At 36.0% G+C, this 66,263-nt stretch overlaps 4 protein-coding genes across 6 annotated transcripts; 2 read left to right on the top strand and 2 right to left on the bottom strand.

Annotated features, from left to right (window-relative positions):
- Positions 1–5,582: 5,582 nt before the first annotated feature.
- On the bottom strand, positions 5,583–14,100 carry LOC123527573 (uncharacterized). Of its 2 annotated transcripts, none has more exons than XM_045307134.2 (6): positions 13,798–14,100; positions 12,833–12,931; positions 12,070–12,170; positions 10,601–10,717; positions 8,320–8,451; positions 5,583–7,232 (listed from the first exon to the last, which is right to left on the bottom strand). In XM_045307134.2, the coding sequence occupies exons 1-6, from the start codon at positions 13,955–13,957 to the stop codon at positions 6,921–6,923; spliced, it is 921 nt and encodes a 306-aa protein (XP_045163069.2). In that variant the 5' UTR covers positions 13,958–14,100; the 3' UTR covers positions 5,583–6,920. The 2 variants fall into 2 exon arrangements, with proteins under 2 accessions (XP_045163069.2, XP_045163070.2); XM_045307135.2 differs by having other exon boundaries at positions 13,867–14,100.
- Positions 14,090–31,823, top strand: LOC123527574 (PCNA-associated factor-like). Of its 2 annotated transcripts, XM_045307138.2 has the most exons (5): positions 14,090–14,232; positions 17,382–17,453; positions 25,562–25,712; positions 28,310–28,332; positions 28,381–31,823. In XM_045307138.2, exons 1-5 carry the CDS (start codon positions 14,184–14,186, stop codon positions 28,446–28,448), a joined length of 363 nt encoding a protein of 120 aa, XP_045163073.1. In that variant the 5' UTR covers positions 14,090–14,183; the 3' UTR covers positions 28,449–31,823. The 2 variants fall into 2 exon arrangements, with proteins under 2 accessions (XP_045163073.1, XP_045163071.1); XM_045307136.2 differs by having other exon boundaries at positions 14,095–14,232; positions 28,310–31,823.
- An 8,838-nt stretch (positions 31,824–40,661) lies between these two features.
- LOC123527575 (uncharacterized) lies at positions 40,662–47,575 on the bottom strand. The gene is made up of 5 exons (XM_045307139.2): positions 46,228–47,575; positions 45,766–45,915; positions 45,232–45,399; positions 43,672–43,815; positions 40,662–42,674 (listed from the first exon to the last, which is right to left on the bottom strand). The coding sequence occupies exons 1-5, from the start codon at positions 47,135–47,137 to the stop codon at positions 41,299–41,301; spliced, it is 2,748 nt and encodes a 915-aa protein (XP_045163074.2). The 5' UTR covers positions 47,138–47,575; the 3' UTR covers positions 40,662–41,298.
- Positions 47,576–57,481: 9,906 nt separating this feature from the next.
- Positions 57,482–64,537, top strand: LOC123527576 (uncharacterized). Its single transcript, XM_045307140.2, has 2 exons — positions 57,482–57,934; positions 63,201–64,537. Exons 1-2 carry the CDS (start codon positions 57,722–57,724, stop codon positions 64,218–64,220), a joined length of 1,233 nt encoding a protein of 410 aa, XP_045163075.1. The 5' UTR covers positions 57,482–57,721; the 3' UTR covers positions 64,221–64,537.
- The last annotated feature ends 1,726 nt before the right edge of the window (positions 64,538–66,263 follow it).

Genomic DNA, 66,263 nt, shown 5'->3' with positions numbered 1-66,263 from the left:
AGTACTTGCAATCTAATTAACCTTTAGCATGCTAGATAAATTGTCGTCTGCTGGAAATGTCGTCTGCTAAAATTGTAAAGTTCATTCAGTTTGCTCCAAAATTGGAAGAAATATTGTCAGAGTAGCAAACAGCTTGGAACCTGATCAGACGCCGATTTAATCGGCGTCTGATCTGGTTCCAAGCTGTTTGCAAAGGCTGTTAAATTCGCCTGCAGCAATCTAATTAAAAGTGTAAACTTGCAATAAAGTAATTTAAACTTGTATTGTCAGCAAAAGAAGTTGCATGACAACAAAAATTAGCAACATCTATGAGTTTTATTTACTTACTTATTTGGATTTTACGGCACACCAACACGGTATAGGTTATATGGTGCCAAACAGGACTACAAATTTTGGCTTCACATCTCATTTACATCAAAATAAAAACATGAGGTATGGAATGAAAATTTGCGTACCTGCTGGAATCACAGAGTTACAGCAAAACCAAGTGTTAAGACCCTATTAGTCGCCACTTGCGATCATGCAAGGGCAAGGCAGTGGTTCCAATGCTTTACCCTTGCATGATCATAAGAGGCGACTATTAGGGTCTTAACACTTGGTTTTGCTGTAACTCCGTGATTCCAGCAGGTATGCAAATTTTGATTACATACCTCATGTTTTATTACATGTATGTATGGATTAAATGGAGTTAAAACTCCAAAATGAAATATAACACTTTTAGAACAGAAACTATTTTATTAAAGATAACTTACGTACAAATTGTGTTATGTATACACAGGAAAGAGATGTAATCATGCTCAATAAAGTATCAATAGAATATCACAACTACAATAAAGTACTGTTATCAAAAATGCTGATTAAGTATAATTTCAAAATGCATAAGTATCATCAAAATTACAAGGGTCTGCTAATTTACTGTGTACTTCTAATTTAAAACCTTTATTTACTTATGTTCTGGTTTCATGGTCTTTCTCATGGTGTAAGATAAATGCAATAAGGATGTCATATGACATCTTTGACACTGTTAATGTCATACTACATCAACAACACTTTTGACGTCATATCTCCTCAATGATGCTGATGATGTCATATGACATCAATGATGCTGTTAACGTTATGCAACATCAAATGACACTGTTAATATCACATGACATCACTGATGTCAACATCAGAACTGAACATAGAAATTAGCAGAAAAATAGTTACTGCATCAAAGTACTGGTATAAGTACAATTTTTTTGTAAATAGCACAAGATAAAACTGATAATGAAATATAACAATTATGTAAAACATAAAAGTAAAATATTGTTAGGACAGTTCAGATATACCCCAAATTGTGCAGGACATTGTTAAATAATCTTTATTCAGTGCTTACATTAGTCACTTTAAATAAAGGGAAAACAATAAAGATGAGATAAAAAATGAGATAAAAGATGAGAAAACTGGTTAAAACTTAATAGAAACATCCCTCCAAGTGTGAATTCTTTCTTGCAAGGAGATCTGAACCAATGTTGTGTTGTTCAATATGGAATATACTGTATCAGAAACATCCCTCCAAGTGTGAATTCTTTCTCGCAAGGAGATCTGAACCAAAGTTGTGTGGTTCAATATGGAATATACTGTATCCAATACTAAAATCTAATGAACAGTTTACTGGTACAAATGCAAATCACTTGACTGGAAGTGAAAAATATATTTGAGCCGTGCCATGGGAAAACCAACATAGTGGCTTTGCGACCAGCATGGATCCAGACCAGCCTGCACATCCGCGCAGTCTGGTCAGGATCCATGCTGTTCGCTAACGGTTTCTCTAATTGCAATAGGCTTTAAAAGCGAACAGCATGGATCCTGACCAGACTGCGCGGATGCGCAGGCTGGTCTGGATCCATGCTGGTCGCAAACCCACTATGTTGGTTTTCTCATGGCACGGCTCATTTATAGAACAACAATAAACAACACATCTGAAAGACTTTTAATAACGAATTCTAGAATTCATTCTGAGCAGAGTCAACAGTAAATACATACATAAAGTCTTTTTCTTATAACAATTTGCTATTTGATCAGTAGGCATAAAAGAGAAATTCTTGATAAAAAATCCTTGGAAACATGGCTGCTTCTGGGAAATGAATTGTGTCAGATAATGATAAAGTTTTCACATCCATAAAACAGAACACATAAATGACCCAAAACAGAACATATTCTACCAAATCAAGCTAACACAGTACACTTGATTGTTATTCAAAATTTGATTAGGAGATAATTTTATTGCACAAAATATTGAATCAAACACAATAGATCAACAACATCAATTAAAATAAGCAGACTAACATGCACTTTCATGTAATAAAATTTCAAATCACAAAATAAGTGAACAGTTCAAATATTTCAAAACTAAAATAAATTAAAATTGTTGAGATTAAAAGGGTTTTTTGTCAAAAATTATGTATATAATATAAATTATATCAATGTTGAAAAGTTGAATGGCAAGAATTTAGAACTTTGCATTCATACTGAAGTAGAAAATTGACACACATATGGTCATAAATTATTAAATAAATATACATTAATACTAGCTGCCTATGATGAACAAAAAAAAGTATACAAAAGAAACTGACAGTTATCACGCAATAAGGCTCTGTCTTGCAAAACGACATAATTTTTAGAAACAAACATCAGTTGAAAATTTCATCCTTATAAAGTTTCATATCTTGTGGTTTATATAACTAAGTTATCTATTTCATGAACCAAACCTAGAAATAACCATAATATGTAAACAAGAGGGCCATGATGGCACTATATCGCTCACCTGTTATCATTGCACTTGAGGACAAGAAGGTCCTCAGAAAAAATATCTAAGTCCACAAAGGGCAGGAACAACAAAGAGAAGAAATTTAACCAAAAAGAAAAAAAATTCTTACAAGGTACAGATATGTCAAAATACACCTAAAAATTGGAGGTACCATCCATGTTGTACCACAGAAAAGTGGTCTCGGTTTTTCTCTACGGCCAATAATAAAAAAGTTACTAAAATAAGCTATTTATAGTAACGTAAAAGGGAAGTAATTAAAAAAAAAAATTATTGTAAGTGAACAAAAGAAGGATCTGCCAAATAAATCTGTTGACATAAATGAAATTTCAGATCAGTATCTTCATTAGTTATGGAGATATACCCATTTTAATTTGAAATAAAGGGAGGTAATTTGACATAAAATCAGTCCATAGTTATCTACCCTGATTGGCTCAGTCCAACTAATGACAATAATGAAATTTCAAATAAGTCCTATAAGTACTTACTGATATAAATCCATTTTGATTACCATAGGGGAGGTAATCAGACATAAAATAACTCTGGAACCTACGATTGGATCTGATTTGTCATGGAATCCAAGATTTATTGTTGTTGAAGATATTTTGAAAGTTTGTATCAAATAAAACCATAAATGAAGTATCTATATGGCTGCAAATGCCAAAATAGCCAATTTTTGACCTTTAAGGGGCCATAACTCTGGAACCCATGATGGAATCTGGCCAGTTCAAGAAAGGAACCAAGATCTTGTGGTAATACAAGTTGTGTGCAAGTTTGGTTAAAATCAAATCATAAATGAAGCTGCTATTGTGCAGACAAGGTCAAAATAGCTAATTCTTGCCCTTTCAGGGGCCATAACTCTGGAAACCATTAAGGGATCTGGCCAGTTTAAAAAAGCAACCGAGATCTTATGGTGACACAAGTTTTGTGGAAGTTTGATTAAATTCAAATCGTAAATGAAGCTGCTATTGTGCAGACAAGGTCAAAATAGCTAATTCTGGCCCTTTCAGGGGCCATAACTCTCGAACCCATAATGGAATTTCGCCAGTTCAAGAAAGGAACCAAGATCTTATAGTGATACAAGTTGTGTGCAAGTTTGGTTAAAATAAAATCATAAATGAAGCTGCTATTGTGCAGACAAGGTCAAAATAGCTAATTCTGACCCTTTCAGGGGCCATAACTCTGGAACCCATATTGGAATCTGGCCAGTTCAAGAAAGGAACCAAGATCTTATGGTGACACAAGTTTTGTGCAAGTTTGGTTAAAATCAAATCATAAATGAAGCTGCTATTATGCAGACAAGGTCAAAATAGCTATTTTTGGCCCTTTCAGGGGCCATAACTCTGGAACCCATAGTGGGATCTGGCCAGTTCAAGAAAGGAACCGTGATCTTATGGTGATACATGTTGTGTGCAAGTTTGGTTAAAATAAAATCAATAATGAAACCACTATCGTGCAGACAAGAAATTGTTGACGCACGCACGGACACACGGACTGACGACGGACGAAGGGTGATCACAAAAGTTCACCTTGTCACTATGTGATAGGTGAGCTAAAAATCTACAGTCCTTTAACAGCATGACTACATACATATCAATAAGTATGAAAGAAATGAAAAAAGTATTCATAATCTTTTCTACGAGAAAACCTGTATTAGTGTCATGATATAATTATTGCATAATAATAGTTTAAATACTGGAAAACCACTGCTATTCTTATGTTCATGCAGAAACTAGAAACTAGTTTTTTGCAATTATTCAGTTATCTATGGCAAATCAAATTCTACAATTATATTTTACAAATACATGTTATTTGTGCTGTTATGGCAACTGAATTTCCAAAGCACCCATACACAGTGTAAAAAGCCTTTGCTGAAACCAACAAGAGCTGTAAAAAAGCACACTCGACTTTTCTCAGTGCTTGACTGAATTACAGCTTTGCAAGTAAAAGGGGCATAAATCTGTCAAAATTCTAATCAGAGTTATGGGAATTGTTTCTTATAGTGTAGCCTTTGATAGTCAATAACTATTTAAAGTTTCAAGTCAAAAGCTCTGATTGTAACAGAGATATTGGATGTTATATAAAACTTTAACTAAACAAGAGCTGTCTCCATAGGATGACACATGCCCCCGTTGGCACTTTGAATGAATACTTATGGCGGATGTTAGAGTTTAGGACCTTTGAGCTACGGACCTGGGTATTGTGCGCGACACGTCGTCTTACTGTGGTACACATTCATGCCAAGTTATTTGAAAATCCATCCATGGATGACAAAGATATGGACCAGACACGCCCATCAATGCACTATCCTTTAACGTCTAAGTGTGACCTTGACCTTTGAGCTATGACCTGGGTCTTGCGCGCGACACGTCGTCTTACTGTGGTACACATTCATGCCAAGTTATTTCAAAATCCATCCATGGATGACAAAGATATGGACCGGACACACCCATCAATGCACTATCCTTTAACGTCTAAGTGTGACCTTGACCTTTGAGCTACGGACCTGGGTCTTGGGCCAACACGTCGTCTTACTGTGGTACACATTCATGCCAAGTTATTTGAAAATCCATCCATCGATGACAAAGATATGGACCGGACACTCCCATCAATGCACTATCCTTTAATGTGTAAGTGTGACCTTGACCTTTGAGCTACGGACCTGGGTCTTGCGCGCGACACGTCGTCTTACTGTGGTACACATTCATGCCAAGTTATTTGAAAATCCATCCATCGATGACAAAGATATGGACCGGACAGGAAAATTGCGGACAGACTGACACACGTTCAAAAACTATATGCCTCCCTTCGGGGGCATAAAAATTCCAAATTAAAAAGGGGCATAACTCTGTCAAATTTCAAATCAAAGTTTAGGGGATTGTTTCTCCTGGTATAGACTCTGATAGTAAATAACTATTTCAAGTTTCTAGTCAAAAGCTTTGATAGTAACAGAGATATTTGACTTTATCCAAACAATTCTAAGTTAAAAAGGGGCATAAATTTGACAAAATTCAAATCAGAGTTATGGGAATTGTTTCTCCTAGTATTGACTGTGATAGTAAATAACTATTTTAAGTTTCACATCAATAGCTTTGATAGTAACAGAGATATTTAACATTATCAAAAGCTTAAAAGCAGCATGCCTCCAGATCATTTGACAACAAAATTTTTTTTGATATCTTGAAATAAATGCTATATTTCTTAAGAAGGCTTTAAAACAAAGTAATTAAATGTTACGGAAACACATGAGAATTTGCTGTTTTTACTACTTTTTACGATACAAATTGAAAAGTGTTTGTCACGCTTTTACTCCAGGGAAACTGTCCCGATGATAAGTATTTACATTTTGAAGTCATTATTCACTACTTCAGCTATAGCACTATTGGTTACGACGACGAGAAAATGTTTTTATTGCCGCGTCGGTCGGGGTTTGATTCCCTTTTTCTTCTTCTTGATTTGGAACTTTTGAAATATTTTAGAAACAAAAATTCATATTCTAATGTTCATAATATGACCAAACTTCAATTTGAAAGAAAGATTATTTTTTAGCCAAATCTGGAGGCATGCTGCTTTAACACACGGTGATGCTGACACCGGAATGAGTGCAATAGCTCTACATTCTTTTCGAAAAGTTGAGCTAAAAATGTACAGTAAAGTTATTTTTCCATGGAATCATTCTAAAATGTTTCCAAATATTCAAATGCATGATGTTTATTTAGCGTTCTGCATAATTTGTCACATAAATGACATTAAATATACATGCCATGTAAGACAACAACATACTGCTTTAACAATGTTCTTGATGTCATGTCTCTAAATGTCTTTGGTGACTTACTTAAAACCAGTAAGTCTTGAAGAGTCAAAATAATTTCTTCAAATTGTCAGAGTTGAAAGGTCAAAGAATGGTTTTCAGGAATATGTTGTTATCGCAATTTTGATGTTTTGTCAGTAATACAGGTTTTATCAGGGAGTGGCCCATACGTATGTATATTTACTTTAAAATGGAATGTGTTTTAATTAAAGTTATAACACATATAAAATAATGGAATAAGGTCTAGCAGGATATTGATAATATTTTAATATAAAAATAAATTGTGATAATAAAAATACCCAATCAGTCAAAATTGAGCAACCCTAATTGTTTTATCTTTTTATATTGGTCTGGTATTTCCATCAAAGCACACAGAGCAAATGCTGCCTCAGGATTTCTTGCCTCCGATATTATCTTATTGAAATCAACAAACTGGAAATTGTCAAATTTTCTTGATGGTAGGCCGTCGTCAAACTCTTCCATCATGTCCCAAGGTCCGTCACCGACGCCAACCAAAATGATAGATAAAGGATGGTAAGAAGCCTGGACAATGGCTTGTTTTGTGGCCTTTTCTGACGTCACCTGACCATCTGCAACAATGACCAGGATATGATACTGCAAAGAAGAAAAGTAAGTTATTGTAAACAAAGGTAATAATGTGTATTCAAAACGTCTTAAAATTGACTGATATGATGTTGGGCTTACAATAATTTTTCAGCCGTATTTCAGTTAATAATTACTAGTTTTTTTGGATTTTCTACCAGTTTTTACCTGTGCTTTGCAAGTAAAAGAAACTTTCTAACATAAATATTATTTATTTTATACACTATGTCTTGTGTCAGACTGGCATAAAAAACATCTGCTTTTCCTTGGGATGAAAGTGGTGGCCAGACAATATTGTCTCGTGCTCCAATTGTAAAGCCAAATGGGCTACATACACTGAAAACTTCTGGAGCCAAAATTCACAAATATCAAAATATTTTGAACATTTCTTGTAAAGCAGTTAGTGCTTGTTCTACTGACAGAGGAAGAACTGTTTTATAAACAAGTTATGTACAGATTATTTTTTAATTTCTGCTGCTGTCAATCTCATTGGAAAAACTGGGATACAATTGATAAGAAGTATGCATTGTCTACAACAAGCAACATTAGATTTACTATGCCTGACAACTTAAACTTGTATGAAGTATTAGGGAATCAATTCTAACGATTTTTCGTCGATCCCTCTACAGTAACAAGCGATTTACCGAATGAGAAAAATGTGTACTTCTGGCATGTGCACTGAGCGTATGACTTCGGATTTTTCGGAAGAATACACTTTTTCCTTGTGCCTAAGAAGCGTTCACATAACTTGTCCGAACCGCAACGTCTTGCACATCAGTACATATATGGACAGTGTTACTTTTTATTCCAACTGATACAAACGCATATTTGTGGGCAAGTTGAAAATAGCATTATCTTCGACAATACTCAATATGAGGGATGAAGTTACAAGGAAGAACAAGAGAGGGCGCTACTGTGTGTTGTGTTGTTGCCTCATGGGATGAGTTGAAGTCGGATGGATTCCTGATTGAGGCACTGCCTTATTTTATATTAGTATCCTGGTACAAAGAATAAGGTTAATTAAATAGCTATGAATGATCAATTACTCTATTCAAGCATAAAACCTCCATTTTTTTCCAAATGTATAAAAATATCTTACTGCTCTGGTATTCTTTACTATATCAACAGCTTTATTAATAAGTGGTGCAAAATTAGTTGGACCGCTGAGTCTGACACGTTCAGCAACACCGTTATAGGCACTTAGTACACTCTGGAACCCCGCACAATAGCCCTGCAATAGTAACATTATACATAGATAATTGTGAAATCGTCATAGATTAGAATGAATAAATAAAGATACAGACCTATATCGTACAGACTTAAAAATATGAGCTGCTACTTCCATTAAAATACAAAACACACTGAAATTTCATACATGTGTAAAGGCTTAAATTCTTCATCTAAGGTGTCAAAATTATGAAGTGTGCAATTTTCTCATAATTTAGCCTTCAACATTTTATGTGTACCTTCAAAGTCTGAATCTGAATTTTATATGTGCACACATTAATGTTCGCACCGAAGCAACCTGAATTAATTATTTTGACAACTCTTGGCAGACGCTTTAAATGGAGCTTTTCTACAATTAGGCGTATAATGTATATATCTTTAAGGTATTAGGTCACTAATAGTAATGTTTACAAAATGGCCTTTGCTTGGAATATTCTGAAAGGTAACTGTGTTTTGCACTATTTTGCAAATTTTAAACAACTTTTACCGTGCCGTTTTTAAAAAAAAATTGAATAACTTATGGTATCTCCTCAAGCTCAAGTCGAGACAAATTTCAAAGTGATAGCCACTATCCAAAACGTTTGCAGAGAACTCATTTTACCATTAATTTCAATAGGAGAAACATCAAACTATTGGTAAACAATTATAAAACACAATATAAAAATGTCAATATCATTTTCTCTAAGGTGCCTCAAGTAAACGGATTTAATGAGACAGAATTCATACTTCAACATTGAAAAAATAAGGTCGAATGATGTGTTTCTGTTTTGAATTTTGCTTTACTCCATCTAAAAATAACCTTAGGGAAGATGTAAAACCTACCTAAATTTCTTCCACAATATATAATCTAAGAGTGAAAGCAAAATAAAAACTTTCACCATGCATAACTCAATATTTTTAAAGATTTATAACTCTACCCCTTCTGTTTTAGTAGAAAATTCTCTTTGAACACCAAGAAATTGCTTATAAGATTCATATTTTTCCATTTTTGTACAAAACATCAATAACAAGTCTTGAAAGAAGTAAAATCTTAGTAGTAAAAAAGGAAAATAAGGAAAAAAAATTGGTCCCAGTAGGGCTCGAACCTAAAGAATTGCAGTAAAAGTAGGTTTATGGTAGGAATTGAATACTCTTCAAAAAGGAGGTTCTCTATTAGTGATCTAATACCTTAAATCTTAACCTATCTACTAATTAGTGAAATTCTGAACTTGTAAAAAAATGCAGCTACATTGTATAACAAATGTTTTTTTTTCCCTCTTGGTTGTCCTCCAACACGTTTGTTCAGAGAAGTTTCATTCAAGGCATCCAAAATAAGTATCTACATCTAATAAACAAGAGCTGTCAGTTGACAGCGCGCTTGACTATTCTCAGTGCTTGATAGTATAATATAAGCTATGAGTAAAACTTTAACATTACAATAAGCATATTCTAAGCTGAAAAGGGGCAATAAATTCAGTCAAAATCCTTGATAGAGTTGCCTCCTCCTTTTTACAGACTGGGGTCATGATGGTAAACAAGTATGCAAAATATGAAAGCAATACATGTATTTCAATGGACTTTGAAAATATTTGGGGTGGTATTCAAACTTTAACATTTGTGTGACGCTAACACCGACGCTGGGGTGAGTAGGATAGCTCCCCTATTCTTCGAATAGTTGAGCTAAAAGTATGTCTGAAACAAAATGAGGAAAAGCTATGCTGGTTTTACACATTCAAGATGTTGTTCTGTCTAAAAAATGTTGGAGATTCTGTGAGTGTTTAGCTGCACTGAAAAATAAGATGGTTTGCAACAGAAAAATAAAGGTCAGTCTTCTGCAGCAGATAAATAAAGGTCAGACTGACCTTTATTTTTCTGCTGCAAACCATTTTATTTTTCAGTGTTTGCATGAAGAAAACCATGTCCATAAATTGCTCAAGTATGATTTTTTATTTTCAATTTTTCTGTGTCATTTTGAAAAGGAATACCGAGATCCTGCTCATTCACCGTCTAATGACATGACTCGCTCTTTACAAGAAGAATTTCATCAGAAATTTCCATAAGATTCATAAGCAGGTATTAAGTAATTTCACTCACTTAATGTTTTTTCTTCATTAAATGTCTGACCTGATTTGAATCTGTAGAAACATAAACACTGTAGAGAAATTAATGAATACCTCACTAAGGAATGGAAAAGTGCCAAAATCTTTGGTTGTCACATCACCAAATCCAAAAGCTGGAATTAAGTTGTCCTCGTCAAATGATTCTAGTGTCTCCCCAAGTATTGAGATCACCTACAATATGAGCATGTTTTAATCAATTCAATCACATAATGACAGCATAAAAAGTGCATATATTTGAGCTGCGCCATGAGAAAACCAACATAGTGCATTTGCAACCAGCGTAGATCCAGACCAGCCTGTACATCTGCGCAGTCTGGTCAGGATCCATGCTGTTCGCTAACCGTTTCTCTAATTGCAATAACATTGAAAGCGAACAGCATGGATCCTGACTGTGATGCAGATGCACAGGCTGGTCTGGATCCATGCTGGTCGCAAATGCATTATGTTGGTTTTCTCATGATGTGGCTCATTTATCAAAGTAAACGCTAGTAGCAAGTAAAATGTTGATTCAACATTATATTTTCTTTGTAATGTTGAGTTTTATGTCAAACTGACATATTTCAGCCCAAATGATGAGATTTTGGCTTAATTGGCGAAGGAAGACCCCAGGTGCTTCCAGACATTACTTCAGACATGGACAGGCATCTGGGCAGAACCACCCACTTGCCAGATGAACGGCTTTCTCATGTGAAGACCTGAGCAGAGCTAATACCAAAAGAGGTGAGGGGCAAATAATATGAAAAGGCAGCAAAAAAGTGCGCAGAATTTACCAAATTAATAACTATAAAGTTAAGCTGACATATCTTCTACGGCCCTATTAAAACGTAGTCAAATTCAGCTGCTTGGGTACATGTTCCATGTACAGTAAAAACTCTGAAAACTGTACCCTGTCCAGACAGAGTTAGAAGTCCGGTTTTCAGAGGATTTTTGCATTGATTTGTGTCAGGTTGAACATTGTATTCTGCATGTCCATTCTGCTATATTTCATCTGCATGTATTATATATTTCAATGAAATGTCTTATAGTTTTTGTCTTTTTTCTAAATCCGCTTGGTACCTCACTGTTATATATTAAAATCTGAAAATCTAAATAGTTCATTTATCACAAAAGCTCTTTTTTAAAACATCACCTAAAATGAGACTTTCAGATGAAAAGATCGAATGTCTCTCTTACCATGGAAAATGCTACCTCACTGAATAAATCGAGATTTATGGGTCAAAATGATACATATGCTATAAACTTAAATCCAAAATTATTCAAAATAGGCAAAACTTGCATACAAAGGAAATTAAGCATATCATTTTAACAATGTAAAGTTTGGAATGATTTTTGTGTTTTCTTAGCGGTATTAAAATTTAATAACAGAATTTATCACAAACCATCTGTCCAGAATTGGTGCCACTGCAACTTGACAATTTGCATTTCAGAAATAACACAAAATTTGTGATGTGACACAATAAGGCTTGAAGAACTTTCCCAAATTTTAGAAAATAAAATATTGTAGGACGGCAACTGTGACATACCCTCTGATACGGGTTCGGATTGAGTATATCTAGATGATGTAAAGATCGACCTCCATATGTCTTTAGTCCCTGATGTACATTGCTGGCTGTAAAATCTATACCTGTTAAATGCAAAATATATGCAATTAGTGCAAGTTAAAATAGCTGATAAACAAGACTTAGTGTATAATTGTGTGGATTTCATATTTCTACAAAAGAAAGTATAATGGGGATTACCATTATGTTTCTACGAAAGAAGTTACTGAGGTCATAATAATAAAAGAAGCAAATAAGTAACAGACATTCTATTTCTAAGAAAGAAGTTGAGGACATCATGATGAAAGTCTAAGAAAGATTCAAGAAGTTAATATGGAGGTTATGTTTTTAAGTAATAAGTTGTTGAGATCATATGACTAGGAAAGAAGTTGTGGATGTAATACTTGTCTAAAAAAAGATGTTGAGTTATATGACTCTAAAAGAAGTTATGGAAGTCCTGTGCAGAAGAAATAAATTGTGGAGAAAAAGTTCTATCAAACTGTTTAATTAAAACTCATTTATAATTCTATTCATGTCCATTGTGCCACAATGCTTTGTGCTTCCACTGCCAACTGACTTAAAGCATTAAAATGAACAGGGAAAACAGAGAAAAAAATCTCAAAACTTTCAAGTTAGGTATAAACATGTAGAATGCAAGTTAGTGGGGTGGGGGGAGAATGTTTCGAATACGTGTCACTTGTCAACTTAAATGGTGTGAAAGACATTAGGCTGAGCATTGTATAATTACCAAAGATAAGATTGCTTGATTCCAGTCCAGCTTTTCTAACAGCTTCAGTAACTTCATCCAGGCTAGTGAATTTGTCAATGATCTTCCCTGAATGGGTTCTTGCGAAGTATATTATTACATAACAACACTTTATCCAAACGCACTGTATCAATTATTAGGTGTGTAGAACAACTCACTAGACATAATATGCACTCCCAAGTTATTTCTTGGCTTCTTGTTATATGTCTTATTTCAACACTGATGAAGCATGGTTACGCATTTACTTCACCTCAAGCATCCATATTTCGGGCCATACATATGCCGTGAAATAGTCCTTCCCCATTTCATAAACTTGTTTACATAAAAGACATTATAAGAATAATATATATCAGAACCATGTTTTAATTATTTTTAATTTTTAAATATATGAATCAGTTACTGTAAAATCATTTGAATTCGCTGGCATGAAATTTCGCGCAAACGTGAAAAAGGACTGTTTCGTGCGGGCTTTAATTCGCGCATTTTCAATTTTAGAAATGAAGAATAAAATAAAAAAATAATAGCGCGGTCTTAAATTTGCGCATCGGTCCTAGCGCAAAATACGCGAAAATTCGTCCTACACGAATAAAAATGATTTCACAGTATACCATGCATGTTTAAATCACATTGTGGCTCTCTTGTAATCATTCCACAGGTGAATAACCTCTTCGAATTGTACACTGCTACATGTTATGCTTTAAATAATTATACTATCATGATATAAACTTTTTGAAAATACCTATCCTTATTAACCAGGGTGATATGTAAAAAACAAAACAAAAAAAAAATGGTTATATATATTTATTTTGTTTAAAAATCAGATTGTATCCTCCTGCTTAGCCAAATCTGAGCTTTACAGTACACATGCATGCCCAGTATCAACGGTACACAACATCCAGTTTCCCATGTTTATTTGCATCTTTAAACTACACATATGCAAGTCTCACCTCCCATATACATCCGATATATTGAGTTATTTTTCAGCTTGGTTTGGTCAAATAAGTTTCCCTGGTTACCTGGCTTTGTAGATTGTCCATTTGGTCGTCCCCATAAAAAGTAAATCACCAATAAAATCACACCAAATATTATAACACTAAGTGGCTCCATAATTTTTCAGACGTTTCTTCGCAGTTACAACTTGTGAATGATTACAAATGTCATCAGATCATGTCGAACGGTCTGAAGAGGAAGTGTACGTCACATAAACAACATTTTACCTTTACATTTATCTACCAGGAAGTGTACGTCACATAAACAATTGCTAATTCTTACGATGTAAAACTTCGAACGGTGACACCGTAAAAGCGCGGGAAAAGAAAGAAAAAAGAAAAACATGGTGCGAACAAAAGCTGACGCTGGGTGCTCCTCAGGTTCTAGGAAAGGTATATTCCGTTTTTCGTCTAAAAACACGTTGTTAATGAAGTCAGATGATAAATTTTTCCGCATGATTATCATTTATAGAAAATCTTGCCAAAAGGGATTGGCAAATTTGTTAATCATGAATCTCCACGTTACCCCCCCACCCCCACCCCCATGTCACAAGGTTTGTGAAAGAATTTTTTATGCCCCCGAAGGGAGGCATATAGTTTCTGAACCGTCTGTCGGTCTGTCCGCAATTTTCGTGTCCGGTCCATATCTTTGTCATCCATGGCAAAGAACTAAAAATACACAGAATGTCAACTGGGGATAATCTTGTGTTACAACGTTATCTTATTTCAAAGCGTTTGCCGACTTGATCAATCGTGATCAAATCAACAGGCCCTTACTGAAGTATAAAATTGGCGGTATGCCCGCCGCGTAATAAACCGAATCGAGTCCTTTTTTCAAACAAAACTGTTTATTTCTTAGACTTCCAATCATAAATTCATTCCTTCCCCGTGTAGAAAATACTAATTACGTTAAAAAAGCACCATTATCATTATAAACAATCGATCCGAAGTAACTTAATTTAAAAGCATTTGCCGACTTGATCAATCGTGATCAACAGACGCTTAATTACGAGATCTCATTCAATTGTCATGGGATGTTGGCGAGATTTGCTCTGTATGCCTTTCAAGTTGCTGATCTATTTATTTTTATACTATAGCTCTTTGTCCATGGATGGATTTTCAAATAACTTTGCATGAATGTGTACCACACAGGGTTCGCACAGGCCTTGAAAAGTCCTCGAATTCGATGGTAGTCCTTGAAAACTCCTTGAAAATGACAAAAACCCTAAAAAACCTGGAAAAGTACTTGAATTTTGAAAAAAACTCCTTGAATTTGACCTTTCACTCCTTGAAAATATTCTTTCCGTAACTTTGCTTTGTAGAAAGAATTTAAGGCTTAAAATAAATCGGAGAAAATGAAAATAAATTCATGAAATTGCAGGATCGGGTCACTCGTATGCTATTATAGTGGTCTATGGCCACACTTTATCGATATTTACAGAGTGCTATTTCTACTGTATCACAGTTTGCTTGTTTCCGCTTCCGTTTAAAAAATACGGGGAATAATAACTCGCAATTTTTAGCTATTTGCGCGTGTTTCCAGTGAATTAAAATGTGTAAGAAAAATAAACATGTTTACTCAAGTAAGCGGGAGACAAAAGACGAATATAAACAGTGGCTGAAGCCCTATAGAGCAGACAGAACGAAGTGTATTTGTACGTCGTGTGACAAAATTTTGAGGTATCATTAGTAGGAGTGCGCTAAAAAATCACAAGAAAAGCGTTAAACCTCAGCAAAATAGTGAACACATCAATCTAATAATCGAATTATGTCATTTTCAAAGGTGTGACAAGTGATGATTGTTTTATTTTTGCATTACGTAATAAAAGTTGTTCAGATTAGGTCGTGGTTTTGAAAAAAAATAGTGCTTGAAAAATTGTAAAAAGTCCTTGAAAAGTACTTGAATTTTGTCTCTGATATTCTGTATGAACCATGACCACAGTAAGACGATGTGTCGCGCGCAAGACCCAGGTCTGTAGCTCAAAGGTCAAGGTCACACTTAGACGTGAAAGGTCATTTTTCATGATAGTGCATTGATGGGCGTGTCCGGTCCATATCTTTGTCATCCATGGATGGATTTTCAAATAACTTTGCATGAATGTGTACCACAGTAAGACGATGTGTCGTGCACAAGACCCAGGTCCGTAGCTCAAAGGTCAAAGTCACACTTAGATGTTAAAGGTCATTTTTCATGATAGTGCATTGATGGGCGTGTCCAGTCCATATCTTTGTCATCCGTGGATGGATTTTCAAGTAACTATGCATAAATGTGTGGCACAGTAAGACGACGTGTCGCGCGCAAGACCCAGGTCTGTAGCTCAAAGGTCAAGGTCACACTTAGACGTTAAAGGTCATATTTTATGACCTGTAACCTTCCTCCCCTTTTGCATATATAGCACCACCCCCAGCTTAGAAACTAGTTACACTAATTTGTACGCAAGTCGCAATGTGTCAGATTTTTGCACAGGTCAGTATCTCTCCTCCACGTAAATGCAACAAAGGAAAGACCGTTTCTCTGTGGTGACCTTCCGTGACGATTCTACTTGGCGATTTTAAGCTCATTTGATTTTTATGGAAAAAAAAATGCCTTATTGTCAGGTCTAAGAAAGTGGTATCTTTACGGATTATCTATAAATTTACAGATTGTATGTATGAAATCTGATGAAATTACATTTATTCTCAAAACCGCAGTTTTTGCTAATTTCAAACAAATCTAAGTCAACAGAAATTACTAAAAGTTGCAAATGACCTTTATTTATATATACCATATGTAAATAGATTAATTTCAAGCTGCAGTTTTGAGTCTAAATATAATTAAGCAATTTTCAAATACTTGATCTGTAAGTTTATAGATTGAAAAATCCTAGACCTGATTGTCATCACTTGGTTGGCGTTGCCTGGTTAAGTTTTATGTTTAAGTCAGCTTTTCTCTTTAACTATCAAAGCTATTGCGTTAAAACTTGCAACACTTGTTCACCAACAGTAGCTGACTCAGTACAGCAAGATATATAACTCCATCATACTTTTTGTAAGAACTAAGGCCCCTTTTGGACTTGGAAAATATCAGATTTCTTGATTAAGTTTTATGTCTATGTCAGCTTTTCTCCTAAACTATGAAAGCTATTGCTTTAAAACTTGCAAACACTTGTTCACTATCAATAGCTGACTCCATACAGCAAGAAAGATAACTCCATCCTACTTTTTGCAAGAATTATGGCCCCTTTCGGGCTTAAAAAAATTTGGATTTCTTTGTTAAGTTCTATGTTTTCTTCTTAACAGTCAAGGCTTGGAGCAGTTATTCCCCATTGAAAGCTGACTCTGCATCTTCTAGAGCAAGTACCATTACTCTACATTGCTTTTTGAAAGAATTATGGCCTCTTTTGGACTTAGAATATCATGGGTAGGACAATATTTCTAGTATACAGTCTCGGAGACAAAAACAGATGAGCGTCTGCACCCGCAAGACAGTGCTCTTGTTAAATTGCATTTTAACTACTGAAAAATGAAAACTCTAACCATGTTCCATCGATTTTTTTTTTCAGCAATTGGAGGAAATGCCCCAAGGAAGGCACTTGGTGGAGCCGGACCAAGCAGTGCTGGAGCATCACCGTCTGGTAGGTCTTGTATTAGTTACAACTTCAATCTTTACAGAATTATGTCTCCCCCCCCCCCCCCCCCCCCCCCGGGGGGAGATGTATTGTTTTTGCCCTGTCCGTCCGTACGTCACACTTCATTTCCGATCAATAACTGGAGAACCATTTGATCTAGAACCTTCAAACTTAATAGGGTTGTAGGGCTGCTGGAGTAGACGACCCCTATTGTTTTTGGGGTCACTCCGTCAAAGGTCAAGGTCACAGGGGCCTGAACATTGAAAACCATTTCCGATCAATAACTTGAGAACCACTTTACCCAGAATGTTGAAACTTCATAGGATGATTGGTCATGTAGAGTAGATGACCCCTGTCACTCTGTCAAAGGTTAAGGTCACAGGAGCCTGAACATTGAAAACCATTTCCGATCAATAACTTGAATACCACTTGACCAGGGCTCCAGATAAGATGCGTATTAACGTAAATTACGCTTTGAAATAATGCATATACGCATGTCTGCTACTTTTTTAGCGTCTTAAAACGAACATGAAATTATAGAAACGCATGCAATGACTTTTTACTAGCGTAAACAAAATCTGAATTGTCTGGATGTTTTACATAACAGAGCACGATCGGCATTCATTCTGCCACATTTTAACGTACACAGGGATTGAATTGTTCTCTATAAACCTAGGTTAAAGTATATTGTACACTCAATGCGTGTGTAAATCAAATTGTTGGGAATTAACATTGATGGTAAGGTAGTGTATTTTAAAGCGGTGTCGATTTAAAATACCAACTTCCGGTTTGGAGTAAACAACATCATGTCTCTTTCTAAGAATGTATGAAGTAAACAAACGTGCTACGCATTCTTTAGACCAACAAAAAATGATTCCCAAAACATCGTTGAAGTTATATTGAATAATCAATTGGATTTGGCAGTGAGTGTGAAGCCAAAGCAAGCCAATGGAGAAAAAGAAGCAAAAACTTGAATGCTGTATTGAAACTGAACTGCAAACAGATTCATGGGTGTTACACCCAATAAATATGTTATAAAACTGATTTCTGTCCTTTTTTTCTCATTTACAAATTTTCAGGAGTAAAATTACTCCTAGTCAATTTCAGGTTTTACCATCTTACTCATTCGCAAGAATTATGATGAGTAAATACTCATAGAATAAAAAAAATATCTGGAGCCCTGCTTGACCCTGAATGTTGAAACTTCATAGGATGATTGGTCATGCAGAGTAGATGACCCCTATTAATTTTGGGGTGACTCTGTTAAAGGTCAAGGTCACAGGGGTCTGAACATTGAAAACCATTTCCAGTCAGTAACTTGAGAACCACTTGACCCAGAATGTTGAAACTTTATAGGATGATTGGTCATGCAGAGTAGATGACCCCTATTGATTTTGGGGTCACTCTGTTAAAGGTCAAGGTCACAGGGGCCTGAACATCGAAAACCGCTTCCGATCACTAACTTGAGAACCTGTAGACGCAGAATGTTGAAACTTCATAGGATGATTGTTCATGCAGTGTAAATGACCCCTATTGTTTTTGGGGTCACTCAGTTAAAGGTCAAGGTCACAGGGGCCTGAAAATTGATAACCATTTCCGATCAATAACTTGAGAACCTCTTGATCCAGAATGTTGAAACTTCATTGGATGATTAAACATGTAGAGTAGATGACCCCTATCGATTTTAGGGTCACTCTGTTAAAGGTCAAGGTCACAGGAGCCTGAACATGGAAAATTTCCGATCAATAACTTGAGAACCACTTGACCCAGAATGTTGAAACTTCATAGGATGATTGAGCATGCAGAGTAGATGACCCCTATTGATTTTTGGGTCAGTCTATTAAAGATCAAGGTCACAGGGGCCTGGTCATGTAAATCCATTTCCGGAAAATAACTTGAGAGCCACTTGACCTAGAATGTTAAAACTTAATAGGATGATTGGACATGCAGAGTAGATGACCTCTATTTATTATGCCCCCCTTCGAAGAAGGAGGGGTATATTGTTTTGCAGATGTCCGTCCGTCGGTCGGAATGTAGACCAGTCCGTTTCCGGATGATAACTCAAGAACACTTGGGCCTAGGATCATGAAAGTTGATAGGGAGGTTGGTCATCACCAGCAGATGACCCCTATTGATTTTGAGATATGTATGTCAAAGGTCAAGGTCACAGTGACCCTAAATAGTAAAACGGTTTCCGGATGATAACTCAAGAACTCTTGGGCCTAGGATTATGAAAGTTGATAGGGAGGTTGGTAATGACCAGCAGATGACCCCTATTGATTTTGAGGTCAATATATTAAAGGTCAAGGTCACAGTGACCCTGAACAGAAAAACGGTTTCCGGATGAAAACTCAAGAATGCTTAGGCCTAGGGTCACGAAAGTTGATAGGGAGGTTGGTCATGACCAGCAGATGACCCCTATTGATTTTGAGGTCAGTATGTCAAAGGTCAAGGTCACAGTGACCAGGAACAGTAAAATAGCTTCCAGGCAATAGCTCAACAACACTTTGGTCTAGTGTCAGGAAAATTGATAGTTAGGTTGGCCATGACCAGCAGATGACCCCTATTGATTTTGAGGTCATTAGGTCAAAGGTCAAGGTCACCTTGGCCAGGAACAGTTAAACAGTTTCTGATCTTGTTGTCCAAAACCATAGGGCCTAGGGCTTTGATATTTGGTATGTAGCATAATTTAGTGGTCCTCTACTAAGATTGTTCAGATTATTAATCCCCCGCCATGGCGGAGGGATTATAGGAATGGTCTGCGTCCGTCCGTCAGTCCGTCCTTCCATCCGTAACAAAATCGTGTCCGGTCCATATCTCCTAAACCCCTCGAAGGATTTTCATGAAACTTGGGTCAAATGATCACCTCATCAAGACGATGTGCAGAACCCATGAGTCAGCCTTGTCGGTTCAAGGTCAAGGTCACAACTCGAGGTCAAAGGTTTGAGCCTGCCATTTTGTGTCCGCTCTATATCTCCTAAACCCCTTGAAGGAATTTTATAAAACTTGGGTCAAATGATCACCTCATCAAGACGATGTGCAGAACCCATGAGTCAGCCATGCCGGCTCAAGGTCAAGGTCACAACTCAAGGTCAAAGGTTTGAGCCTTCCATTTTGGGTCCGCTCTCTATCTCTTAAACCCCTTGAAGGAATTTTATAAAACTTGGGTCAAATGATAACCTCATCAAGACGATGTGCAGAACTCATGAGTCAGTCATGCCGGCTCAAGGTCAAGGTCACAACTTAGGGTCAAAGGTTTGAACCTTCCATTTTGTGTCCGCTCTATATCTCCTAAACCCCTTGAAGGATTTTCATCAAACTTGGGTCAAACTATCACCTCATCAAGGCGATGTGCAGACCTTATGAGTCAGCCATGTTGGCTCAAGGTCAAGGTCACAACTGAAGGTCAAAGGTTCGAGCCTTCCATTTCGTGTCCGCTCTATATATCCTAAACCCCTTGAAGGAATTTTATAAAACTTGGGTCAAATGATTACCTCATCAGAACGATGTGCAGAAATTATGAGTCAGCCATGCCAACTCAAGGTCAAGGTCACAACTAAGGGTTGAAGGTTTGAGCCTTCCATTTGGTGTCCACTCTGTATCTCCTTAACCCCTTGAAGGATTTTCATCAAACTTGGGTCAAATAATCACCTCATCAACAACTCATGAGTCAGCCATGTCAACTCAAGGTCAAGGTCACAACTGAAGGTCAAAGGTTTCAGCTCTGTATCTCCTAAACCCCTTGAAGGATTTTCGTGAAACTTTGGTCAAATGATCACCTCATCAAGACGTTGTGCAGAATTCATGAGTCAGCCATGTCAGTTCAAGGTCAAGGTCACAGCTAAAATCCAAGGTTTTACCCGTTAACTATCCATAGCAGTGGCGGGGGATTTAGCTGTCTTTCAGACTGCCTTGTTTCCCAGGGGTCAAATATGGCCCCACCCTGGGGGGTCACATGGTTTTTATAGACTTATATAGGAAAAAACTTTGAAAAACCTCTTGTCCAAAACCACAGGGCCTAGGGCTTTGATATTTTGTATATGACATCATCTAGTGGTCTTCTACTAAGATTGTTCAAATTATTCTCCAAGGGTCAAATATGGCTCCGCCCTGGGGGTCACATGGTTTACATAGACTTATATAGGGAAAAAGTTTGAAAATCTTCTTGTCCAAACCACAAAGACTATGGCTTTGATATTTTGTAATGTAGCATCATTTAGTGGTTCTCTACCGAGTTTGTTCAAATTATCCCTCTAGGGTCAAATATGGTCCTGCCCCAGGGGTCATATGGTTCATATAGACTTAAATAGGGAAAAACTTAGAATCTTTATGTCCATAACTTACATCATTCAAATTGGGACCACAATGTATAGTTTTGAATAGCAAGATGAACCTTGACATGAGTTGACCTTGATCTTGACCTAGTGACCTACTTTCACATTTCTGTAGCTACAGCCTTCAAATTTGGACCACATGCATAGGTTTGTGTACTGAAAAAAACTTTGACCTTGTTATTGACCTAGTGACCTACTTTCACATTTTTGAAGGTACAGGCTTCAAATTTGGACCACATGCATAGTTTTTATGCCCTTGAAGGGAGGCATATAGTTTTTGAACGGTCTGTCAGTCTGTCAGTCTGTCGGTCTGTCCGCAATTTTCGTGTCCGGTCCATATCTTTGTCATCGATGGATGGATTTTCAAATAACTTGGCATGAATGTGTACCACAGTAAGACGACATGTTGCGCGCAAGACCCAGGTGCGTACCTCAAAGGTCAAGGTCACACTTAGACATTAAAGGATAGTGCATTGATGGGCGTGTCCAGTCCATATCTTTGTCATCCATGGATGGATTTTCAAATAACTTGGCATGAATGTGTACCACAGTAAGACGACGTGTCGCACGCAAGACCCAGGTCCGTAGCTCAAAGGTCAAGGTCACACTTAGACGTCATTTTTCATGATAGTGCATTGATGGGCATGTCCGGTCCATATCTTTGTCATTCATGCATGGATTTTAGAATAACTACGCATAAATGTGTGACACAGTAAGACGACGTGTCGTGCGCAAGACCCAGCTCCATAGGTCAAAGGTCTAGTCAAGGTCACACTTAGACGTTAAAGGTCATTTTTCATGATAGTGCATTGATGGGCGTGTCCGGTCCATATCTTTGTCATTCATGCATGGATTTTAAAATAACTACGCATGAATGTGTGACACAGTAAGACGACGTGTCGTGCGCAAGACCCAGCTCCGTAGGTCAAAGGTCTTAAACTCTAACATTGGCCAGCATGCCCACTCATTTTTAAAGTTGAGGGTACATGTACCCCCTGCTTTTGCAGAATAGGGGTACACTTCAAAATTTGGGGGTACACTACATCGCAGATCTGAAAATTTTCTATTTAACTACTGAAATTTGTATAGTACGTTGTTTTTTTTTTTATATATATATACAGAACTCTCGTGGGTGGGGTATAACAGATGAGATAATTTTAGAAAATGTAAAATGTTTTTCCAAAGTTAAGATAGGAAATTCTGAATCAAAAGACCCCTCCCTATATTATACTAAATATAAATATGTTTTCAGCAAGATTCGTGTATTCCCAATTTCGTGAACGAAACACGATTCGTCCGAAATAACATACAGTCAACTGAAGACTGGTAAAATTCGTCCATCAATAATAAATGCCCAAACTTTTACAGATATGCAATGTGTATCAAAATTGCAGTTAAATATCGAAAAAATAAAATACTGTTAACCTTTTGCTGAGTTTCTTAAAGCTAAAATGCCTTTTTGCGTTTCGTATCCATTCTTTTTTTGCACACGACCCGTGTGACGTCCGACTAAAACATTTACCAAACCCCTCCATACAGCTGACAATTACGCCGAGAATTCGGTGATGGAAACGAAATTATAACGTTCGTGGACCGGATCTGCGTTTTAGACCATACCAAACAATTGGCAAGTGTGCGATGAAATAAACAGCGATTTGGCAGCTGAACTGGAGTTCCGAATCTCTGCGTGCATGTACCCCCAACAAGTGATTTTTATGCGTGCATTTGATATTTTGTACGTGATTCACGTACTGCAGTGCGTGAATGGGCATGCTGATTGGCCATAACTATTCATTCAAAGTGCCATTGGGGCATGTGTCATCCTATGGAGGCAGCTCTTGTTTGTTCAAAAATAAAATTTGACCTTGATTTTGACCTAGTGACCTACTTTCACATTTCTCAAGCTACAACCTTCAAATTTGAACCACAAGCATAGTTTTGTGTACTGAAATGAACTTTGATCTTGAGATTGACCTAGTGACCTACTTTCACATTTCTGAAGGTACAGGCTTCAAATTTGGACCACTTGCTTAGTTTTGTGTTCAGAAATAAAATTTGACCTTGATTTTGACCTAGTGACCTACTTTCACATTTCTCAAGCTACAGCCTTCAAATTTGAACCACCTGCATAGTTTTGTGTACCGAAATGAACTTTGATCTTGAGATTGACCTAGTGACCTACTTTCACATTTCTCAAGCTACAGGCTTCAAATTTGGACCGCATGCAATTTTTGTGTTCTGAATTGAAATTTGACATTGATTTTTACCTATTACCTACTTTCACATTTCTCAAGCTACAGCCTCCAAATTTGAAGCACATGCATAGTTCTGTCTACCGAAATGAACTTTGTCCTCGAAATTGATCTAGTGACCTGCTTTGACATTTCTCAAGCCACAGCTTTCAAATTTGGACCACATACACATTGTTTTGTACCAAAATGAAATTTGACCTTGATTTTGACCTTGAGCTAGTCTTGAAATTTGGAACATAAAAAAATGGCTCAGTGGATGGCACCAAGATCACTCTGTAATCTTAAAGGTCAATGTCAGATTAAACCAGAATGGTAGAAATTTTGTTTACAGTGAGCATATAATTTCTGTTCCTTGTGCAATTACTGAATGCATCAAGGGGGGCATTTCGTTTTCGACGAGCTTTTGTTTTGGGGTCACTTGATCAAAGGTCAAGGTCACAGGAGCCTGAACAGTGACTTGAGAACCACTAGGCCAAGAGTGTTGAAACTTAGCGTGATGACTGGACATGCCAAGTAGATGATCCCTATTGCAGCCAACCATCAGTGTCTCTGTAAAACTATTTCCTTCTTTTTGAACAGTTAATGCTGTATAAAATGGATTAATAGTAAAGCTGAGAAATTTAAAGTATGTAAGATGCAATAAAAATGTTTCCTTGGTTATTGCTGAACTTAGTCATTTGGTGAGAAAGAACATTTAGGTACATGTAGTTATATTTCAACAATTAAACAAAAACTAGAAGCTGGCAGTTACCGTAGATACCCATGTATAATGCGCAGGTTTTTGACCCCTGGAGCCACCCCTGAATAGTGGGTGCACATTATACACAGGTCTAATCTATGATTTTCCAACTTCAAAACATGTTTTTTTGTTTCTGATGGTCGCCATTTTGGTAAAGGGAAACTACTCTCCGCGCTAATGTCAACGCTAAAATCCAAGATTGCCGTTTCGTTCCGAAAAAGATCAAATGGTTTATTTTTCTTTCAAACAAAAGTAATTTCATATAAATTTAGAAGTATTTTGATGAAAGAAATGTTAATAAATCACAAAAATTATGATACTAATTAAAGATCGAGAATTATCTTTTACTGAGATTAAACTGTGAACAACAACATTGACAGGAAGTGACACGTTAATTGCCGGTAATTACTGGCTATTTGATCGTAAAAAGATTATCACACCTTTTGTTATCGGTTTGAATTGAGAATCTCGTGTCATTTTGAAAGATACCATTCCTAAATATTCGGCAAAAGATCTACGGCCATGTGGATGCGATTTTTAAGTGCATTTGAGCAAAATTTATGCGATTTTCACCAAAATAATGCGAGAATATCGCGAAATCGCGGCCAAAAGTGATCCCTGCATTCTTATTAATTGCTGTTCAGTAGCTTTATTACTGGCTGCTACTGCATGCTAATCGTACATGTTGCAATCTGAAACTTGCAAAACTCGACAAAGCCAAATGAAGCTGCAGCAGAAATTGTTCAGATCAAAGCATCTTTAAAATCATTTTCATTTTTTTCCGTGCAGGTAAAGCAGCAGGAAAATATGCAGGTGGGAACCCAGTGTGCCCACGTCCTACTCCAGAATGGCAGAAAGGCATTGGAGGATTTTTTACACAACCTGATATATCAGACAAAGAAAATACAGAACCTACAGTGTCAGATACAAGTAAAGCAGGGTAAGATCCGTGCAACAATTTAGTGAGATTTTTTCTTTTATATGCCCCTGTAGGGAGGCATATTAGTTTTCAACTGTCCGTTCGTTAGTTAGTTCGTTCGTCACAGTGTTAACTTTACTCGCGAACCACTGCACCCAGGACATTCAAACTTCACATGCTGATAGTACTTATTGAGTACACCACCCCTACTGACTTTTGGGTCACCAGGTCAAAGGTCAGAGTAACCAGGTCAAAGGTCAAGGTGCTGTGGGGGCATTTGTCACCATTAGTGACAGCTCTTGTTTTTAGCTCATCTGATTTTTTGAAAAAAAATGATGAGTTATTGTCATCACTTGAGCGGTTGTCTGCGTCGGCGTCGGTGTCGGCGTCGGCGTCTGCGTTGCCTGGTTAAGTTTTATGTTTAGGTCAGCTTTTCTCCTAAACTATCTAAGCTATTGCTTTGAAACTTGGAATACTTGTTCACCATCATAAGCTTACCCTGTACAGCAAGAAACATAACTCCATCTTGCTTTTTGCAAGATTTATGGCCCCTTTTGTACTTAGAAAATATCAGATTTCTTGGTTAAGTTTTATGTTTAGGTCAACTTTTCTCCTAAACTATCAAAGCTATTGCTTTGAAACTTAAAATACTTGTTCACCATCATAAGCAGACCCTGTACATCAAGAAACATAACTCCATCTTGCTTTTTGCAAGATTTATTGCCCCTTTTGGACTTAGAAAATCAGTTTTCTTGGTTAAGTTTTATGTTTAGGTCAGCTTTATCCTAAACTATCAAAGCTATTGCTTTAAAACTTGCAACACTTGTTCACCATCATAAGTTGACCCTGTACAGCAAGAAACATAACTCCATCCTGCTTTTTGCAAGATTTATGGCCCCTTTTGGACTTAGAAAATATCAGATTTCTTGGTTAAGTTTTATGTTTAGGTCAACTTTTTCTCTTAAACTATCAAAGCTATTGCTTTGAAACTTGCAACACTTGTTGACCATCATAAGCTGACCCTGTACAGCAAGCAACATAACTCCATCCTGCTTTTTGCAATAATTATTGCCCCTTTTGGACTTAGAAAATCATTTTCTTGGTTGAGTATTATGTTTAAGTCAACTTTTCTCATAAACTATCAAAGCTATTGCTTTAAAACTTGCAACAGTTTTTCACCATCATAAGTGGACACTGAACATCAAGAAACATAACTCTATCCTGCTTTTTGCAAGAATGATGGCCCTTTTTAGACTTAGAAAATCATGGGTAGGACAATATTTCTATTACACAAAAAAAATCAGATGAGCGTCAGCACCCGCAAGGCGGTGCTCTTGTTTTCTCATAGAAGAGCTAGTGGTTGAAATGTGACAAATTAAGTTGCACATTGCAACAAAGTATTTGTATTTCTCCAAATGACTGCTGATTGTATTAATGAAGCTTGCCGATGCAGTTACTTGCATGCATTTTAAGCTTTGTTGGTGTTTTACAAGACTTAGCTTCTATAGCGCCATCATAGTCTGGAATATTTCGCAGCACCCACTGCCTGGAATTCGGCAAAAATTCACAAGACGCTTCACTCTCAAGAGATGTACATATTTTCTTCATTATCCATTAGAATGAGTTTTCAGTGATATTGTCCTTTAAACTATGTGCCCAGTTTTTAGCTCGACTATTCGAAGAATAGTCTAGCTATTCTACTCACCCTGGCATCGGCGTCGGCGTCACACCTTGGTTAAGTTTTTGCATGCAAGTACATACAGCCATCAATTAAAGGCATATAGCTTTGAAACTTATTTTTTCTTTTTCTAGGTCAATTACCAACCTCTCTGGGTCAAGTCCCATAACTCTGACATGTATTTTGAGCAAATTATGCCCCCTTTTGGACTTAGAAAATTTTGGTTAAAGTTTTACATGCAAGTTACTATCTCCAAAACTAATGCAGATATTGATTTGAAACTTCACATGTGTCTTCGGCGTTATAAAACTAGTTGATAGCAGCAAGTCCCATAACTCTGACCTTCATTTTGGCCAAATTATGTCCCCTTTTGGACGTAGAAAATTCTGGTTAAAGTTTTGCGTGCAAGTACATACAGCTATTTCTAAAAGGCATATTGATTTGAAACTTATTTTTTCTTTTTCTAAATCAATTACCAACCTCACTGGGTCAAGTCCCATAACTCTGGCATGTATTTTGGGCAAATTATGCCCCCTTTTGGACTTTGAAAATTCTGGTTAAAGTTTTACATGCAAGTTTCTATCTCCAAAACTAATGCAGATATTGAATTGAAACTTCACATGTGCCTTCGGGGTTATAAAACTAGTTGATAGCAGCAAGTCCCATAACTGGTATGCATTTTGGTCAAATTATTTCCCCTTTTGAACTTAAAACTCTTTAGATATTTAACCTTTTTGGGTAATATTTTCCTGCTTCTGGGACAATATTTCGAATAGTCGAGCTTGGCTGTCTTACGGACAGCTCTTGTTAAATTCCACTTTTGTTCTTTAAATATGCGTATTTCCGGGAGCATCCATCTGTTTTACCAATATTTCTTGTTAATCAGGACTATTAAGTGATGTACAGTATAATATAGTGTTCAGTAATGTTGATTTTTCAGGTCAAGTAAAGATGTAGAAGCATGCAGCAGTAAAGATGTAGAAGCATGCAGCAGTAAAGATGTGGAAGCAGGCAGCAGTAAAGATGTGGAAGCAGGCAGCAGTAAAGATGTGGAGGCAGGCAGTAGTAAAGACAGCTAATACACAAGGGGATTGGTGTATAAACTGCTAAGATTTATTCAGGCTATGTTCATAAAAAAGGAAACACCAAGTGACAAATACTGGTTAAGTGAATTGTTCATGTAGCTGTTGATAATATAAACAAGATCCTGTAACACCCATTCATGTGGCAGCTAGTGGAGGACAGCTATAGGCAGACGCTGATTGAACAGAAATTTTCGCATTTAATTCTTTTATTGCTGCCTCGTTTCAGCAAATCTTTGGTCATGTTTCAGCGGCATTTATCATTCAAAATTGTTTATGAGTATTATGCAGAGACGTAATTGCAGTGTGTCTGTTAAAGTATTGGTATAAAAGGAGTTCATTTTGAATAATGTACAAAGTGACATGTGTATATACTGTAGAAGGCAAATCTCGTTGCTTATATCACTTTGAAGTATGTCTGCTTTACTTTCGCTCTTTCTAATTATATACTTGACTATTTAAGCATAGTACTGTAGGTCATTGTGCAAATTTAGATTCTTGGTGTTTAGAAATCATGACTGACTGAAGCAATTTCTCATCCAAGTTTAAAGTAGTTCTTTAAAGCGACTGGGTGAAAAGTTAAATGGTGTTAAAAATTGTTAAGGTAAATTTTTGTAAAAAGTGGTCCTGTGGATATACAAATGTTTGCAAAATATCCTGTTAAAGACAAATTCTTGAGACAGTTTGAATTGTTGATTTGATAGTGCTAACTCTGTGAGAATATTAAGGTTTAAGATTTGTTTTCAGTGCCAGGATATATGCAATACTGCTGCCCATTTCTGGAAGTGAAGATGCAGAAAATATGTTGCCACATCCATATAAATTTGTATTCTGTAACAGAAAAAACATTACTGTGCATTGTACCTCATTTGCCAGTTAGTACTTACTGTCGTTGGACCAGTGATAATTGATCACTCAGTATAGGGTAATGCTTCTTCTTTCAAGCTAGTAGTTAGAGACCAGAGCCCATATTCATAAAGCTCCTTGGGGAAAATTTTCCCTAAGGGACTAACTTAGGGAAAAGTCCCAAAGCATTTAGTGGACAATCATTGAGATATCTGCAATGTCTAACAATATTGTCTCATAGTCTGGCATAGTAATGAAGATTATTAATAAATCTTATAAAGTTTACAAATTTTTGGTACTATATTGTTGTGGAAATTTTACAAAGTTAAGGATTTTCGTAAGTTTTCTCCTTAGGAGCTTTATGAATACGGGCCCAGCTGCAGAAGATGATGGATGTTATTATGTAATTTACTGAACAAAATGTTTAGCTAACCTGAGCACATTATGTTCATGGTGAGCTTTTAAGATCATTGGATGTCCCTTGTCAGTGGGAATTGGTTTTTAAATTTGGTAGTAATTTTATACATGGCTTCTGTTATCCGTTGGTCATAGCTATACAGGAACCGAACAAATTTGTTGGTGTGGTAATGAGTATTGGAGAAGATACAGGCCATGTTGAGATAAAAGTTTGCTTACAAAACATTAGCTGTTTGGTACTGCCTCTATAATGTTTTGTAAGGGTGTCATTACTGTAGCTGTAATATGATAGTTCTGGCCACTATATCTGAACTGACACTCCCCTGATTGTGTCCAAGCTGTCGTAACAGTAAGTGTTAGCTTGCACAATGTTTGGACAGAGATGGCAGCATTGGCTTCACAAATGATATTTTAAGTGTTCCTGAATTTAATAATACTGAATTTTCAACAAATTTTATGTACTGTACTGTAGAATATTTTTGATAATGCAAGTAAGTAAAGTAGTGATCTCAAAACACCTGAGAATATGTGCATGGGGTGAAGGAATGCTTCAGATGTCTGTTCAAGAACTCTTTAAAAAAGACTTATGGGAATACATACAGGAGAGAAATACTTTAAATGAGATGTTTGTGATTATGCTTGTAATTCAGCCTAATTGTAATTTGGCCTCCTTGGTGAAGTGGTTAAACTCCTAGTCCATGGATCAGTAGTCCTTGGCTGCCATGGGTTCATAATGCTTAAAGTGTGTAATTCTTTCATGTAAGAGACCGCTCAAACTGATTTATGAAAGAATGGTGTTCCAACCTATGTGAGTTTTGTGTTAATACAGGCAGTTCAAGCAGGGCTGTCCGTGGCTCAGTCACTGTCTGGCTTCAAATCACTTGCCCATCACACAAGTGAGTTCGAGCCTCTTTTGGGCATAGATGTTTTCATATGAGGAAGCCATGCAACTTGTTTGAGGAAGATTAGTGGTTTTACCCAGGTGCCGTATGATGCCTGAAAGGACACCTAGAGTCTTCCTCAACCATAAAAAGCTGGAGAGTCACCATATACAATTCAAGCTGTTAATCTGAAGAGACATGTGAGAAAACATACAGGAGAGAAATGCTTTAAATTTATTTGTAATTCATCCGCCAACATTAAATCAGCCCTAAGGAGGTTTAATAGTGTACAGTCAATGCGGAAGAATAAATGCTGACCAATTATCATATCTGTTAAATTATATTTAGCAGTGAGCTGAAGAGATACATAAGAATACATACAGGAGAGCAATTTTAAGTAGTGATCTGAACAGACATCTGAAAATACAAACAGGAGAAATGCTATGTAGAATGTGTGTGGTAGTTTTTATGCCCCCGGAAGGGTATTAGTTTTCAACTGTCCGTCTGTTTGATCATTCGTCACAACGTTAACTTTTTGCATGACGGCACATTACTCACGAACCACTGCACCCAGGACCTTCAAACTACACAAGGCTGATAGTACTTATTGAGAACACGACCCCTGTTGACTTTGGTTTCACCAGGTCAAAGGTCAAGGCGCTGCGGGGGCATTTGTCACCATTAGTGACAGCTCTTGTTTGTAATTAAAAACAGTTACCTTAAAGAGACATATAAGAAAACATCAGAATAAAAAATGTTTGCAAGTTCATCAGTGACTTGAAGAGACATAAGAATATATACAGGAGAGAAAAGTGGTCTAAGGACAGAGAGAAATAAGAATGCAGTTCAGGCAGAAATGATCTGCAAAGTAGAAAAATTTGAAGTAGGGTTTCCTTGTTAATAAAGCAACGAAACTTAATGTTGCCTCCGTATAAAAAGAAACTTCGGTAAGCATCCAGCCAAACTCTCAGGTGAGCAGATATAGGCCTGTCCTGATATCAAGTTGGCTTAAAAGTTCTCAATTGAAAGACAATTGCTACTTGTTTCTTGCATAGTTTTGTAAAATTCAGGAAAAATTGTTGTTACAGAACGTGAATATAGCTTCTTTTCTGAGATGATAATGAATTTGAATGAAATCGTGGTGATTCATAACACTACAATTGCTATTATTAATATTGTTTACATTTTATATAACTATTTTTAAAAATTAAAACCACAGAAAAAAAGACTGTGTTTATTAATTATCTTAAAGACATACCACAACCTAGTGACCAGTCACCTACTGTTTTTCTCTCACATGAACTTTCAGAGAAACTATTCAGGGTATACTGCTATAATACAACTACATGTATATTGCATGATGATAGGTAGACAATTAAAAAAAAACAAAGATGAATAACTATCTTACCCTGTGGAAACAAAGTTTCTAGGGGAGACAGTGTTTTTGCCCTGTCCGTCTGTCCAGCACACTTCATTTCCAGTCAATAACTGGAGAACCATTTGACCTAGAAACTTCATAGGGTGGCAGGGCTTATGGAGTAGACAACCCCTATTGTTTTGGGGTCACTCCAAAGGTCAAGATAACGGGGGCCTGAACATGGAAAACCATTTCCAATCGAGAACTTGAGAACCACTTGAACCATAATGTTGAAACAATAGGATGATTGGACATGCAGAGTAGATGGCCCCTATTGATTTTGGGATCACTTGATCAAAGGTCAAGGTCACAGGAGCCTGAACAATAACTTGAGAACCGCTAGGCCCAGAATGTTGAAACTTAGTAGGATGACTGGACATGCCAAATAGATGATCCCTATTGCAGCCAACCAACAGTGTCTCTTTGACTTTAGCTCCTGCCCCTTATTGATTTCTTGCCTATACGACTATGCTTTGGGGGAGACCTACAAAAGCATCTTCTAGTTTAACATTTAGGGTAATATTGTAGGATGATTGATCATGCAGAGTAGATGACCCCTATTAATTTTGGGGTCACCCTGTTAAAGATTAAGGTCACGGGTCTGAACATGGAAAACCATTTCCGATCAATAACTTGTGAAACACGTTACCCAGAATGTTGGAATTTCATAGGATGACTGGACATGCAGAGTAGATGACCCCATTTTATTTTGGGGTTACTCTATTAAAATTGAAGGTCACAGGGTCCTGAACATGGAAAACCATTTCTGAGAATCTTGAGAATCACTACATAGAATGTTGAAATTTCATTGGATGATTGAACATGCAGAGTAGATGACCCCTATTGATTTTGGTGTCACTCTGTTAAAAGGTCAAGATCACAGTGGACAGATCATGTAAATCCTTTTCCGGTCAATAAGAGAACCATTTGACTGACAAACTTCCTAGGGTGATAGGACTTGCAGAGTAGATGGCCCCTTTTTGATTTTGGGGTCAATCCAGGTGTCTGAAGATGGAAAACAATTTCTGATCAATAACTTCAGAAACACTTGATCCAGAATGTTGAAACTTCGTAGGTTGAATAAGGGACCAGAACATGGAAAACGGTTTCCAATCAATAACCTGAGAACCTTTTGGCCCAGAACCTTCAAACTTCATAGGATGATGGGACTAAAAGAGAATATAACCCTTATCGTTTTTGGGGTCACTTGAGCTCAAGGTCAAGGTCAGAGGGGCATGAACATAGAAAACTCTTTCCAGTCAATAACTTGAGAACTACTTGACCCAGAATGTTAAAACTTAAAAGGACGATTGGACATGCAGAGTAGATGACCTCTACTGATCTTGGGGTCACTCATCAAACGTGAAGATCACAGGGGCCTAAACATGGGAAACCGTTCTAAATCATAATTTTGAAACCAATAGGCCCATAATGTTGAAACTTGGTGGTATGATTGGACATGCCAAGTAAATAATCCTTATTGCAGCCAACCATCAGTGTCTTTGATGTCCCTATTGAATTCGACCCGTAACTCTGACATGCATTTTGGCCAGATTATGTCCCCTTTTGAACTTAAAACTTCTGGTTAAAGTTTTGCATGCAAGTTACTATCTCCAAGACTAATGCAGATTCTGGATTGAAACTCAGATATTCCATATTGATTTTGCTCTGTCCGTACGTCACACTTCATTTCCAATCAATAATTGGAGAACCATTTGTCCTGCAACATTGAAAATTCATAGGGTGGTAGGGCTGCTGGAGTAGACGACCCGTAATGTTTTTGGGGTCACTCCATCAAAGGTCAAGGTCACAGGGGCATGAACATGGAAAACCATTTCTGATCAATAATTTGAGAACCACTTGACCCAGAATGTTGAAACCTCAGGATGATTGGTCAAGCAAAGTAGATGTCCACTATTGATTTTGGGGTCACTATTAAAAGGTCATGGTCACGGGCCTGAACATGGAAAACTGTTTCCGTACAGTAACTCGAGATCCACTAGACCCAGAATGTTGAAACTTCATAGGGTAATTGGTCATGCAGTGTAGATGACCACTACTGATTTTGGGGTCACTCTGTTAAGAGGTCATGGTCACAGGGTCCTGAACATGAAAAACCATTTCCAATCAATAACTTGAGAACCACTTGACCCAGAATGTTGAAACTTAATAAGATGATTGGTCATGCAGAGTAGATGACCCCTTTCAATTTTTGGGTCCCTCTGTTTAAGTTCAAGGTCACAGGGGCCTGAACATGGAAAACCATTCCCGATTAATAACTGAAGAACCACTTGACCTAGAATATTGAAACTTCATATGATGATTGAACATGCAGTGGATGACCCTTGTTGATTTTGGGGTCACGCTATTAAAGGTCAAGGTCACAGGGGCCTGGTCATGTAAAATTATTTTCGGACAGTAACTTGAGAACCATTTGACCCAGAATGTTAAAACTTCGTAGGATGAATGGACATACAGAGTAGATGACCTCTTATGATTTTGGGCGTCAGTCTATTAAAGGTCAAGGTTACAACATACAGAAAATGGAAATCCATTTCTGGTCAGTAACTTGAAAAACGTTTGACCTAGAACCTTCAAACTTCATAGGGTGATAGGCCTTACAGAGTAGATGCATAGCCCTAATTGATTTTGGGGTCACTCCATCAAAGGTCAAAGTCACGGGGCTGAACATAGAAAACTCTTTCCATCAATAACTTTAGAACCACTTGACCCAGAATGCTGAAACTTAATAGGATTATTAGACATACAGAGTAGATGGCCCCTATTGATTTTGGGGTCACTTGACCAAAGGTCAAGGTCACAGGAGACTGAACAGTAACTTGAGAATCGCTAGGTCCAGAATGTTGAAACTTAGTAGGATGACTGGACATGCCAAATAGATGATCCCTTTTGCAGCCAACCAAAAGTGTCTTTTTGACTTTAGCTCGCTCTTGTCCCTTATTGATTTCTTGCCTATACGCCTATGCATTGGAGGAGACCTGCGCTTTTTTACAAAAGCATCTTCTAGTTTAACATTTAGGGTAATGTTCCTGCTTATGGGACAACAATTCGAATATTGGCTGTCATACGGACAGCTCTTGTTTTCACGCAAATCAGGTATAATTACAAACAAGAAATACAATATAATACAGTTACTCTGTCGCACATCTTTAAAGCATTGTTACCATGTGGAAAGGTTTAATTGACACACGCTTGACCTTTATGACCGCGTTCAGTCTATACCGGAGAACGCTTGTGTCTACTGTTGTCAAACTTCAGAGGATGATTGCTTGTGGTCTAGATTTAGGGGTCAGAAAGTCGAGCTAACTGGCCCTTGGACCAAAAACATCTTTGAATAACATGAGCAACTTAATAATGTTATTGTACCCCCGAACAACGAAGTTGTAAAGTGGGGGTGTATACTGGTTTCAGTTTGTTTGTCTGTCTGTCCGTCCGTCCGTCTGTCTGTAGACACAGTTTTGTGCGTGCCATCTCTCATCCCCTCCACACAATTTAATGAAACTTCATACAAGTGATCAGTAACAACAGTAGTTGTGCATGGTGCATGTTATGTTGTTGTTGTTGTTTGTGTGGGTTTTTTTTTTTTCAGAAAAAAAATTGCATAGTTACAGGACTTTGTTTTTGTTACTTTACTATAAACACGAGAGTCTGCGTATGCAATTTTGTGCGCGCTAAATCTCCTGAACCCATGCACACACTTTAATGAAACTTCACACAAATGATTAGTAGTAACCCTAGTTGTGCATGGTGCATGTTAAGTTCTTTCAGAAAAAAATTTGCACAGTTATTGGACTTTGTTTTTTGTTAATATGGTATATACATACAGTCTGCATATGCAATCTTGTGCGCGCCTAATCTCCTGAACCCTTGCACACAATTTAATGAAATTTTACACAAGTGTTTTATGCGTATTACTTTAGATACATTTTCTGCAGAGGTATGGGACTTTGATTTTTGTTACTATACTATATACATAGTATGCATATTCGATCTTGTGCGTGCCCCATGTGGTTCTGGGACGATCTGTATATGAAAAGAATTGGAACCACTGCCTTACCCCTGCCTGATCGTAAGAGAGGACTAATAACGTATTGTTGCCAAGACGACGGAAAAATAAAAAGGAACGATAGCGGTATAGTTGGACCAAGTTTCATCAAAATCGGAAGGAATGTAATATTTGACGAATAAGGTATCGACCCACCTTAACACTTGGTTTTGCTGTAACTCTGTGATTCCAGCAGGTATGCAAATTTTGATTCTATACCTCATGTTTTTATTTCGATGTAAATGAGATATGAAACCAAAATGTGTAGTCCTGTTTGGCGCCATATAACCTATACTGTGTTGGTGTGCCGTAAAACCCAAATGAAATAAATCAATCAATCAATCTTGTGCGCGCCTAATCTCCCGAACCTTGCACACAATTTAATGAAACTTCACACAAGTGATCAGTACCAACCTTACTTGTGCAGGTGCATTTTAGGTTCTTTCAGAAAAATATTCTGCAGAGTTATGGGACTTTGATTTTTGTTACTATACTATATACATAGAGTCTATATACATACAGTCCACATAATTATGCAATCTTGTGTGCGTCAAATTGCAATGTACAGTATCAGTGCATGCAGGGGGTACATTCATCACCTTCAGTGATAGCTCTAGTTGTTATTGTCAGATGTCCCCTCCCCACCCCTTCCCAGTTGTTTTGGGGGTCGACTGAAAAAGCTTATGAATGCCTTGGACTGTCGAACTTCATAGCATGATTGTTTTGAGGTTAGGAGGTCAAGGTAATGGTTTCTCTGTGAAATAAAAGACTTAACATATACATGTAATAATGTGTTTAGGCCTTCAGCCATTAAACTTCATCTAAAGCCAGAAAATGACCTCAAATGTTTTAGTTCACCTGAGCACAGTGTTAAAGGTGAGCTGTTGTGATCTCCCTGTAGAGGTCAGAATTTTAGTCCAATCTTAATGAAACTTGGTCTGAATATCACCCTTAATAAAATTTCGAAGGAGTTTCGTTATTTCGTCATCTGAAATCAAAAAAGTAGGTTACTAGGTCAATTTATAGGGAAACCTCGTTGACACTCTGACACTCTAGCTATGAAACTGTCAGAATGTAAAGTGTTACCTGAGGTCAAAAACTTGGTCATAAAGTCAAACAATAGAAAAACCCTGTTAACACTCATTTTCTGTTTGATCTTCTTAAAACTTCCTCAGAATGTTTGTGTTTATAATGTCTAGGTCTAGTTTAAAACTAGGTTAGCAAAAGTCAAAAAAGTAGGTCACTGGCTTTAATCGTAACACTCTAGAAGCCGCATTTTCTGTTTGATCTTCTTAAAACATTGTCAGAATGAATGTTTGTCTCTGAAATTTAGGTCAAAATCAAAACTGGATTACTTTAGCTCAAAAAGTCGGTCATTAGGTTAAATCATAGAAATACTTTGCAAACACTCTGGAAGTCACATTTTTTGTTTGATTTTTTGAAACTTTGTCAGAATGTTTTTCTCCATGAAATCTATCCAAACCGAGTTACACGAGGTCAAAACTATGTCACTAGGTAAAAATAATGGCAAGACCTTTTTAACCCTCTAGAATCCACATTTTCTACTTGGATAACCATAAAGTTTTGTTGAAGTCAATTTTGTTTCCGCTCTTTACTTCAGTGAATTGACCTGTGATCTTCGAATTTGGAAAGCATATTTCTTATGAACAGTGGATATCTCCTATTGTTTTAGGTCAGTGAGATAATAGTCAAGGTCATACTGACAGTTTGTAAAAAAACAAACACTGTTTCTATCAATATATAGAGAATACAGTGACCTACAGCCGTCACAATTAGAACTGGTAATAGGTGAACCCCGCCCAGAATTTATTTTTAGGTCGACACTTCCAAGTTCAAAGTTACAGTACAAACCTCTTCCACTCGGTGTTTTAGAATGCATTAACCTGTCAACCACAAACTTCGGACGCTCATTGCTCCTGGGTAGAGATGACCCTATTTTCAGAGGTCAACTGGTCAAAAGTCATGGTTAGAGTGACTGTAAGCACAAAAACCGTTTCCATTCAATATAGTGAGAACCCCATGACATACGATTTTATTTTCTAAATTGACAGACCCATTGCCCAATGGCAGTGCATGACCACTATTGATTTGGAAGTACTTGGTCAGGGTCACAGTGGCTGTTAGTACTAAAACATTTCCGCGAAGTAATCAGACGAACATTTTACATATGTATATGATGGTACTGGTGTCTACAATTTAGATTCTGCTAAATAACTTGAGAATACATTTGAATGACCTATGTCAGATCCTCAAACTTAATATACACATTTTTCATGGGCAGTGGATGGCTCCCACTGATTCTGAGGTCAGTGAATTAAAGGTAAAGGTCAAAATGACAGTCAGTACCAAAACTGTTTCCACAAAATATAGAATACAGTCGTCACACTTTGCAGGCACATTGCTAAAAACAAATTGATCTGAGGTCAGAAGTTCAATTAACCATTTCCACTCATTGTCTCAAGAATGCTTTGACCTTAGTTTCTCAAACTTCGCAAGCACATTGTTAATTAATGTGTAGTGGATGACCCCTATTGATTAAGATATCAGCTGGTCAGAAGTTATTGTCACAGTGACTGGTTTCCGATCAATATAGTGAGAACCCCTTAACATAGTACGATCTTTAGCAGTCACATTGCCCATTGGCAGTGCATGACCCATACTGATTTTGAGTAACTTGGTCAAGGTCACATTGACTGTTAGTACAAAAACATTTCCGCGGAGTGTTCAAATGAACGTGTTATTTGATCGTGCTGGTCATCTGCCCACCTGTTTGCAATTAAGTTTCCGCGCAATAACTTGGGAAGTTGACCTATGGTTCTAATAGGACCCGCGAGTCCGATCTCCGTCCGGGCGGGCCGTATGTTCTCCGTGACGATTTGATAAAATACATTGTGTCTGAAATCATTCGTCCTCCATCTCTGATTTATGCAAGGAAGTTGGCAGTTACTTGTGGAGAACAGGTTTGTACTGATACAGAATCGTAAATTGTTTTATTGTACCCATATATATATATATATATATATATATATATATAATATATATATATATATATATATATATATATATATATAGTTTCCGCCTTGTCGATCCGTCCGTGCGTCTGCCTTTCTTTTCCCAATAGCCGAACCCACTGTCCTGGCAGGCCCTGTTAAATATCTAAATTTTGTATTCCAACATAGTGTAATTACTGAAATAATGTAGTGTGTGTTGTAAACGTTATTTTATGGAATATGTAATGAACTACAATTCATAATTCTAAACTATAGTTAAGACATATAGATATGTGACATGAATATTCACCGTATTTTCATTGTGAAAAGTCTTAAGATCATCTGAATAAAATCTGCTTAATGTGATGGATGCCAATTTAATGTGTTTTCTCGTTTGAAGTGTTATTGGTGTATAATGATAACTGAGATTTATATCGCCAGACTAAGAAGTCTTGTTGCACTGGAAAAAGCAGTAATGTAGGAAATATTATAAATAATGATTATGTTGTTTAATGTTTAACACTGGTTTTAACAATATCTGGCAAACGGATTTTGTAAAGAGAATCATCAAAAAAGTTCTAACGGAATAGAAAAAACGGCATTATATTTTGGGTCATACGCGCTCTCCGTGTTTTGTGAAGCTCGTGGCAGGTCAAATTGCGTCAAATACCATGCTCACACTTCGTTAAATAACGTCAGGATAAACAACGTTGAGGTATACTTGGCAAAAAATGTTCGCTGAGGGTGGCATGCCTCCATCCCCAAGACGCACTAAAACAATGCACAATAGTAACAACTAATTGATGAATTAATCAATTTGAGTCACTATGGAAATCAATTCACTTGTAAATCAAGAGATGACACTTCTGGATCTAAATAATGGGAATCATTTCAGACACAGGTTGAAATAAGAAGCCTTTAGCACTCACTCCAGTCTGCCATCTGGCGGACTACTAGCACACACCACATTAGACGTTGACGCCTAGACGGTCAGGGAAGGTAACTAGAGTCACAGATTGGGACTACTAAGTATTATCAAACTTGCATATAACTTTTAAGCAATAACAGGTATATAAGGTCAAGGCTTTGTTTATTAGCGTCAACTACTTATGTATGAATACAGGAATTTTAGAAGGACTGTTCTAATGGCCAGTGGATGTCGCACTCACGCATAAAATTGATTGTTTGTTATACCCAATACAGAGGGACTGTTTAAAATAACAAGTATATCCAGCCTATTCCACTTATCATTATAATTATCACTTTACAGTTAAATGCACGTAGAACATGTATATACTGGTTTTGTCTTGTATGATTCCCTTGCATTCCTTCAAAGCTATCCACATGTTGTGGTATAGTGTTCTTACAAATGGCGCAAAACCACTTTCCAGCCTACCTTAATAAATCGGTATTATGTTTTTCCATAAACCAGTCTAAAAGTCCATCATCTGACTCTAAGGTCAATTTTGAAACTAGCTAATAACAATATTAGTATAGCAATCTTAGGCTGGTCCCAAAATGCATTATTCTAACCTTCGGCACTGGTAATATCATAAATATTTTAAAACAAAATAGCATTTTGACACTTTATTACTTGTACCTATATATCTACACATTAAACTGACTATAAACACCAGTTTGCAACATTTTAGGGACTATTGCGGGGAATTACCTCCCATTTAAACTAAATATAGCGGACATCTTCCATTAATTTAATAATATTTTATTGTATTTGTTATTAGGCATATGTACAATAGTATGACATCTTCCATATCAACATAACTATAACTGAGATTTTTCTAGAGCGGAATAACAGGGCGCAGCGCCCTGCCCATTTTTAGCGCCGCCCCTCTGCCCGAAATCGCCGCCCTTTTGCCTTTAGATAGTATCTGTTATTTGTCTGTACGTAACAGTCATTGTCTAAATTACATGATGCTAGTGCTGTTACAAGTAAAGAATCCAGGAACTCTAGTCAGGTTTAACTGACCGCCGTTTCACAGCTGAACTACTGTTTATCAAAAAAAAAAAAAAATGAACATCCTGACTTAGATTTGCCCAAACTTCCATCACTTCTGTTTCCTCTTCTGATAATTGTTTAAGGGTTTCACGTTTTCGTGCCATCTTTTTTCTCCGCATGAATGCCAGTTGCCTTGGTCAATAGAACACAGGAAGGATAAAACTTTCATGTTTTACATAAACCTTTTTCTGCCTACACATCTATTTCAATATAATCTTCAGTGTATAACTGTATTACGGGAAATTTTGTCCTTGACAAACTTCCTGACGGTGGGTTATCTTCAACCTTAAATTCTATATAGTTTTCCGGTAGCTCTTCTTTCGACGGACTCGCTAACGGTGAACTCTCTTCTAATTTAAATTCAATATAGTTTTCCGGTAGCTCTTTCATAACAATATTTGCCGACGTAGGGTTCTCTTCTAAAGAAAATTCAATATAGTTTTCCGGTAGCTCTTTCTTAACAACATTAACCACCGTTAGGTTATCTTCTAATGAAAATTCAATATAGTTTTCTGGTAGCTCTTTCTTAGTAATACTGGCCGACGTAGAGTTATTTTCTGGTGTAAATTCAATGTAGTTTTCCGGTAGCTCTTTCTTAATAATACTGGCCGACGTAGAGTTATTTTCCGATGTAAATTCAATATAGTTTTCCGGTAGCTCTTTCTTAACAATACTGGCCGACGTAGGGTTATTTTCTGATGTAAATTCAATGTAGTTTTCTGGTAGCTCTTTCTTAGTAATGTTAGCTGACTGCAAGTTATCTTCCAATTCAAATTCAATGTAATTTTCCGGTAACTCTTTCCTTATGACGTTAGCTGACGAGGTATTATCTTCTAATTCAAACTCTATATAATTGTCCGGTAGCTCTTTCTTAGACAGTCTTGCAGATGGCGGATTAACATCTGGCTTACTATGGCAATTATGTACTATGTCCACGTAATCATATGTTAGTCTATCAACTTTCTGTTGTGTTCCTCTTGCAATAAGTTCTAATTCTTCTTCCTCTGATAATGGTTTAACAGACTCACCCAGGTCTTCGCAGATATCACCAATACGTGCGTATGTACTGTCACTACACCACCAATTATCTATTGTTTCACTTGCTGTGCTACTTCTGCTTGTATACGAATTTATTGAACTTTTAAATCCAGAATCTCTGTCACTTGGGATAATAACCTCTTTACTAGGCGAGGTGAATGAACTCACTATGGGCGGACTCGAACGACTCACGCTCTTTTCACAGTCACTGACTTTCTTTTTAGGAAGGGACAACTGCAATCGTTTCCAAAATTTGTCAAGTTTCTTGGAACTGTTTGTGCTTTCATCACTACCTGGCCATTCCAGGTAAGTCACGGAACCGATTATCCCTTTCAAGTTTTTATCTATGTCTGACATTTCTGAAATGTCTTCTAACATAATCGGAATGATTCGGTGTTTTCTCTTTAACATTTCTGTTTGAGCTTTTTGGTATTCAAACCTTGTGAATTCACTCTCAACGTATCTTGGAGTAAGAATAAGAATGGTTCGCCTTGATCCTTCAACAGCGTTTATGATGTTGTTTGAAATCGCTGAAAGAAAGGTAATTACATGTATAAAAATTGTAAATCAAAATCTATACGAAGATCCTTATAAAGGCATAAAACAAGCAAAATAATGACAGAGTCACACATCTCTGATGTCCCATAGCAATCGCTTTTAGCGGAACATCTTTGTTCAGTAACACAATGAATGGACCCTATGGTCCAAAAAGACCAGAAAATATAACTGCACTAAGTCCAAGTACTTAAAACGTCAAAATATGAATTGTGTTAGTGTTACTCTAAAACAAAAAAAGAAAGAAAAACAGCACTTAAAGACTGTTTTTCTTGTGGTGGTTATCAAATCTATAAGGTCACAGTTTTTGAACAGAGGTATCCTGCAGCTGGACATTGTAGCCTCCGTGATTTGGCGTTATTTCTCCTATTTGAAATTCTTTACATATGTAGCCACCAAATAACCCACAGCTATCGATCTAAATGCTTCTTTAAAATATCCAGAATTTGCCGATGATATTTAAAAATGACAAATTTTAAAATCATCGGCAAATTCTGAATGTTTTACAGAAGCATTTAAAATGAAAGCTGTGGTGTATTTGGGGACTATAAATTTAAAAAATTCAAATAGGAGAAATAACGGTCAAATCACGGCTGGTAGTCAATACAGCGGCTTATGTCCAGTCGCAGAAGCCAATTATTTCCGTCTGATTTTCCCAAAGAAACATATATTCAAGACACTCGGATTATTAATTGATGAGAGGTTACTTCTAGCGCTAGTAATATATTCGTAAAAGTGCTGTTACAAAAATTAAATACTGAAATAGAGCTTTTAAACGAATCAGACGGGTAGCGGTTACTTAGTGGTCCCTTTATCTTTAAGGGGAGACAATTGCTGATGAGGTTGGATCTACAAAAGCTTCTCGATAAAAAAACTTAATGGTATTATGCTGTATATTCACATAGTTATGGTACTACTGCTGAAAGAATCACGTCAATTTAACTGACAGTAAGAATTATTAAAGATGATTACTTTCTCCAGGCACGAAATCCCTAAAATGTAGACAGAGTTTGAACCCTAGTTCCTTCTCCAGTTTTGGATAGAGCACTCGTACAACGAAGTTTTCATCTGTAGGGTGAGACTTGTAGGAAACGAACGCGTCCCATTCCTTCTCATCTAAAAATAAACAACAACAGAATATTATTATTGCATAGGGTCATGATGATGCTCAATAGTATGACAATCGAGAGAAGAAGCTTGGATGCCAAGAAGTGATCTTCCCTTTCAAAATAAATGTATCGCTAGGGTAAAACCCCCATATATATTACCTATAAGTGTTTTTTTTTTTCAGCATTGTAAATTTCCAATGGATTCACTCGTCTCAAAAATAAACATTACAGCTAGAATTCATGTTTTAGCTAAAACACAAAACACATTTACGTAAGACTTTCTACAAGATAACAACAAGTTTCATGACGGAGTACACGTAGATATATGTGTTGAACAACTTCAGCATCTTTGAACACTAGCGGAAACAAGGTCTTTCAGACACATGTTTGAATTTTGACATGTGTGTTTTTTCGTCAAACAAGTTTCTAAAACTGTAATTGATTATAAACAGTTTGCTTATGAAATGTATGGTGTTCCGTAATCGTTTTTGCCATTTTCCGCACTGATGTGATACGTTTACGCGTTTTCGCAAATCGAACAAAAACTTAATTACGTTTACCGGTAATCCATCGCAGCGCTGCATCTACATATATCAATCACCTTTCACCTCTTGCTTCGCCTCGTTTAATCGCTCTGTCGCCCTTATCAATTTATAGGACAAAATGGGCGAAAGAAAAAAAGGAACGCCTTAAAAATATTACACGTGCGGTACTTATCATAGGACAATTAATATTCTTTAAGAGGCTTCTGTGACCGAGTTCATTGATTAAGGTCATCGGCTTTATATCTCTTGTCCATTATCGCTTAGGGATTGAAACCCATCAAGTGATGTAGAATTATTTCATGTGAGGAAGCTATTCAGCTAGTTTACGGACTGTCAGTGGTTCTACCAAGGTGCACACCAGTGTGTCTAAAACAAATGCCCGGAAGGGCACTTGGTGTCTCCCTCAACCAAAAGCTTACAAGGCAAAAAGAACTAAACTGTGTCTGTATGACTTAAAACCCCAAAAAGATAACAAAATACCTACTTAAGTTAGTCAAGTTAAAGAAATGCATACGCGGAATCACTAAAATGGTTAAAAGACCTCTAACGTTGTGCATCATACAATCAAGGTGAAGAGAAGAGAAAGAATGTCCATTTTACTTAACAATGTGTATTTATCTAGAACGGATGGGCATCCAGTTTAAAACTTACAAGTTTAGATTATGTCCTCCCAGAAACAAAGGATTTCCAAAGGACTGACGGACGCATAAATTTTATCTATTATCATTAATTGCGTTGAAAGAAGTATACATTGATCAAAATTGTCATTTCAAGCACGAAAAGGCACATGCTACTCCCCTTAAGTCTATTTAAAGGTCAAAATATGCATTAATTAATGCTGGCCATATTTATCAGTTTATAATTTAATCGTGTCTTACCGTCATCTTCGTACGCTTGGAAATAGTGGACTATTTTCATGACGAGTATAACCCTGTGCTTCCACATGAAGTATGGGCCCGCGACGGCTAGGGTAACAAGTATTGCGAAAGTACCAACGCAAACACCCACAACCCATAAATACCATGTGTCTTCCTTGATCTGTATACCTGAAAAAGGAAGTGTTCGAAATTTTAACACTAATATTTACAAAATACAGCCATAAAGGAAAACGTTGTAAAACGAGCATAAATAAAGTATGTGGTAAAGGTGCGTAGCCAATAAATCGGACGCTAGCGACCAAATGTCCCTTTTCATTTTTCGATCACTTTGTCATATTAGTGTTTTGTGGAAAATAAAAACACTTTTCCAGTGATATTCATATTAACAAATTAAACAAAAAATATACCATTCCATCGAAAACTGTCACAAGTATAGGAATAACTGATGAATAAAACAAAATGTTCCAAATACGTATAAAATAAGAATGGATTAGCAGAACTGATATGAAAGTATTTAAAACTAGAAGTACATACTGACGGGATCTGGGACGTATATCTCACAAAAGAATCCGGTATAACGATTTCTACAGTTGCAGTGTTCCGTCACGTTGTCTCCATCAACTTGAACGTCACATTTCCCATTCTCGCCACAATCTAAGCAGCATTTATGCTCACAGTGTGTACCTGTTTGTAACAGAAACCAACATTGCTGCTTAAAATAGAGTTTCTGCCTTTTCGATGTAGCAAAAACAGGCGCAGTTAGGGACTGAAGATTAATTTGGTCAGGATCGCATGCCTAAATAACATCTACATTATACCAAAGAATACGTGACATCTATTACTTTTCTTAGAGTAAAGTGTCAGGGATGCTCAGTCAGGGCTATGTTCTAGTCTCATAAATGTATGTCTTTTTTTTGTTTTTTGTTTCGAGGGCCTGTTTAACAAAAACAAATGATATAGAAAAACTTAAAGAAATCAAACATCAAGGTCATATACCTCTCGCTCCAATATCACAGTTGCATACTGTTGTATATCCCTTCCAGCTACCATGGTCTGTGAGTGTTTCATTACAGACACCGTAAATACATTTCATGTCTCTAGCAGTTTGACATGTTCTTTCTTCATCGGTCCTTTCTGCTGCATCCTCGGTACACACGTTGTACTTTGCATTGAGGATATCTTCAGTAACAGTGTTGTTATCTGCTGCCCCAGTACTGTTTACTTCCACTGACTTACTTTCCACGGACGCTTCTTTCTCCGGAATTTGTAAGCGTGCCTTGTTTTCTTTTCGTGGTAGCGTTCTTGTCGAATTTTTTATTACTGCCTTGAGAATATCATCAACATCGGCTGATTCAGTCATACTTTTTAGATGTCTATCTCCTTCTGGGGTATGAAAACGTTCTTTGGTTTCTGTGACAACTAATTTTCCATCTTTATTCATCATTGCTTTGAGAAAGTCATCATCTATCACAGCGCCGGATGTACCACAGTTAGCTCCAAACCAGCCATCGTAACAATGGCAACGTGTTGTTCCAAAAGGTGCAGATACACATTCGCCGTGTATGCACGCTTGACCTGAACAGTCAGACGAAGATATCTCAGATTTTAATACATTCCGATCTTTCTTATCATGATCTTCACTATTATTTCTTTTGTCAGACCTATACTGACACATTTCGCCATGATAGCCTTTTGCGCATGCGCATTTTGTTTTGCACGTGCTAGGATTTGTGATGCACTCACCATCATTATGGCATAAAGTCAAACATAGTTCCTTAACACACTCATTCTCTGGAATTTCCTTTTCAGTTGTAGTCAATGGTTTTACAGTGATAGTCTGCGTTTGTTTCACGTCTCTTATAGCCCCACTTGCAAAGGAAATTACACACAGAATATATATATTCATTTTAACAACAAAGCCCACAACATTGGTTTACATGGCATCACAGTAAACCTGTGCACCTTACATAATGACTGTATTGTCTTTTCCTGTGCTCTTTCCAAGTTTCATCTCACAGATGGGACTAGACGCGCATGGGTCAACTAGAATATTCACTAATCCGATGCAGTGGTCTGGTTACACATAGAAAATGACCAGTAGTTACAGTAACATGTTGAGTCTGACATTAACTGCGCTGTTGACTAATTGAACAACGATGTTGTCGAAATATCTATGTTAACAGTTCGCCCACTCACTTGTTGGGTTAGTTCATGTTTGCTAGTCTTGCGTTCAGCCGGTTTATCTATTCTTTGTTAGAAAAGTCTCTTGTGTTGTAATAGCTGGTATCAGTTCATTGGTGATGTATTTTTCTCACTGGTTGTATTAGAAAACCCTAACAAATGATGTATTTTAAAGTCCTGTGTCTTGATAGTCAGTCTTCAGAAAAACGCTGACAAATCACTGATGATCTGCAGATTTAGTCTTCACAACGCTATAAAGTCCTGTGTCTTGATAGCCAGTCTTCAGAAAAACGCTGACAAATCACTGATGATCTGCAAAATTAGTTTTCACAACGCTATAAAGCCCTGTATCTTGTAGCCAGTCTTCAGGAAAACGCTGACAAATCATCGATAGTCAGTAAATATAGTCTTCACAACACTATAAAGTTCTGTGTTTTGTTAGCTTGACTATCCTGTTTTTTTTCCTTATTATTATCTCATATTAAATATATCTTAAACTAACTAGTCATGAAAATTCCATCTAATCACATTAGTGATTTATTATTTCTAATAATATGTTAATCAATTATAATAATAATTTATAAACAAATATTCCAGACGCATACAATTTCTTTGATGAAGAATCATTAACGAAAACTGATTATCTCCAGCTTCGTGGTGTGAATTATAAATTCATATCTGTGCACTAATTAATTATAATGCAACAAAACGTTCATAATCCACAAACTTCGTGATAAAGTATAGTATTCACAGTGAGAAATTAATTTAATTAAAAACTTTATTAAATACATTTTTGTACAGTAGGTAATTTATAACATATACACAGTACAAACAAGGAAAGAAAATATCTCCCCTCCTTAAACCATGTTCACCATTAATTAACATAAGACAAGTGTATATATAGCGACTAATTAATTGCTTGTCAAATGTTAACTGTCACTCAAACTAAGACAATAGAACATCATAATGTTTTAAACAGTCGGTTTTCTTTATCAATATTCACTTTTGCTCTTAACTGACTTTTTAAATGTTTGACATTAAATATTTTTATCAATTTGCCTATAGTATAAGCATGTTTTGTCGCATTTTTAAAGGGAAAGATAAAAAGGATTTCTTATTAATTCGATCTTAAAGCCTGATAGTTTAGTCTGGTATATAATGTTGGCTAAAGGGCCCATACCAGCGCCTCGGCATTAAAATTTGACAATAAATGTTTAAAATTTACAATTCATGACGGTTCATTTGCATTTAATTTGCAATTTGATTTACTCGCAAACTTTCTGAAATGTATACGTGAATGACAAAAATATGTATCGGTAAATATTGTTTTGTTTATTAAATAAAAGGACATTTAAAGAATGCATGAGTTTCGCGAATACAATTTATTACAATGTGAAGAATGAAGACTTCCAATGATTTAATCCGTAAGTGGCGACAAAAATACGTTTGTGATCACACATACATCATGTTTTTTACGGCAATCATTTCCAAACAAGTTTTATGGTCCACGATACACTTCTGCATTTATGTACATATTTTATTTATTTATTTAGTTTATTTAAGTCTCATTCATGTATAAAACAAACATTGACATTTACAATATAAAAAAACATTAAGACAACATATACATGACCAATCTATAAAGATTTACAGGAGACTAGAACATACACATTTTATGAATTGCATGTGGTTTCGAAACAATATACCAATTAAAACAGGCAACCTAGAACTTTGCTGTCTCATTTATTTATAAAACCAACATTGACCATTACAATAAACAGCTCGTTCGACTTTTCAGTGCTTGACTATGAATTAGAGCTACGCGAGTATATATATATATATATATATAATATAAAAAAAAAAAAAAAAAAAAAAAAAAAAACACCACAAAAGGGGCCTAACTCTGTCAAAATTCAGATAAGAGCTATGGGGATTATTTCTCCTTGTGTATACTTGGATAGTTATTAATTATTCTAAGTTTTGATGGTAACTAAAATAATTTGACTATATCAAAAACATTAACCAAAATTCCTAAGTTATAATGGGGGATAATTCTCTTATATTCAAATCAGAGTTATGAGGCGTAGACTTCGATAGTTGACAGTTAGTAAATATATTATTATTTTAACACCGAAGCTGGGACGAGTGCAATAGCTCTACCGTTTCTTTGAAAAGTCGAGCTAAAAACCTTAAGACTATATATATATGGCCAACCTAAAAAAGATTTTATAGAAGACTAAAAAACATGTACATTTAAGACCAGACATGTAATTTTGCAAAGTTTCTACCTGTATAAACTGTATAAAGGAAATCGATCCTTTAACATTTAATATTGTACTATTAATATCACAGAATTTCAGAAATATGGTATTTACCAGCACATTACAATCACCTAGCCTGTTGAAAACGTTAAGGGTCAGCTAAAAGTTCTGTTAACATGTTTCAGACGTATTCAAAGCAAATAGTCAGTAAATGGAGATGTCTTAGAATACAATGTCATATTATCTTTGCATGTTCTAACACATGATATTTGCAAAATCACATATTTGCCTAATCACTGAAAAAGTACCCAGTCATGCGATAAGTGGCATGACGGAGCCTATCACATAATAATACTATGTCGTCAAATAGTGAACATTAATGTCATCTATGTCGTTTAAAAAGAGTAAAATTTATATAGTACAATTTACAATAAAATTCTAGTTACAGGGCCTTAAACATCTTACACTATAGATAAACCTGGCATTTGACCTTCCTACCTCAAACATCTGCTGACTGCAGCCAAAACTTACAAATAAGGAACTAGAGAGGCAAAAGGAGAAACAGTTTTCTCAACTTTTCCCCCCAGAATCAATTTCAGGAAGCAACACACTTTCTCAGTCAGTGTCTATTTCAGATACCAAGGTCAAGAACCAAACTATTTACAAGCAAATAATTGTCGACGTTGTAGTATAAGATGGCAGCTTTTGGCACAGCAACGAATAATATCTGAATTTGTGAACAAAAAGATGAATTTATCTGTATCGTTCATTTTATAGAAATCTGGGTCTATTGATACAGCTTTTTCAAATAAACTCGCTCTAATTTCAGTATACAAATGGCAGTGCAAAAGAACATGAAACTCATCTTCAACACAATCCTTACACCATAAGCATGTTCTATTCTGAATAGGCAATCCCTCGTATCGACCCGTTTCTACACGGATAGGTGCAACTCCAAATCTGAACTTAGCAAAAGAAGACCGATGCATTCTGGGTATTACCAGTTTACAATAATTCTCACAAAAGACTATGTGGAAGTACTAATAAGAGAAAATTATATTCATTTGCAATTGTCTAAACTTAATGAAAAGCAAATACATTCCATATCAAGAACTGTTTGTAGAACACATAATTATGTCCACATGATGGTCTGTCTAAAGTTAAATGGTATGCAATTATGTATGCTTTGTCTTTGACATCTAATAAGACTATTGACTACAATCCTATGAAGATTGATAGCTATAGGGCCAAGCTTCTCCAGTAAATTATCAGAAATCTCAAGACTATTGTGCCCTTAGCGTTTCGAGTACTGACTCCTAAATAACAGGAGGCATTACCTGACCAAAGGCAAGCATTCTATGAAATTTGAAAGTCCAAAACTGCTTCAGATATTGATCGGAAATTGTTTTTAGTTTCAATGTCACTGACCTTGACATGCGATATATTGACCTCTAAAACATTAGCGGTTATCTGTTAACCACAGGCATTTATTCTATGAAGTTCAAAAACATTGTACAGGAGTGTTTTTAGTTGTTAAGCGGAAATTGTTTTCATTCTCGAGGTCAATGTTATCTTGACCTTTAATCTAATGACCCCAAAACTATAGGAATTATCGACTAACCAGGCGCAATCACATGAAAGATTGATGACTGTAGGCCGTTCTTAGAAGTCTAAGCTAACTTTACTAGTAAGCGGAAACCGTTTTCAGTCTAGAGGTCGCCGTGACCTTGACCTTTGACCTATTTATCCCCAAATAATAGGAGTTAAGTACTGACCATAAGCAGCAATTCAATAAAGTTTGATTACTGTAGAACAAAAAGTTCTCTAATCATTGGGCAGAAACTGTTTTCAATCTTGAGTTCACTGTGACTTTGACATTTGACCTACTGATCCCTAAACTATAGGGATCATTTACTAACAACAGGCAACGTTCTGTGAAGTTTAACGGCTGTAATCCAAAGCGTTCTGTTCTTTTGTTAGTGAGCGGAATCCGTTTTCAGTCTCATCTACTGACCACATGCAATTATCCAAACAAGTTTCAAATAGTCTCCACTTATAGACAGGAAACCAAATGGTCTAAAGACCAACACCGACAAAACAGCGTCAGACAATGAGGAGCAAAATAATACATTGTATATCCCTCTTCTCCGAAGGGCGTATAAAAATAGCGCAGTAAAGTTAACGAAACTTTTGTATTCTATTGATTATAAAATTATCTCGTGGCTTGTTTTTCAGTAATTTTGGCAATTGCATTTTTAAGTTTAGTGTGTTGTTTGTTGGTACCCTGCTCCAGCGCAAGACAGTGCAACTTGCATTTCGAGACTTAAATATACCTAAGTGGAGGACAAAAGGTGATCTCTTAACACAAATGGTCTCTTAAAACAATATAAATTGTTCTTTTTTTTAGATTAAAAAAAACGAATCTAATAAGTTATCTCTAATACAAGTCGTCTTTAGAGCAAGTTTATCTGTATATATATGCTTTAAAACGTCTAGCTTTCAATATGAAAAAAATCAGGATAGGAAAGACAAAATAGTTTCAGTCTGGACTTTTTCTTTTACCTAACCCTGACAACAAACTTCTGAATCTGAATTCAGTTAGTTTGGTTAAAACTTAAAACGGTAACAGAAGTTTTAATTTCTTGGACATGGTGACAGGCTGGACTTTTATCTCCTGTCTGTGTTACCGGACTGGTCTAAGGACACATATATGTGCAGTGGGTTGGTGGTCACACCCGTACTTAAAATACTTTCTCAAAGGAACATGGAGTCTTCCTTCACTGACACCGTAAAACACCATAAAACACAACATTAAACAAAACCTCAAACGAATAAACTTATTCAAGCATGATGTTAGACCTTGTAGTAAATGATAGTTGTCTTCTGATATGTAATATATGGAAACTATTTTATCGTGCAGTCAAAACAGTGTGGCTTTTTATTTCAACTTAACATAAACAAAAGTTTGTTTTCCTTTATTTCAGACATGCTATAAGGCTTGCCCTTACCTTCGAAATATCTACCTAGTACCTACTTTATATAAGTACGGATCAATAGAGAAATACGAAAAGAAAGTATTGTATTCTACGCTGATAAACTTAACATAAAATTGTTTTGGCAGCAATCAGCAAAAACTGATTCTAGTTTATAAGTGCAAACATGGTCAACTACCTTGACGTCCAGAAATGTATATCAGTGCTTAAAAATATGGGGTGGGGGGGGGCAAGATGGAAATGTACGCGATACAAATACAACTGTTTCGCAATTAACACTAATCTGAATTTAAAAAGATCTACGAATCATCATCAGTAAAGTGGAAACCACCCTAAACTGGTGTAACACGTACACAATTGTTACAAATGCACGCATCATTTGCGTGGAATGTGGACACAATAATGAAACTGTTTTAATCGATTATTAGCTATATTGTTATTCCTTATGTACAGTTATAATGTAATAGAGATTACTGTTTTTATATTCTTATCTAATCGTATGCCTTAGGCGTAAAAAAATGTTTGTTTACGGTATTCCGACCTACCCTAAATTTTTGGCCTGACACTAAATGCCTTGGAAATTTTTTTTTTTCAACTTTTTAACAAAAAGTTGCAAAACTGCACTTTTATGCTTTAAACATGGCCGGTGATGTAAGAAATCAACTTAGAGATGCTCTGCATGCATAACACCCTTATTTGTATTCATTTTTTTTAAATAAAAATAATTTCCCTACCTACCCTAACTTTTTTTAGCATGCATGGTCAGCTTTTAACGAGAATTTGCAAGAATTTTCTCCCTTAAATTATCGACTGCGTTAAAGCCCTGCTCCCCAGCTATTCAAATTCTTTTGTGTGTATGCAACCAATGATAACAATAGGTAACAGTTAACGGCCACGTGCCACACTTTAGCACGCAAAACCACAGGTATTTCATATAGAATTTTATATAAAATAGACTCTATTTTGACAGGCGTCACTGTTCATAGTCAGGATTTTCATGCTTTTTCAGTGACAATTTAGGGTTAAAAGGTAGGACGGGAGCAGGGCTTTAAAGCAATTCCCTTCAAAATTGGATTGCCTCCCTTACATTAGCTAAAGTCGTGTCATTCATGACCTAAATCAATAATTCTTTGTCATGGATTTTGCATTGATCTAATATTTTGCTTTAGGTAATACACGGAAATAAACTCGCATGTTACTCCATAGAAAGCAACAAAACATGTAGCCAGTTTTTGATATAAATCATGTTGTTTTATAGATTCATATAGAAGTATTATTCATGTAAAGATATAAAACATTTCTGTAAAACAAAAACATTATGTTAGCTTATGATATTGCGAAATTCGTGTTGTCATGTAACAGAAATGAAAACATTTAAATAAATTTCTTTTCTTTTCTTTTGAAACTTTGAATCCCTCCAGAAAATGACGGCTAAACATTGAAATCCGAGGATTATTTTATAAACGAGCTTTCCCACAAACACATGTATACATAATAATTTTCCTCGAGAAAAACGAAACTTGTGTGAAGATACATGTATTCCCATTTTGACTGATTGTTCTTGTCCATATAACGGTACTTTTGTTTAACTTTCATGCCTAGAAGTTTACCTTTTAAAACATAATAAAATAAAGTAATAAACTAAGCAATACTGTATTTGACAGGCAATGGCAAAGAAAAACCCGAGCAATTTAACAATCTTAAAAAAAACCCAAAAAACATGTTACTAAAACACGCACACACATGTTTTATTAACTGGTCTTGATCCAAGGTTTTCCATAGAAATCAAAGAAAGAAAGAATCTATTGAATTATGAATCAAGTTTCTGATTTTTTTCTGATCAGTATTGGTGCATGTCTATCACAGAGATCCTAACTCATTTTTTAAAACAATTAGCACTGATTCATCCCGTCTACTTATTTATAGTGTCTAAGTTACTTGGTTATACATAAATCAAATATGCCAATCAGATATTGTGTTTGTACATACTATACAATTCAAGCATGAAATCAAGTTTATCGTGTAAGCTAAAGTCTTTAGCTGTAAAGGTGGCTGTTTTTCATGCTTTCCACGAACAAAACCGTGATAAAAAATGTAGGTCGTACTAAAGAGATAATCCTACCGTGCAAACTCATGGAAAGCATGCCAATTTTTTTTTCAAGCTCGGATTTCATTTCTAAAATAGACATGATATTGCACGTCTGTTAATTTCACCCTTTCTTTGCACATCGTGGAAACCATGCTGTGTCTTTTGTTTAAATAAATGTACACATTCTCTCCCCCTCTCACCAGCTTTCAATGAGCGCCTAACTTGCAAATTACACTATTTCATTAGAAAATTATTCTTTGAAGTAGTTTTTCTCATTTCGTCGAATGATTCAATATTCCAAAGATATTTAGCTTTCAGTCGGAAATTATGTAATTTATGTTGATTTTTTTATCATAAACTAAACAGTTTGGTGAAAAATCAAAGCTCTGTTCTATTCTGTTCTTTTTTTTTTTTTTTTTTTTTTGACTTATTAACAATTATGAACGTTATTATTTCAAAAAAATCCACAAGTTTTTTTTTTATTTCTTGGTACACTTTGAAGTAAAATGGTAACAAGAAGCCTTTACCTTATTACACTTAAAATTATATTATTGTATAGTTTATAAAGTCAAGAATACCAATATATGTAATAATAAATTGTCATGCTTTGGAAAATATGATTTATTTGCCTCTAAAGTAAAAGAAATTGAAAAGTTCACTGTTCACTATATGTTCAATATAAGCGACGGTAATACTTTTAAAACAAAATTGGAAGCAAGAAGATGTTCAGTTAGAATAAATATTTTCACATTAAATTGAAGAGGAGAAATTAAAGTTTACTGTCATATCTGGTAAAATATTCACAAACCAAAAGACATATTTGAAATTAATCCTTAAAAATAAATTTCCTATATAAACTATTGCTCAAAGTAATATCAATAGGGAAACCAATATCGATTATCGGATAATTTTCAAGGGGGACAACCTACTATGATAAGCCAGTCAAATATAATAAAAGCTGGGGATGTTACCGGAAACAAAGAATTTTAGGCCTTATTGTAAACTTAACATAGATAATCGCGCTTAAAAAACAACAACAAAAAACATTTAAATAACCTCATTATAAGACAGAGTCGTTCAGGGATAGAACGTCTGACACCTGGTTCGAAGGCCAGGGTTCAAATCCTTGTTAGAGTATAGGATTTGACAGCGGCCTCCACAATACCCTACAAATGACTAACTTATTATTTTGATATGAGTACAAGGAATTTAATCTATAAAAACGTATGAGTGTAATTAAAAAATGTCATTCCAGAGATGACGCGATATGAATTTGTGTGGAATGTCACTGTACTTAGAGATGACTGTGACAGTCACTTTACAACCTCTAATGGGCGCCACCTCTTAATTAAGTCCATAATTAAGTAATATTTGGCAAGTGTTTTATTAATTCCGACACTATGGAGCCTATGATAATGAACAATGAATGAACCCGGGTATAAATAATACACATTTAGCTTTATCATTTATTCATCAGCGGAATATATTGGCGATAATTAGCTGATAGCGTATTCCATACCCCGTTCACATGAGTGTTCATCCAACGGGGTTTGCATTTTGTAACGGGAAAATAAAAAAAGTTAAAAAAAGAAGAGAAAACTTAGAACAGTTTCTTAAAATTCAGTGTGTTTTCGAATTTAAGTAATAAACAAACATACTAGTTAAACTTTTGTCCTCCGTCGATTGCTTTTAAGGACTCGGAGGCAAAGTGAAGTTAAGTACAGTCAACTATTGAGAGAGCCAAATGTAGTCTTTATTGGGAGGTGGTATTTATTCACAGGTTAAGATGCACTATAAAGGTTAAAATGGGAAAACAAAACATGTGGTCTTTAGAGCCAGGTGGTCTCTGTTCAGAGGTGGTCTTTAACACATTGTGTTTGACTGTATACTGTGGTTATGATTTGTTTTACAAGTGCTTGTATGGATAGTGAGTGTACAAAAACATTCTGTCATTCAGTAATCAAAATAACCTATCAGTATGAAATTTATATAAGTGGTTTTATTTGCAGATATATTATATAGCAATCACTTAGATCTAGAGTTTTGTATTTTGTATAAATATGTGACAACCTTGACTTTTTGCTTGTAAAATTTTTGATAGGGGCTATGCAAGTTGTCTTAATACGTCGAACAGTCAGTCCAAATTTCGTAAATATCCTTCAAAACGGGTAAAGTAGATATGGACCGGAAATGAATTAACTCCTTCAGTTTTGACATTGACATTGCGCATTTTAGACATCTGAAAGCTGTCTTGATTACTAGGACGTTCACCGAAAGAGACTCTAAGACTTTGATATTTTTCTCAGTTGAGTCTGCACAATAAGAACATGTTTTCAGTACTTTTGAACAAACAGCTAAAACTTTATTCTTCAATTGTTTTCAGTTGTGTGCTTGATCTGGGATCGGTGCAGCTAACACATGCTCTCTGCATGTCGTCTTGGTGTGATGAGCATTACGTTAAAGGACCATAAACACGTTAAAGTTAACTGGTTTGAAAATGTCGGAGTTAAAAAGACGGTAGTTTAATTAAGTTTTGGATAGACCGTGTAAAATATTCATTGTTGTTATAGATTATAAAAAGTCTTTCACACTATCAAAATAAATTTTTAAAGACCCTGATTATAGCTTATTTGTCGCGTGTACATGGCCTATTTTACACGCATACATCAACTATTATCTGCGATTGTTTTTACAGATAGTCTTCATATAGTGTTACAACCCTCCTAATAACAAAATGCTATTAATAAGCTGGTATTTAACTGAAACAAGACTTAAAACTATTTAAGATATAATAATTTTAGACTGAAATGGACTAAGGAATATCTTCAGTTTATATTTTCTTTAAGGATAAATTTGATACAAAATATTGGTTCTAAATACTTTTTATTAATTTTGGCTGGATATATGATACCAGAACACGTGCTAAACTTTTTTATTTTTTGCATGTTACTCGGGTAGTATGAATTATGAACTATCTGGAGACAGGGCTACCACACACTGACTTCGTTCGCCGGAAGACGGACTTTAGTCCACCGCGTTTTATTCCACTATGTAGCCTGGGTCGCAAGTACCGTGGGCTCGAATCACTGACCAAGAGAGAGATGTGCGTCCTTGTAAAAAGACTGAGTGAACCCAAAAGGAGCTCTGAAGTTGAGGATCCAACACCAGATCTAACTCTGGTAAGTGTTTTGTTTCATCCCGAACAGTAATAACATATTATATATTTATAAGAATTCAGCTCTTAAGAAATTGCTAACATGCAATAGATCTAAAGTTATAAACAGTTGTGCTGATGTTGGCTTAAAAGCACACACAAAGATTAAGTCACATGTTGGTACTAATGATCCATGGTTTCTTTGCATGTTGATGCGATATAAGCAATGTTCAAAATAAATTCCATCTTTTTTTTTTTTTTAGAAAAAAAAACACGTTATTTTTGGTTTAAACATATTTTATTTTGCAATATTTTTACAACATGATTACAAATATACAATAAAGGATTGGACAGGAAGCTTTATAAGCTTAAGGTTGTCCTCTCCCTTTTACAACAATGTGCATATATAGTTCATGGCAATAGAAACCTTCAAATACATGGAAAAAAATTACAAACGTTTACTAAAGAATATTACACAGGTGTAAAGTAACTATTTATAAAGTTATCCGTAGTAGGAGATACTGGTATAAAAAAAAGGAAGAAAAAGGAACAGAAATAGTAAGAAATTGACAACAAAACTAGAGGCAATTACATGATGGAGTTACTATCACTTAACACAGTTAAAAGGGTTTGATATGCTATTTTTCATGTAAGCTATTTCTGATATGTTTACTTCTTATAGATCAAAATCGTTTGGATTTAACAATGTAACACTGAACAGCAGTAAATATTTCTACGTTGGAATCATCTGATAGGGCAGGATTACCTTGTAAGATAACATTTAATGTTGGAGTACAAAACTGGGATATGATATTGAACAATTGTATTCTTAAGTGAGAATACCTCGGGCATATGAAAAAATAGTGATAAGACGTTTCTACATCCCCGCAGTACTCAATAATGTTTTTAGCATAGAGCTCAGAAGATAGAGAGCTCCATTGCGTACGTAGCCTTGTATGAAGTATTTGAGATTTTCTTACTCCTGTCAGAAAGTACTTTGGAACAGTAGGAATGTCATTATTTAACGTACGCTTAAAGGACGCTAGAGAACAAGCATTACGTATTTCGTCTGGAAGAGCGTTGAAGTCCCGTATGACTGATGGAAGGAAGGAATTGTAATAAAATGCAGTATGTGTGAATACAGTCTGAATATTTTCAGCATTTCTAAGAGGGTATCTGTGGTCTCTTCCTACATTAGATGGAACAAGGTCTGAAAGATAGGACGGTGTGAGGTTATTTTTCATTTTATAAAACAGTACTAACTTATGTTTTTTCCTTCTGTTTGCAAGGGTTTCCCAGCCAACTTCAGATAAAAGTTTGTCAATAGAAACGAGTTTCGTTGTTCCAGTTACTATTCTTGCTGCTTCATGCTGAATTTTTTCAAGTTCCTGTTTTTCATTTTGAGTGCAATTGTCAAAAAGTACGTCACCATATTCAAGAATAGGTCTAATGAATGATTTGTAGATTACCTCAAGAGAATTTCTGTCTAGCTGAAATTTTTAACTTTTTCATGACATTTATTCGCAGCCAGGCTTTCTTTGTTATGTACTCAATTTGTGTAGTCCACCTAAGATCATTTGATAGAAAAATAACTAAATGTTTATGATTATGGACTTCGTTTATTTGCTGACCCTGCATTAATAGTGGAGGATGATAGATTCTATTTTGTTTGCGGGATATCAATAACGACTCAGTTTTAGAAGGGTTAAAGTTCACTAGCCACCTTGATGCCTAGTTTGAAATTTTATTAAGATCTGAATTTAAGATAGCAGAAGCAGTATTTGGATTTTCAACTACAATTGAAAGGCTCGTATCATCTGCAAATAACCTTATATGAGCTTGAATATCTAGGACTATGTCATTGATGTAGATTAAAAATAAAAGGGGGCCAAGGATTGATCCTTGGGGAACCCCTGCAGTGATTACTTTTTGAGATGATTTACAGCCAGGAAGTATAACACTTTGTTTCCTATTATGCAGATATGAGGAATACCAGGATAATAAGGACCCAGAGATTCCAATAGACTTAAGTTTATAAATGAGACCCTTGTGCCAAACACGGTCGAATGCCTTACTTATGTCACAAAATATAGCCCTTATCTCTTTACCAGAATCAATAGCTTGTGAAAATAAATTGTGGATATATGTAAGTTGGTTTACTGTACAGTCACCCGGAACAAAACCAGACTGCAGGGGAGAGAGGATGAAGAAAATTGAAAGTATGTTTGAACACAATTTTTTCAAACACTTTATTGACAGTACTTATGAGAGAAATAGGACGGTAGTTATTTACAAGAGAGGGGTCTCCAGACTTAAAAATAGGTGTAACATTAGCGTTTTTCCAACTGTTTGGAACTGTAGAAACACGCAATGAGTAATTAAAGAGGTCACACAAGGGGCCGGATAGTTCTAGAGAAAGCTCACGAAGGATACGATTATTTATACTATTAGGGCCTGCAGCTTTACCTAGTTGAAGAGATTGTAAAACAGATATTACTTCATCTGGGGAAATAGTAATACTAACAAGGAGGTCGTGATCAACAGCTTGTGGGTGTGGCAGCGTGGGTGCTGAGTTCTCATCCATACGTGTTTGACCAACAAAAAAGTCATTGAACAAGTTGGCTTTACCAGGCATATCTTCAATAATTTTATCATCATATGACAAGGGAGGAATAGAGGAGGATGAATATGGTTTTTTTATGAAAGATTTCAAACAAGACCACCAAGTTTTGTTGGTTTGAGATTCTGATTTTAACTTTTTAGAAAGAAGATCCAACTGCTGACTCTTTGCAACACGGATTTTGTTAACTATAAGATTGCGGAGGTTTCGAAATTTTTCCCAGTGATACGGAGTGTTTCTTTGTCTTGCCTTTCTATAGTAACGTTTACGTTTCCTAATTAGTAATCTGATTTCATTCGTGAACTAAGACGGTTCACCCTCTCTGATCAGTACTTTTCTGTTCGGGATACATATTTTGGCATTCTCAATAATTTCATTTGCAATGTTTTCCGTGTACTTATCTATATCCTCATGTTTGAGAGAGTCCCAGTCAAATGTTGATGTTATTTGCCTAAGTCTGTCGTAGTTACCCTTATCGAATATCCAAACGTGGCGGTAAAATGGTGGAAATTTTGCCTTTTTAAGGTTTAAAAGTCCATAAACTGGGCAGTGGTATCTAACGTTTTGAGGAAGAAATGGGTCACCAACGCCACTTATGTGTATTAAGTTTTTATTTGAGATAAAAATTAGATCAATGATTGAGGGTGATGTCTCAGTAGGTGTATCAATTAACTGCGTCAAGGAGAATTGGTCACATATACTACTGACTTTTTTGTTAGAAACCTGGTTGGCTATGTTAAGATTAAAGTCACCGGCAATAATGATGTTTTCAATACCTGTATCAAAAGCAAGATGAATAGAGTCTAATATCAAAGAGTGTGTTGAAAGGCATCAGTATTTGGTGGCCTATAAAATGTACCGAAAATAATATGTTTGTTAGAAAATACTATTTCAATCTAAAGACATTCCACACCGTTGATTTCAAGATCACGCCTTCTTCTATAGTATAGATACTGTTTTACATAAAGAATAACGCCTCCATATCCGTCTGCTCGGTCCTTTCTTTCAGGAAGTGAAAAAGACTCCAAAATTAATTCGTCATTAGGAAAATCTCTACCATGTTTCTGAAAAAGCTAAGATATCGAAGTCCTTTAGCTCTGCATAAAGGGAATCTAACTTTAAAGATATACTTTGAACATTTAAGTGGATAAAGGAGATCAATATGCTCCGTAAAGGTCGATAGTGAGGATGATGACGATATGGAATCATTCGATCCAGGTCCTGGGTTTAGATGTACATCACCTGATAAAAGTATAAGTGAATGAATATTCCAAATTTGGACGGATATAAACAGTATAGCAATAGAGCCAAAGAGCAAGGATGAGAAATATATGTTTATAATCTGCTTTTGGCTGACTGGGTATCTGCGACTGTTCAACTGAACCTTAAGGTTGTGTAATGTTGTATAGGAGAAGAAAAGATCCGAAATTATAGCAAATGGCAGATAACAATCACAGCAAGAATAAAACAATAACCATACCAGAAAAAGAAATCTGAATTTAACAGGCAGATAAATTCCTCTCATGGTGGTAGATGACTTACGTTTCATAATTACGTTACTGCAGAACACAGCAGAAGAAACAATAGGAAAGCCACCATGAAAGAGAAAGTCTTGGTAAAAACTTTAGGATAACATATCAACATGTAGTACAGAACAAAACAATACTGAGTTGTTGTCAAAACAAAGGAGAAAAGAAACCAAAACGAAAAACAAGAGAAAAGTAAAATCATATTTGTAGAGAAGGAAGATAGATTATACTGGAATTAATGCAGTTGACAGATATTTTAAGGAATAGGATTGATTTTGTATAAATTAAGGATATGGTGTGAAATTCAGCCACTCCAAGTCGTCTATAATGTATGGTGTTTTGTGATGTTTAAGTTTTAGTTATGAAGTAAAAGTAGTGAATAGAAGTTATGAAGTAAAAGTAGTGAATAGAAAGTATTGCTCCTGTTCTGTTAGATCATATGATTAACGTTGATAATAAAAAAGAGATCGGCTAGAAACTGCAGAATTAGCCACAAAAAATAAAAGAAGACATACCATACATGACCTCGTAGTTTAAGCCTTACGCCATTTTTTTGAATATTACTTTATGTAATCTAGTAATTATTGAAGTTTTGACTTCTGATGAAGTATACTTTTTGTGAACAATACTAAAATAAAATGACAAAAGTGAAATTCTAAATAGGAAGTAAAGCTTATATAGTGTTCTATAATAAGTAACAATTAAAGATAAAAAAGAAAACATCTTGAAACAAGATGTGCCATAACAGAAACATACACAACATATGGTCTTGTGAAATGTGCCGTTAGTCAACAATATGGGGTACAAGTAGGTTTTAGAATAACAATGGATATTAATTTTTGTAATCTAGTATTTATATGAACCTTGTTTTGTAAAGAAATATAATTTAAGCGAACAGAATTTATTTTGACACAAGTGTGGAGATTACTAAGAAGTACAGTTTCATACAATTAGCATCTGATGATAAAAGGAAAAAGAAGAAAAACATTGATACAGACTTAGCCATGAGCCACGCTATTTTTATGTCATTTATGTCATTAAAGTCATTGATATTTATGGACGTTGCTGAGTTACTGCGTTACTTTAGTTAAAATGTATATAATCTATTAAATGATTTATGAAATTTCCTCTTCTACCTGCAGGTTCGACGAAAGGCTACTCCCGGCACAGGTCGTTTTGTAGGCCAAAAGAAAATGTCAAGCTTCGAGATTGACAAAATGGTTGACAGGTTATATAGTCGCCGTGCCACAAAAGATTATGCTTTTGTTGACGAAACTGTTGAAGCAGACGATATAGTTAATATGACAAACAGAAATGACGTTTCGAGTGATTCCGAAAACGAGGCTGAAGAAAATAAAATAGTAAAAGACCGGGAAAACTCTCTACTTAGAGGAGAAAATAGTGTAAAATTAAACGCGGAACGTGCGAGGAAACATAGCGCTTTAATTAGACGGGAAAACACCACCACAAACGAATCAAAATCGTCATCATTTAAGAGTCGTAGGTTACCAGAAGCGAAAGAAGTTACCACAATGCCGTCGTTAAACAGCAATAGCAAACCGAAAACGTCTGTTTCGTTTCACCGTGCTAAGTCTTTGACAGAATCCAAGAAACATATTGATGAGCATCATCCAGTATCAGACAGTGGAAGCAATGAATGTTCTTTTTCATACAGACCTGAATTCAAGAGATCGCAATCATCTCTAGGTCAAAGGTCACAGCCGTTTCTGAGTCAAAGATCACAGGCATCTGCTAATCCAAGACCACAGTCATCTGCGGGTCCGACTTTAAGCAAATCAGATGTTTTCAAGAAACCTGAACAAATAGAAGAGCGTAGAAAAAGTATCGTTTTTGCAACATTTATCAAACCCCCATTATCATATGTACCAGAACTAAGTCGGCCTTCAACTTCAAATCTTCTACTCTCACTAGATGCGCATGATGCGGTAACGTCTTCTAGGGAAAAAGAGGTGAATAAAAGCCTCGATAAAGATTGCGATACACCTAAATCTCCTGTTCCTAAAAAACTTGACTCTCCTCGACAAAAAAGTTCAAAGGCTGATGCTAACAAACCACCACGATTCGCCGTAACACAATGTGATGAATTATTGATTGATCGGGTGGCGACATACAACAGGAGTAAAAAGCTCCGTTGCAAATGATACAGAGCAGGCGAATGCATTTTTTTTTTCTGTACATTTCTGAACTACAAATGTACAATTTTGTATGTTTATGTGTTGTGTATTGTTCTCTGAATAATATTTCGAGAGGTCTCGTTAGGAAGGACAGTATGGATGATTGTAAATATCAATTGCACTTCTTTCATGACATTATCTTTTTGAACATTTATGGGCTGCCAACACCGCCTAAAACATAATTGAAGATACATACAGAAGTTTCTTTCTTAATATAGCAACATCTATCAATAACAAAATGTATAAATCTGTATAATTTCAGTAAATATTTTATATCTTCTTTACTCCATTTCTTCTCTTTATGTCATATTTTACTGTAAGACAATTTTTCTGTATATCGAACTCGTGTTTTACATGTATACACATATTCTCTCTCTTATCATTAACTCGTTTTTGTACAATTACCAACAAATATAGCAACTTTCTAAGCTGACTTTATTCCGGAAGCATGTCTACGAGAAAATGCTTCTCTTGTATGTGTATATGGAATTCATTGTAAGACATAAACACTGAAGAAACAAATAATAGCGTAGTTCTGCAATAAATGCTAAGATGCATATTTTTTCCGGTGCGTCAAATTTACATAATCTTTCACCATAAGTGATTTATGTGCAGTATTCACGAGTTATTATCATTCGTAGCTTTGCATCATTAACTGTCAATTAAAGACGAAGATACTAAACATATCAAACTATGAAATTTATGTTGGTGAAAATGTACAATATAATGTAGAAACTATCACATTTCAAGCTTTCTGTTTATTGTGGCAACTCCGCGTTGTGTCTTGCTCTGATGTTATTGAAAACAATTGTTTTTTGAAAATCTAATTTAATAATTAATTTCAGAAAGCAGAAACTTTAGAGTAAATTTAACTGATCAATGTTAACTGAATAAGACATCGATCCAAAATTGAAACAGTTAAGTGAACTGTTCTATAGACCAACGAATCAATAAACATTTGCCTTACCAATGACATTTGTATTGTGATATCTTTATAGATAAAATAATTAAGACGTCAGTGAGAGGCATTCTTTTGCAAGGTGTATCGTCAAGCTAATAACGCAATAGAAATTATTATGTGACGCCCCAGCTACCTATTCAAAAAGTCCAAAATAAGACATAAACCTGCTAATTTTTTAAACACATAAGTTTGAATTAAACACAAAATCGAAATATTATTATTATTTTGTCAAAGTCAGAAAGAAAATTTAACTTTCTAAGCAAAATTTTGAGAAAATTAAAAGCTTCTACATCCCTTTGTCCATTCCGCTCATTTAAATCTATTAGCATACACTTTCAGTTACTGTAGTAAAATTCTTCATTCCTTCATTATTCGAGTCAACTCGTACTCTTTCTAATTTGAATCAGGGTCACTCCGTGAGTGAGTAAGTATTAAAATTTAATCATGGTCCATCCGGCCTTTCAGCCACTGTATAGCATTACGCTGAGTATGAGTACGGATCCATGTCGTGTCACTGGGCATGCCGTTCAAGAGAATTGTTGAAGCCAAATGCTGCTCTATGCAATTTCCATAGAGTATAACTAAACAATCCAATAATTTTGAATCCAAAAGTGTTCATAGCCAGTGAGACCTAAATTATGGTGCCCAGGGAGAGGTTGTTGCTGCCGCCCTAACAAGGGCGGTGTTGTAGTGGCGAGGTGCAGGCTGGTCGCCCCTCCCCTCCCGTACCCCACGTTTAGTGTAGGGATTGGGAGGCTCAGGGACTTCCTTTCATTCCGCCTATCACAATGCCGTCACCAAGAAGATGCCTTCTTCCATACACAAACGGTCCCTTTGAAGGCCATTCCCGTCGGCTTCAGGGCAATGATAGTTCCGTCGATGTCCTTTGGCCCCTCTCGCGACGTGCCAGGGCCACCCAGTGTTTGCTGCTTATCTAAATAATCCTGCCCCAAGTACCTGGGAAATACCATTATGCCTGGTCCTATATATTGCGAGTGCATGTATAAATGAGTGGAGGAATGTGAAAAGAAGGGAGGATTTTTTTAATA

The sequence above is a fragment of the Mercenaria mercenaria genome, chromosome 14 (assembly GCF_021730395.1).
Source record: "Mercenaria mercenaria strain notata chromosome 14, MADL_Memer_1, whole genome shotgun sequence".
In the NCBI taxonomy this organism is placed as follows: domain Eukaryota; kingdom Metazoa; phylum Mollusca; class Bivalvia; order Venerida; family Veneridae; genus Mercenaria; species Mercenaria mercenaria.
This window is presented reverse-complemented; position numbering and strand designations above follow the sequence as displayed.

Coding starts and splice junctions, on each gene's coding strand:
- LOC123527575 (XM_045307139.2), bottom strand. CDS start 47,137: ATGAATATATATATTCTGTGTGTAATTTCCTTTGCAAGTGGGGCTATA. Junction 45,400..45,765: donor ATACGTCCCAGATCCCGTCA/GTATGTACTTCT, acceptor TTCCTTTTTCAG/GTATACAGATCAAGGAAGAC. Junction 43,816..45,231: donor CCAAGCGTACGAAGATGACG/GTAAGACACGAT, acceptor GTTTATTTTTAG/ATGAGAAGGAATGGGACGCG.
- LOC123527576 (XM_045307140.2), top strand. CDS start 57,722: ATGAACTATCTGGAGACAGGGCTACCACACACTGACTTCGTTCGCCGG. Junction 57,935..63,200: donor CAACACCAGATCTAACTCTG/GTAAGTGTTTTG, acceptor TTCTACCTGCAG/GTTCGACGAAAGGCTACTCC.
- LOC123527574 (XM_045307136.2), top strand. CDS start 14,184: ATGGTGCGAACAAAAGCTGACGCTGGGTGCTCCTCAGGTTCTAGGAAA. Junction 17,454..25,561: donor TGCTGGAGCATCACCGTCTG/GTAGGTCTTGTA, acceptor TTTTCCGTGCAG/GTAAAGCAGCAGGAAAATAT. Junction 25,713..28,309: donor TCAGATACAAGTAAAGCAGG/GTAAGATCCGTG, acceptor TTGATTTTTCAG/GTCAAGTAAAGATGTAGAAG.
- LOC123527573 (XM_045307134.2), bottom strand. CDS start 13,957: ATGGAGCCACTTAGTGTTATAATATTTGGTGTGATTTTATTGGTGATT. Junction 8,452..10,600: donor CTTTTCCATTCCTTAGTGAG/GTATTCATTAAT, acceptor TTACTATTGCAG/GGCTATTGTGCGGGGTTCCA. Junction 7,233..8,319: donor TAGTAAAGAATACCAGAGCA/GTAAGATATTTT, acceptor TCTTCTTTGCAG/TATCATATCCTGGTCATTGT.